The sequence below is a fragment of the Colossoma macropomum genome, unplaced genomic scaffold (assembly GCF_904425465.1).
Source record: "Colossoma macropomum unplaced genomic scaffold, Colossoma_macropomum, whole genome shotgun sequence".
NCBI classification, from domain to species: Eukaryota; Metazoa; Chordata; class Actinopteri; order Characiformes; family Serrasalmidae; genus Colossoma; species Colossoma macropomum.
In genome coordinates, this window is record NW_023494785.1 from 427517 (window position 1) to 479644 (window position 52128).

The 52128-nt window shown below is 37.9% G+C and overlaps 2 protein-coding genes across 6 annotated transcripts; both read left to right on the plus strand.

Moving 5' to 3' along the window:
• Positions 1-232: 232 nt before the first annotated feature.
• LOC118814845 (NACHT, LRR and PYD domains-containing protein 12-like) lies at positions 233-23749 on the plus strand. 4 transcript variants are annotated; one of them, XM_036580666.1, is made up of 12 exons: positions 233-502; positions 2800-2901; positions 3173-3280; positions 3421-3519; positions 5385-5498; positions 7676-9652; positions 10953-11126; positions 13588-13761; positions 15100-15273; positions 17628-17801; positions 19538-19584; positions 22335-23749. In XM_036580666.1, exons 2-12 carry the CDS (start codon positions 2819-2821, stop codon positions 22865-22867), a joined length of 3657 nt encoding a protein of 1218 aa, XP_036436559.1. In that variant the 5' UTR covers positions 233-502; positions 2800-2818; the 3' UTR covers positions 22868-23749. The 4 variants fall into 4 exon arrangements, with proteins under 4 accessions (XP_036436559.1, XP_036436578.1, XP_036436568.1 ...); XM_036580685.1 differs by lacking the exon at positions 3173-3280; XM_036580675.1 differs by lacking the exon at positions 3421-3519 and having other exon boundaries at positions 234-502.
• A 249-nt stretch (positions 23750-23998) lies between these two features.
• On the plus strand, positions 23999-43900 carry LOC118814862 (NLR family CARD domain-containing protein 3-like). 2 transcript variants are annotated; one of them, XM_036580715.1, is made up of 11 exons: positions 23999-24239; positions 24425-24513; positions 27717-27824; positions 28727-29041; positions 30166-32151; positions 32652-32825; positions 33184-33357; positions 34478-34538; positions 35760-35875; positions 40589-40635; positions 42378-43900. In XM_036580715.1, the coding sequence occupies exons 2-11, from the start codon at positions 24464-24466 to the stop codon at positions 42914-42916; spliced, it is 3570 nt and encodes a 1189-aa protein (XP_036436608.1). In that variant the 5' UTR covers positions 23999-24239; positions 24425-24463; the 3' UTR covers positions 42917-43900. The 2 variants fall into 2 exon arrangements, with proteins under 2 accessions (XP_036436608.1, XP_036436599.1); XM_036580706.1 differs by lacking the exons at positions 27717-27824; positions 35760-35875; positions 40589-40635; positions 42378-43900 and having other exon boundaries at positions 34478-35735.
• Positions 43901-52128: the final 8228 nt, after the last annotated feature.

Consider the following 52128-nt stretch of genomic DNA (forward strand, 5'->3'; position numbering starts at 1 on the left):
TGTGAATGTGCAGATGGTGGATTTTGAAATTTGTAAACCCTAACATTCAACTAAACAACTAAATAAAAATAACACTTTTGTGGGAAGGATTTTGTCACACTTCCCTCTGGCCCTGTTGTCACCACTTCTCATCCTTTGGACTACATTTCCCAGAATGCCCTGCCAGATCACATGACCCCAGACCTCATGTGACTCCCCACCGCTCCACTTCACCTCATTTATTCAGGTCACCTGTTTAACACACCCTCAGTTTGTCAGTTCATTGCGACATATTGTCTTTGTCTCACTGAGCATTACAGAGCCTTCTGGTACGCTAGTTTGCCTGTCCGTGTATGAGCTTTACTTTGTTTATTTTTGAATTTGCCTTAGCCTAGCCCTTTGGGGATTGTTTGTATTTCTGGTTTGGACCTCTCTTCTGGTTTATGGAGTCTGTTTTTTGGATTGCCCCTATGGTTACTGTTTTCTCGATCTGGCTTTTGATCTTGGACTGTAATAATAAATGGTAAGCAGTTTATCAAAACGCTTTAGGAAAAATTTGAATCATTATATGTATTGTTAATTTTATACATTTGTTATTTCCCAGTTTCTTGAGGGATGCCAATAATTATGGAGTTGACTGTGTAATTCACATCAAACTCACCATGAACTAATAAAACAACAATTGTTTCTAAGTTAAAAACACATCCTTTACTGGGATCTTAAATATGGCATTTTCTGCACAATTTAGAGCACAGTCTCTTTTAAGTTACACATATTAGAGAAAAAATAAATGTTACATTAAATGTGCCATTTTTGCACAAGCTTCATTTCATGTATTTTTTTCTAATGTTAATTTCAGCAACAGACACTGTGTATTAAATTTTGCAAAAGTATGTTCTCTGTGGAGGATGTGTACTTATTTTCACTCAGAAAAACAACAATGTAATTTGACAGGTCTGTGTGCAAACTTTTGCAAGGACTGTATGCTGATAGTAAAATCTTACTGCAGTTAAAAATATCTTTTGTAGGAATGTCCAGAGCAAGATAGGCAGCAGCAATTTATAGCTGGGCTCATCTCCATTCAGTGTCGACTCTAGAACAAAACTCCAGTTTGGAGTATTTGGCATTCTTAGAGTGAGTGGCTGATCTAAACCCGAATGGTGAATTGTTATTGTTATTCTGTGCTAGTCATGGATTGTCCGTCAGGAACACAAGGATGTTCATAAGTGTAATTGGTACCAGAGCTTCTTGGGTCAAAGGTCAATGATCGACTTTGTTGTTGTGTCATCTGGCTTGGGACCATGTATTCCAGACACTTGTGTAAAGAGAGGTCAACCGATCACCATCCGGTGGTGAGTTGTATCAGATGGCATGGAAGACTGGCAGTCAGACCTGGTAGGCCCAAGCAAGGATGTTATAGGAACAACTGGCAGAGAATAATCTTAACTCCCACCTCTGGATTTTGTCCGTTGGTGGAAGGAGCACTTTGAGTAACTCCTAAACCTGACAGACATGCCTCCCTCATGAGAGTAAGGGCCAGAGGCTTCTAGGGTGTCAGACTCCATTTCCCTGGTGGAGATCACTGGGGTAGTTGCCAAGTTCCTCGTGGTAAAGTACTGGGGGTGGATGAGGTTCACCTGCAAATGCTTAAGGCTCTGGATGTTGTGTGGCTGTCATGGCTGACGTGCATCTGCAATGATGCATGGACCTCGGGAACAGCACCCTTGGACTGGAAGACCAGGGTGGTGGACCCTAGTTTTAAGAAAGTGGACTGGAGAGTGTGTACCAAATACCACGTTATCACACTGTTCAGCCTCTCTGGGAAAGTTCATGCCAAAGTCTTATAATTGAGACTACGACCTCAATTGGACTTGTAGAAGGCTTATGAACTTTTTTCTCCAAGATATTCTGTGTGAGGTCCTCCAGGAGTATGAGGTGCCAAAGCCACTACTCCAGGCCATTCGATCCCTGTACTTGGTCTACCCTACTTGATAAGGTGAGGAGTTCAATCAGAAAGAGGTCATAGTAGAGCTGCTACTCCTCCACATTGAGAGGACCTGGGTGAGGTGGTTCAGGCGTCTGATTAGGATGCCCCCTGGCTGCCTCCTGTTGGAGGTTTACCAGGCACGGCTGACTGGGATGACACCTCAAGGTTGTCCTAGGACCCACTGGAGGGAATATATCTACAACGGGGTGTCCAGTCTTATCTGCAAGGGCCAGTTTGGCTGCAGGTTTTCACTGCAACAAAGCAGGAGCACACATAATATGTGGAGTCAGGTGTGCTCTTCTTGTTTGGAATGAAAACCTGTACCCACATCAGCCCTTTGCAGATAAGATTGGACATCCCTGATCTACAAGTTGGTCTGGGAGTGGTTCGGGATCCCGCAGAATGAGCTGGAGGGAGTTGATGGGGACAGGGTAGTTTGGGATTCTCTGCTTTCCCTATTGCTACTGCGACCCTAGCTGGATCAAGTGGTTTAAGAAGATGAATGAAGATGAATGAATGAACTTCTATAATGTAAGAGCAGCTCAACCAGTTTGCAGTGAAGTCCCTTTAGTTACTGAATAATACGCCTTAGTATATAATGAGCCTAGAATTTTAAGGGGCTAAGAGACTAAATCATGCAACAGTATCATTTTATTGCAAATGATTTTTTATTTGTTTATTGGGTAACATTTTATGTTGCATTGTGTTTGCAAATCAAGTCCTTAGGGTCTAGCCAACTGGGCCACACATCAGTTCTATTTCCAACCAGGGCTGGGTTGGGAAACACTGTTCTACAATAAGTGTGTCAGTAAGTTTTTATGGATTGTTTACAGAGAGCAGTGAGCAGCTTCTATGGTGTTCATCTTTAATTGTTTGAAGTATAACATAATGGAACAACATAATTCCACAAGTGGAGCAGGAACCTCTGACATAAAGTAAGTAAGATTTTGTTTATCACTTATGCTCTTACTCAGGGGTGTTAAATCTTATTCACAACAGGACAATATGGCTGCAGGTTTCCATTCCAAATGAGCCAGTGTACAGTTAGCCTCAGTATTCAAACAATTGATCATGTGTGCATCACCTTTGTTGGCTGCAGCCACACCAGCCCTTTACTGATAAGCTTGGATACCCTGCTCTAATGAAATGAGTTGTAATAAAGAGGTTAAATACTTAACACTTTAATCATGGATGAACTGCTCTCAGGACAAAGCGTGCAGGATCTCCACTGTCCATCTGTGTGTCCATGAAGAGTGGCTGGTCTATAATAGAGCCAAGCAGCTTTAGTAGTAGAGGAGGAGCTTCTTACTCTGGGTAAATCACTGATGACACAACACTTCTAAGAATGAAAAGTCTAAAATATCTTCCAGAAATCTGTGATACTTATTGTAGGTCACACTGTAAAGGCTAGAAGTTTTCAGTTTGTTTAGTATTAACAGGACTGAAACCCACAGAACAGTTTCTCCAATGTCCAGCTGTGTGACTGTGAAGAGTGACCATTACCTGGTTGAGCATTCTGCGTTTAGCAGTGGAGCTGTGACCTCTGACTCAGAGTGAGTAATTCAGTCTTCAGTGCATCACTGACTAGTAGTGAAACAATGGTCAAGAACTTATGTTTACACTGGTTTAGGAAGTGTAGAAAAGCACACTTCCAGTTCCATGACTTTTACCTCTTAAGCAGTGGAGAAAGAGTTCAGTTACTGGCTGTGTGGTACTTCCTTATTTATGACAATCATGCAATTTTTTTTAATATTTAAATCAGTATGAGGCCTGTGGAGACCTATGCTATCTGAAAGTTTCCTTGGTGTTCCGTATCTTGTCTTGACCTTCACATTTCTCCATAACTGTTGTTTCTTAATGACATTTCAGACAGTGGGAATTGTGAGCTGGAAGAGCTTCATATCTTTTTACAGACTTCCCACTGCTTTGTAGGCATCAGTTCAATTTCCAAGTAATTGTGCTTTAACATTTGCAAAAAAAATGTTATTTTTAAGTTTATTTCAATATCAAAAATGAGCAAAATATGTAACTTGGTGAAGGATTCCCAAACTTTTCCATACAAAAAGGAACATGCAGTAAGAGAGGAAGAAAGGCTACCCATTCAGCCACCAAATCAAAATAAAATGAAGCTTGAACAAACTTGAATAATCAAAAACACATTGATGATGTAAATGGTGAGTTCAATCATTTATTCAATGTATGGTAAAACACTTCAAGGCAGTCATGGTTTGAAGCTTGACATAGGACAGTAGGGGAATAAATGAGGGAGGCCCAAGGTCCAAAATAGCAAACAAAAGATCTTAAAAAATATGAAAATAAATGGAAAAAAATTATAAATTAATGATAAAGAAAATTATTGAGAATAAACTCATCCTATACACAGAACACATTTAAATATGGCAATTTCCTGTAAGAACAGTTTCTGCTTTTGTTAAACAGTTTAACATATTGAAAAAGTAAACATAAAACATAAAACTAAACTTTATAAAACTTGTACAGGCCATTTTATGTTTATTTTTTTCAATATGTTATCTTCCACAAATAAGCAGTAATTGTGCATTATAATGTGCAAATGGGTGTGTTCTCTGTACAGGATGTGTTAATTTATTTTGACTTTTAAAAATAATAATAATAATAATAAAAAAAAACATTGACATCAATTGACTATAGTTTGAACAGAGGCGCTCAAGCTTTTCCATATAATTGTGTACACACACTCTCACACACGCACGCATGCATACGCACACAAATAGCAACAAGTAGGTTGGTTAAAGCAGTATCAAAAAAGAATACAGTTTAATCACACCAATGCCCTGGAAAACATATCCCAACATTTCTCAAATTGGAAAAAGCATTTTTATCATATCAATAAAAGGATCTCCATCTTCTAGAAAATTTATTGGATGAACCATTTATAGATAATCTATTTTTCACAACAAGAAAAGAATAGAAAAATCTCCATGATCCAGTGTATGTGGGCAGACTATGACATTTTTTAGATGCAGAGAGAAGGAAATGAGTCGCTTCAAACATTGCAGTAAAAGCATTATGCTCATCACCAGTAATGTTTCAGACAGAATTAAAGTCCTAAAATCCTGCTTGTTAAACCTCTACTCCCTAATGTTTTGCTTAGCACTTAGCTCACGACAATCACATCATTGTTACACTCCTTCTGAAGGGAATGTAACAGCCAGGTGTTCAGGTGTGGCTATTTAAACTTACTTATGGACACTGAACCATGATACAAACTAGTACTATATAGTATGAATGAAGGAACTCTGTAGTCTTTAAAAACAAAGACTCCACCTTAAATGACATTAAGACAACATTAATAAATACAGAAAACTGCATTATAAATGAACTGATAAAATGTAATTAGTTGAGTAAGGAAGGTGTTGTTTGTATGTGATTTTTCCAGATTGCAGAGTGAGAGAACAGTTTCTCCAGTGTTCAGCTGTGTGTCTATGAAGAGTGACTGGTCCATGGGGAACCCTCCTACATTAAGCAGGTTACCTGTGACCCCTGACTCTGAGTGAGTTGCTATTGTTCAGTGTATTAACGATAGATATCTAACACACAGAGCACTTCCTATTGTTCCAAAACTCTGACTTTAAACCTCAGCAAATTAAAAAGGACAGTCCAGCACATCCAGTACTTCCATGTTCAGTCATGTAACGTTTCATGCTATATGAAGACATGAGCAGATCAAATATTCATATCATTTAGAAAAATAAAAATGAACAAACATTTGATGAAAGTGTGGGGACACTTTCTTCTCATTCAAATGAATGACTAAAACTTCAGGAACATAGTTTTTGAAATCTTCTAATAATATAAGTTCTTCTAACTGGGCAAAAGTAGTTAATTTAGAAGCGGTGTACCATTTTTCAAACAAGCCTGTTTTTTCCCAAGCAAACTCAAATGTTTGGTCCTTTGACCTGTGGTGAGACCGATACCGCTGCCAGTAGGCCTCAGGCACTAACTTGTGTTCAGCGTACAGTGGCTTTTACTATGTCATAATGAAGGCTCTGCTCTACAGTAAGAGAGGAGCATACCTCCTCTGCCTTATCCACCAGTTTGCACTGGAGAAGCAAACACCACATGTCTTTAGGCCAATGTAAGGTAGCTGCTACTTGCTCAAAGGCATTGAAATAGGAAGCAACCTCTGATTCCCGAAATGGAGGCACAAGAGAGATACGGTTGCTTATATCAAACTCTGAAGACCTTGTGGCAGAAGCACCACTGCCACCTGTGGCAACACCAGCATCCCTCACCCCATGCAACACAGGAGCCTCTGCTACAGCAGCACTCCCTGTATCAGGGGACAGTGGCAACTGCCGGTCTTCACGTAATCTGTTGATTAATATATCTCAAATTTCAGCCTTCCTAGCAGAGCGAGACACTGACACATTGTAAAACTCTGCTACCATGAACAACTCAGCCTTCCTGCATTTACTCAACGCCTCCGCAGATGGAGACAAGACAAACTTCTCCAAATTAAACTCCATGATCACACCACACCCGCCCCCACAAACAAAAGAAGAAGGCAAGAAGAGCAAAAAGTTAAGCCCCCAATTGTTACATGTTGGTCTAGGGTGTAATAAACCTGGAGGACAAGTGAATGGTCTACTTTCAGACTATTTACATATGTTTAGAACACCGATGAAATTGATACAGCAAATAATTGTTAGCAAAAAGTCAGCCGATCTGCCATCTCTCCAGGGGTGAGCAAAGGCCAAAATAACAAACAAAACCCAACACTAAATCCCAACCCAAATCTAACTTTACCTAAACCCAACAAAAACAAAGAAACACACAGGCAACCACCCTGACTCCCTGACTAGCCTAAAACCATTAGAAAAAGGAGTCTACAAACAAAATGGCACTTACCCCGTTCCAGCAGTGGTGACACAAAAGAAACTAGCCAATTAGCACCTTCAAGTGTTGTGAAGTTGTCTTTCTATAAACACTTTACACTATTTACAGTACATGTTTTTTCAAAGAAGAGTCCACAGACTCAAAACACACACAGGGCACAAAATTACAAAAGCAAGGTGGGCTTCCCCCTCTCCTCTTCATTTTCCCACCTCTTTTATGGCATTCTCCAGGAAGTGCTTCTCCCACTGCACACACCAGCCTTCAACCTGGATTGAGCTCCACCTAGAGACAATGAGGACAGAGAAATACACAGACACAGGAAGGAACATAGGAGACCTATGAAAAATGAAAGTTAAAATCCAATAGAATAACATCATAGAAGTAGGCATTTGGAGAAGCACTGAGAGTTGAAATGTTAGTGTTATTCTTTTGGTAAATTTTCTTTCAGCATGTTATTGAGCTTGTACCTCTGTCTAACCACTGTGGCTGTTGCTAATGTAAAAAGTAACTATAATCCACTCATTGTGCAAGTCTCTCTCAAATGAAAAGGTAACATATTTTAAATTTTTCATTCGTTTCTTTTTCACTTTTATGGAAGAGTGTGTTCTATTTTAAAAAAGGAAGACAATTTTTTTTCTTACAAAAATTGACCTTGGGAGACTAAGACAAGCTTTAAAAAGAACTACTGAATTGGACAATTATAAAACAATAAAAAAACATTATGAAAAATGTTTACAATATACTTTCAGTTTTGTAATTCAGTGGCAGTTCATTATGGTTATTCCTATTTATGATGTGTGTATGTGTGTGTGTGTATTTTATCTCCATCAGGCAGTGCTCGACCAAAGCAGCACTGCAGACACTCACACATACATTAGTAGAAGGGGCTGGAGGCCTGCAACTGGATTTTTATAAAACAATGGATGATGTCCTACAGAGAGTCAGAGAGAGACACAAAACCAACATGAAGAACAAATATGAGAGTATATTTGAGGGGATCAAAACACAGGACAATAAAACCCTCTTGAACAGTATCTATACACAGCTCTACATCATAGAGGGAGAGAGTGAAGGAGTGACTGAAGAACGTGAGGTTTTACAGATGGGCAAAACATTCAGAAAACACTTACAAGACACTCCAATCAACTGTGTAGATATCTTTAAACCTCTACAAGGTGCTGAAGGAGAAGCAGAAGAGGATAACATTAGAGATGTCATGGCTGAAGATCTCAAGCACAAAAAAACAAAGAAAGTAAGAAAAGAAAGCAATGGACCCAAAGAGCCAGAGCTCAGAACTGTTCTGACTAAAGGCATCGCTGGAATTGGAAAAACTGTCTCTGTGCAGAAGTTCATTCTGGACTGGGCTGAAGGAAAAGCCAATCAGGATGTAGATCTCATGTTTGTGCTTCCGTTCCGGGAGCTGAACCTGATTAAAGATGACCAATACAGTCTTCATGGACTTCTGTGTGACTTCCATCCTGAGCTTAAAAATCTGGACCCAAATATATATGATGTGTGCAAAGCTGTGTTTATATTTGATGGTCTGGATGAAAACAGAATGTCACTGAACTTTGAACAGTGCGAGAGAGTATCTGACATCACCATGACATCATCAGTGGGGGTGTTGATGACAAACCTCATCAAAGGAGAGCTGCTTCCCTCTGGCCTCATTTGGGTAACCTCTCGACCAGCAGCAGCCAATCAGATCCCTCCTAAATACATCAACCGTGTGACAGAAATTCAGGGATTCAGTGACCCACAGAAGGAGGAGTACTTTAGGAAGAGGATCAGTGATGAAGACCAAGCCAAGAGAATCATCTCCCACATTAAGACAGCGAGGAGCCTCCACATCATGTGCCACATTCCAGTCTTCTGCTGGATCTCAGCCACTGTGCTTCTAAAAATCATGAAACAACATAATACAAGAATTCCTAAAACTCTGACTGAAATGTACTCACACTTCCTGCTCACTCAGACAAACAAGAAGAACGAGAAGTATGAGGAGAAAGATAAGAGAAATCCAAAGAACCTGCTGGAGTCCAACAGAACCGTTCTTCTGAAACTGGCTGAACTGGCTTTCAAACAGCTGATGAAGGGCAATGTGATGTTCTATGAAGAGGACCTAAGAGAGTGTGGCATTGATGTCACTGAGGCCTCAGTGTATTCTGGGATTTGTACTGTGATCTTTAGGGAGGAATGTGTGCTTTACCAGAGGAAGGTCTACTGCTTTGTTCATCTGAGCTTTCAGGAGTTCCTGGCTGCTGTTTATGTGTTTTACTGCTATGAGACCAAGAACATGGAGATACTGCAGTGTTTTAAACCTCAACACAGAGAGTGCTCTGAGAATGTTTCAGTGGATGAGCTGCTAATGGGAGCAGTGGATAAAGCTTTAGAGAGTGAAAATGGACAGCTGGATTTTCTTCTCCGTTTCCTGCTGGGCATCTCACTGGAGTCCAATCAGAGAGTCCTGCAGGGCCTCCTGACCAACACACACAGCAGCTCTGAGAAAACAGCAGAGTACATGAAGATGTTAATCAAAGATGAATATGATGACATCTCAACTGAGAGTGCCATCAATCTTTTTCTCTGTCTGTCTGAAATGAATGACCAGTCTCTCTCCCAAGAGATTGAGGAGTATCTAAAATCAGAGAAACACTCAGAAAAGAAGCTCTCTCCTGGACAGTGTTCAGCACTAGCCTATATGCTTCTGAACTCAGAGGAGGTGCTCGATGAGCTGAACCTGAACAAATACAACACATCAGAGGAGGGTTATAGGAGACTAATCCCAGCTATGAGCATCTGCAAAAAGTGAGTGAGTGTACGTCAGTGTTATATTTATATTAATATTACAAATGTTAATACTGTAATCTTGGTAGGGCCACAGAACATATATCAGTATTCTGTAATTTATTATTCAGATTTTTGGGGTCTTTCAGTAAGAGCAGCAGGTACACTCATCACCCACTTTGTTAGAAACCCCAGCCGTGCATGCCTAGAAACTAGAAATTTGTTGGCATGAACAGTTTTTGGTATGATTGTTGGAAAAAGAGGATAAAAGACAATATAAAATAATTAATACATCATGGACGGGCAGTGTTAATAAGGCTACACTACAACCTACACACACCTTTTATGAGAACTGCTAAAAAACACTTAAACATTTATAAAAACCTATGCAATGATGAGTTGTCATAAAGGCTGCTTTATCAACTTTGATGTCAAGTGACAGATTTTTGTTACCATTAATTAACATTTTCTTGGGTGAAATGCTGGTATGTTGTGATAACTGATGTTTTTGCAATATTGTACCCATTTCACAGATTTCCTGTTCCTATTAGTCACTACACAAATCTACAAGTCAGCCCTTCACTAAACAAAACAGACTTTTGAATACTTTTGAATGTTTAGTGAACAATGGTTGAAAATACTGCTGACTTTAGAACATAAAATATACATGATTACATCAGAGTCATGGTACTACTGTAATGATTCACAAAAATCAAAGTCAAAATTAAGCTCACTTTACTTAAGAAGTCCAGAGAAAATATATATAACTAGTGTCATACCATTGCCTTAGCGATTTATAAAGATCTAAAGCATATTGGTCTCCTTTTATTATTAGACAGAACAAATATACATCACTTGTTATCACAGTGTATCAGTATTGAAACCTTCACAATGTACCTATTATACAGTAGTTCCATTTTAGTGTTACCACACAGTGTCAAAACATCTTTTTAGAACTGCCTATGGTCAGTTCTGCAACTAGCCATTTCACCAAGCTGTTTAAATTATGCCGTTGACACCCCAAAAATACAGTGACGTTATGCCATAGCACAATTTCAGCAAAAATCTGATATAGGTGTTATGTCAGCTTGACACTGAAGTACCTCTTATGACAACTGATGCTTGTTGGAATAAGCTTTTATAAATGTTTATGTAGGTTTAAGTCAGGTGTCATGAAAGGCTTATGTAGGTTGTCATGTAGCCTTGTGAATGTTGCTCTTCAGCAGTGTTATTAAAAAATCCAAATTTCACATTCACTGTTTAAATTGAATTATGTACTGTTTTTGTGTTTACTTATTGTATGTTGATCATTCCTTTGCAGACTAGTTAATTGTTATTTCATCAAGGACTCCTATAAAATTCTCTACTCTGCTCTACAACCAGCAAACTCTCCCTTGAAGGAACTGGATCTCACTAACAGTGACCTGCAGGATTCAGGAGTGGAGCTTCTCTCTGATGGACTAAGGAGTTCATACTGTAAACTGGAGATACTCAGGTGAACTATCTGTTAACTCATTGTTAAATGGTAAGAATTAAGTTAAAAATAACAAAAATAACTGTCAACTTAGGAAACTAAAGACATAATTTTTTGCCATTCATGTATATGATTTTAGTATTCTAGAGTATTTGTCACTTGAATCTCAGTTATATAAAAATTGACTTTTGTCTGTAGAACACAATCTATTTTTCTGGGTATTTTATGTTACAGTAAGTAACTAGTATATAATAGGAAAATATGTAGTACTTACAAGTAGTTTTCTAGTAAATACCTGGCAAGTACATAATATGTGCCAGTATGTACATCAGTACTTAGTTAGATTTTAATGGTAAATATGTAGTATTTACAGGTAATAAATATTTGGTTTATAGTTTGCAAGTTTAATATGTCACTACCACAACTAATGTAAGAAACACAAGTTACATTTTTGCTTTTAATGCTGAGAAGTTACATGATAATGGCAAGTACTACCAAATTGCTTCAAGAAGTTCATGCCTATGTGATGCCTATGTGATAGATAAGTGTAGGTTGCAGGTACGGCTGACAATAGTGTAAACATTTCAGGGTACTTACCACTAAGTACACAGTAAGTACCTCTTTTTCTGCACAGTAATTAATTCTGTATTAAATGGTAAATTTACTGGTAAGTTCTCTGTAATGTTATGGAAACTGTTCTGTAAAATAAAGTGTAGTTTTTTTTACATAGTATTTACACAGTAACCATTTGTTTTCTTGTATTTGTGATATGCAAAGCATAACCATACACAGTGTTCATAGCCATACTTACTGTAATAGATCAGATCTAGGTTAACAAACAATGGTAAAAGGTATCTGGAGGGTAAATTGTGGTGTAAAACATGGATGAGTGAAACAATGCAACACAGGATTAAAGCAAAATCTAAATGGGTTGTACTAATACAAGCTAACCTGTGGAGCAAGACTTTCAGTACAGAGAATGTCTACATAATATACACAAATTTAACAAACAATTAAGCTACTAAATTCAGACAGCAGAGAACAGAGTTCAGTAAAGATTCAAACACAGAGTTCAGAACAAAATCTAAGAAGTGAATGTGCACAGAACTACAGATCCCATCTGTCCCACAGTGATGATGTCCCAGTGATGAGAAATGCGAAAACCCATAAGATGTTGACTGGAGTACTGGTTACATAGTATTTCTGCTTCAACCAATACTAAAGCACTAATGACTCTCAAATTGTTCACTTGTTTAAAGGTTTTTATTTGATTGTGAAATATTTGAACCCCTAGCAATCTTTTTTTTTCTGTTCTCACCAGACAATTTATGTGCATTTCATTATATAGGTGTGTACTATGCATAAGCTGTATTGTTATGCACAGTTTTGCTAAAGAAAAAAAGACCTGAGTACTGGATTGAACCATATCAAGCTGCATTTGCAAAAGCTCACTCATTAACTAATTCTCTGTTCATTATATAGTATTTGATCCATAGTAAACCAACTGGAGGAAGCAAATTGACTGGCTGAGAGATTCAAAGTTGAGAATTTAAACAGCACTACAACATGGCTTACACACTATATAGTGCACTTTTTTAGTAATAGGGAGTGATTTTGAATGCACCACCAGATCATACTCAACTGGATCAGCAATAACAGCTGATCCAGTGCTGTCCATTATTCCGGTCCACTTCATCTGTGTTCTTCTGAGTTTCCACATGTCTCGTTTTTTTCTGTCTTGTTGCTGTGCTAAAATGCATCACTGGCGCATTTGCTTCTGCAGCTGGACTCATTTTGTTCCTCTGCTGTGCTGTTTGTTTTTGTCCTTTTAGATTCTTCAGTGTATACCTGGTACTTTGCACATTGGTTACTCTTTACTTATATATTGAACTAAAACTTTTTTAATGATCTTGTTCAACTTGTGAGGGGGTAAAGCCTCAATTAAATGTACTATAAAAGGAGCATTATACAATTAATCTACACTTATGTCATTTTAATTTTTCTTCATTGTCATCTCCAACTTCTTAATTTTCATTAATTTTCTTGAAGCAAATATTTGTGTCATTATGTTTATTAAACATTACAGCAGGTTACTTAGTGCTGCTGGACATTACAGGGCCTCAGAGGAACATAATCACAATCATACAGTTTTATGATAACTATTGCATTTTTAAACTCTGAGTATTTACCTGTCTAGGTTCCTTAAATATCACATGCACGCAAGTGAGTCTTGATTACTAAATTGTGGCTTGAGTTAGTGGGAATAGATCACACCTGGATTTTGTTAGTGGAACCTACTGAGCCTGAACTGAACTGTTTTGGATACCTTAAGTGAGGATAATTCAAATAGGAAAACTTGCTTTTAAAAGCACGCTTTGTGAAATACCCTCTTGGTGCATTTATCTCTAGATGCAAAGACAAAATGGGACATGAAAGGAATGCCTAAACTGCATCATGTTATATATTTATTCTGCTTTTGTAGACTTGCTGGCTGTAATCTCACCACAAACTCCTGTGAAAAACTAGCATTGGCTCTACAGTCAGGAAACACTTCCCTGAAAGAGCTGGATCTCAGTAACAATGATCTACAGGATTCAGGAGTCAAGCTGCTCTCTGCTGGGCTGAAGAGTTCACACTGTAAACTGGAGACACTCAGGTGAATTTTCTGTTTATTCATTAATGAACTAAATAATAAGCTGTAAATTGAATGTACTAAGTGTATTATTTATACTTTTCTTGTTTATTTACTTTACGTTTTGGGACTCTATTGTATCTCTCATTCTCTCATTAATAACACCTTAATTTAATAACACCTAAATAAAAATAACAATAATTTAGATATCACTTTACTAAAACAGAAACTACTCAAAAGTGGTATACAACCTTAAAATAATCTAAAAGCAAATACAGTGGAAAAAAACTATATACCTATACAAAAGTATATAGTTTGTGTTCATGCAAACACAAACAGAGTCAGAAGGAGGTCTCAGAATGAATGACACAGTAATTAGGACCAACCTCAGTAAGGGGCATGCTGCACAAACCACCTTGCTCTTTTGGCCAAAAAGCTGTTGTTTTGCTTAGAAACAGTGTTATTTTAAGGTATACGATTGATTTAAGGTCATACAAAGTTTGTTAAGTGTTTCATTTTTGTTTTCCCCGTTATTTTTTATTTTATTTGGATGTTTTCTGGATCCTGACCTTTACTTGACTCCACCAACGTCATTATTTTTCATTCACTGCATTTCATGAGTATGCAAATATGATCAGAGTAAGCTATAAAACAACTAAAACTTTACACATTTTACTATGACTATTTTTAAACAAAAAACACACAAACAATTAACACTGAAAATACAATGCCATGGTGCAAATGCATATAACACTAGTACCAGTCAAAACAATACACTGTCCGTCATAATAATTTTAAATGTAATAGAATACTGCATAAATAATTTCTTTGAAGTTAAAGTTAAGTATTATTCTATTTTTATTTTGTAACAGAGATGTGTAGGTTACTTATAAACATTACTAATCTTGGTGAGATTTTGTTGTTTTTGGTAATCATTCTCATCCCTCCGCTCTAGGCTGTATCTGCTGTTAGCAACACATCTTTTGAGACTCAAAATGCAATTTTATGCCTAATTTTAAAAGGTAATGAAAAGTCTGTGCAAAACCAGCTGTCATGAGTTGCTCGAACTTTAATAAATCATGTGAAATATGTAATCAGACACACTTCCAACATCTCCATGTATTTTTTCCACCTATCTCCCACAATTGTGCAGAGGCATGTGTATAGCCTTGAAACTGCACTTTTTAGGCTCATGCACCAGTTTTGTACATACCATGCAGGCAGAACGCATCTGAACTGTGTCTGAAACTGGTACGGCTTAGTACTTCAGGCCCTCAGTGTTGATCTCATCATTACAATTATGTATTAAACCAAAAAAGTTTTTTTGGTAGGATCTACTGTAAAAGGTATCTCCCTTTTCAGGCTCACTATCTGTAATCTTGAGAAACAAGCTTGTATGAATCTGGAATCAGCTTTACAACAAGCAAATTCCTCCCTGAAAGAACTGGACCTCAGTAACAATGACCTACAGGATTCAGGAGTGGAGTTGCTCTCTGTTGGACTGAAGAGTTCACACTGTAAACTGGAGATACTCAGGTGAGCTTTCTGAAAATGACGTGATGTAAAATACAATTCTGAGATCAAGGAAATGATAGAGATGATAAATTAATCTTGAATATACTACTAATGCATGTATATAATATAAGCATAAAATGCTACTATAAAGCAGCTCCATTTTCTTGGCTTTAAATATGCAGCTACCATAACTATTTAATAGCCCATTCAATTTTTTGTTTGACCAATTTGACCATGTTTTGATTAGTCTTGCTTACCTGCACTGGAAAATGCAAAATATCAAAGTTTTTGTTGGTTATTTTGACATGGATGCATACTTTGCTACGTACAACTTGCAATGTGCAAATAGTTTGAAAACAACTTCTGTAACCTACATACAGTCAGATGAAAATACCCTTGGTCAAAAATACAGGGTTTGTTGATTGAAATCCTGTGCAGGGTACAAACTTATTTATGGCGTTTTTTCTGCAAATGATGCACAGTATGTATTTATTCGCTGAATAAATACATACATTGGTAGAAGTAGAGAAACATTATGCAATGAAATGAGAATTTCAGACTTGGTATTAACCAATATTCACATACCACTGTTTTTAAAACTGATAAACTCCACTCACAATTTGATGAAAATTTCACAAGATCATCAAGGAAATGACCTGTGAATAACTCACAGTGCTGACAGAGAACAAATATTTTTTCTGTTATAATTATGGTCAAGTTGGTTCTGGTCCCTGGTGGCAATCTGGATAGGGAATAGCTAGTGTCCCGTTTACCATCTAAGGTACTCTTAGAAGTCCTCGCCAACACCAACATTCAGAGGCATATGTTTTTCCTGTCCAGTATTTTTATTGTTCAGCTTTGACCACCATAAGAAATCACTAAAAAGACTTTCAAATACACTTTATTACATTTGAAGGTCTTTTGAAACTACTTTATTCTTGTTTATCTGGTTGCTGTATTGTACGTCTTGAGTACCAGATTCTTTATTGTCAGAAACTGATCCCAGTAGGCAAAAGCTGTCAACTACTACATCTTCATCATCAGTAGTAAAGTTGGTGTTTCTTCCAGTTGTCATAATGTTTGTCTTTTTCATATTCAGTCAAAGTCCTGTCTTTTCACTCAGGGTATCTTCCCTCAAGCAATCTTGTTTTTTCATGTTAGTTTTAATTTTCAGTATCTTTAGCAATGTTGTTATAGTATTGGTCCTTGTCCTTTCTGACAGTTTTAGGAATTCATGTTTTTTAGTTCTCTTAAAAAGGTCTAGGTCACATTTTGAAAGTCTGGTACACTACACTGGGCAAAATGTTTACAATTGGGCTTTATAGATTTGTTTACAGTGCACACAGAACTCTCCAGACTACTACATACATGCTAATTGCACATCCATTAAACATTCTTTGGAAACAAGTAACTCATCAATTAACCCTTAAACAGCCAAAAATCTAAATGAGTTTACTTCATCTAACCTAAACTCATTAACTACCTACATCAATGATCTAATCAATGATTACTAATATCACAGGAACAACAATCACAGCCAGATGTGACCCCTGTAGATATACCACACACAGTCATAGCCATACTGTATATCTGTAGACTTCTGCATTATTCCCAGTAATGCCAAAATACCCATTCAGTTGATCAAGCTATCCATGGCCAGTAGTCCAAGAAAAGATGGCCTTACTTCTCTCCTGCTCATTCAGCATGATGCTAGCCAATGTAACAAAATTGGCATTTATTATTCTTCATGCAGATTGAAGTGGTAGTTCAGAAACAGTGATATTTTGACATTTCACTTCACATGTCAGCTTGGGAGCACTGGTAGAGTGAGAATCAAGATATACACACAATATCTAAGCTGCTTATCCTTCTGGGCCGCGCAGAGTGCTGGAGCCTATCACAGTGGTCACTGGGCGGAAGGCAGGTAACACCCTGGACAGGTTACTAGTGCATCACAGGGCAGACACACAGACATATACAGTCACACACACTCATACCCAGGGGTGGTTTAGCATCTCCAGTTGACCTGACTGCATGTCTTTGGACTGTGGGAAGAAATGGAGCACCTGTAGGAAAGAAACCCACGCAGACACAGGGAGAACATACAAAGGCTGGGGACATCGAACCCAGTCCCTTCTTGCTGTAAGGCAACAGCACTACAGACTGTGCCACCATGCCACCCAGAATCGAGATAGTATGTGGAAATTGGTCATGACTATACTAAGGAGAAAAACGGATTAAAGAACAGTTTGATTTTGTGGGCCTGTGGTTTCATGGCTGCATGAAAACAAATAAAGTTATTTACAGAGAATAAGATATTCTAAATAGATGTTTTTGTAACTGTCATCACCCCCTCTTTTTCATTCTTTCTGCAGATTGTCTGGTTGTATGGTGACAGATGAAGGCTGTTTCTGTCTAGCTTTAGCTCTGAAATCAAGTCCCTCCCACTTGAGAGAACTAGATCTAACCTATAATTACTCAGGAGAGTCCGGAGCGAAGTTGCTCTCTGATCTGCTGGAGGATCCACACTGCTCATTGCAAACACTCAGGTAAGTATAACTCTGTGTGTGTATGTGTGTGTCATAATGTCATATTACCATAAGCATCTGCTCCATGCATATTTCTGATGATACTCGTTGGCACATTTAGGAAATTGTGTGCTGTAATATGCTTGTACTGATATTACTGTACATGAGATTGACATTACTGTGGGCTAGGGAAATTTTGTTTTTCTAAAGCAAGGTGGGGAGGGCCAGATTTCTGCATAGTTTGGTGATTTCCTTGCTCAAGCACACTTGATTTGCTTGGTATGGTAGATGGAAATCATCAAAATATGCCAGACCCTCTCCCTCAGTTCTCCACCCCTGTTCTAAAGTGTAGCGAAGTCTTCCCTTAGTTCAAAATTGTTTATCATCAGATAACAGTAGGGCCTATGAAGGTTTTGTTTGGTTGCTGTCCTTCTGGGCTCTGTGTTGCATACTTACTCACAAAATCTATTTTTTTATAGTTGGTGGGTTATAGCCTTTTATGCATTTTGGATGTTAGTGTAGACTAAACTTATAGACCACTGACAAAATAAGCCAAACTTGTCCTGATGCAAGTCAGATTGTGGCCAGATGAGGAAACCTCAACACTACAGAATTTGCTTATGCAGTGATAGGCAGTACTACAGTTGCCATTACATATTGAAGTGTATTTAACAGGGTGCCAGTTATGGTTATGACCAACTTAGATGAGTATGCAACATTTATAACAGGCTACATGAGCAAGTGTATAGATTGTGTTATTGTATCTAAGCCCTCCAGCCAGTGAGTGAAAGAGATGCCAAGGCTGACCTAGTGTATCTATAGGCTGCTTAAAACCCATGATGCCACATTAAGATTTGGTGAAAAGCAGCCCTCAGGTCATCTAGAGCTGACCTGTCCCAAACCATAGAGTGGGAAAGTGGACTTTCCCACACAAAAAATCCATTGTAATATCCCAACCTCCTGCTAGGCCACCCCTGGCCACCAGAGGGAGAAAGAAAACTGAATCAGGCTGATTAGGGCTGACTGTTGACAGCTGTTCACTACCCTAGTTAAGGAGACCTCACACGTAGCTCTCTGCTCTGTCTTGGGTTCACACTTCCATGTGCAAGGCAAGATCACAGAGGAAGTGTTAAAAAAGAAGAAAAGTATTTTCTGTTGACCATTATATGATATATGCTGTTAGACCACAGCATATAGACAATTGAACAAGGAGTTTGTTTCTTATCTGACAGAGTTCTAGTGAGTACTAGAACTCTAGAATTGAATGCTAGTTCTTTGTCTGGCAGCTCAGTTACTTAAGTCTGTTCCTTGGCTCCTTGTAGCAGTCTGGAGGAGGTCTATGACTGGATGTGGGTTTCACACCTTTGTCTCCTCTGTCCCCATCTACATAATTTGTTCTGACTCTTCTTTGTGTACCCATATTTGTTTATATTGCTGGCTCATAAGATGAGTGCCACGGTTCTGTTAGCCATCTTCAGAGAGGTTTGCACCTCTCCCTTCTTCCCTTCAGTTTGTTCTAATCTGTATTTTCTGACTGTATTTTCTCATTTGTAAAGCACTTTGAATGACAGCAGTATGAAAGGCGCTATATAACAAACCTGTCTTGCCTTGTTTTAGGGTTGTCCTAATTACTTTATTGTTGTAGTCATTTACACTATTACTATTCTATCTGAATGTTTTGCTTTCAGCTTATTTTAATAAATGTGTGTGTGTGTGTGTGTGTGTGTGTGTATGTGTATGTATGTGTGTGTGTTTAGGGTGGAGTATGGAGGGAAGATCAGGATGAACTCAGGACTAAAGAAATGTAAGTTCACTGTGTTCAGTGTAATGTACACACAAATTTATAGATGTATTCAAAGGCATTACAAGTTGAAACAAAACACTAGGAGAAAACAGATTTGTCATTCTATAACCATCGCTCTGTCCATTTCTTCTCACCATTTCCCTTTCTCTGTCTCAAACATTCACACAATGACACCCTTTTGAGACTTGTGGAGAGAGGGATCCATGTACAGATTTTCATTTATAAACACAAAAGGCTATTTATAGTTCAAGAACCAGCAATCAGACCCAGGCAGACAAATGCATACACAAAAATACAGAGTTTAACAAAAGCCTAAAGTCATAAAGCTGAAAAGGCAAAAACACAGGCCAAGACTCAGAAATGCAAGTCACGCAAACATAATAATATACACATAATATATACACTCCAAAGAGGATGGAGCACAGGCAATTTAAGACTAAATGTGAAATGTTATATGTTATAAAAATCTTAAACCACTGATATGATCATGCTTTTGTATTAAAGGAGCATCTAGGAAGGGTCTAGATGTTTAAGGACAGTCTAACAGTCTAGTTGCAAGATGTTAAGGTATTTCACCCTCCACAGTGCATAATATAATATCATTATCAGACTCATGGAATCCAGAGAGACCTCTGTGTGTAAAGGGCAAGGCAGAAAACCACCACCTGAATGCCATGACCTTCGACCTTTCAGATGACTTTGAATTAAAAACTGACATGCTTGCCAGAAGGTTAATCTCACTAGTTCATGACATTTCGCTAAACAGTACTAAGCCCTTGTCAGACACTCTTAGAGAAATTTGGGAAAGGGACCCAGACCAACCTATCTCAGAAGAGGACTGGCTTAATATTTGTAAAAACCTGTTTCTCAAATGTACCTGAAATTCATGAATAGGATATTCTTTACACCTGTTTGCCTACAAAAGATATTTCCAGACAAATCTAATTTGTACTTTAAATGTAAAACTGAAAAAGGGACGTTCTTCTATGCCCTTTGGTTGTCTTCTAGAACAGAGTACACATTATGGTAGAAGATATTTTTCAAATATTGAAAATATTGATCTGTATCTTTTGGGAATAGGAGCAGAACATATTTTTGATAATGATGGCAAATTTTTGTTTCTAATGTTTTCATTTCTGGTGAAAAAATTTATTTTAATTCAATGGGCCAGTTCCTCTCCACCAACCATTGAGCAGTGGCTTTCCCAAGCTGCAACACTGCTTCCCTTGGAAAAACTGACCTATGACCTGCGTTACCAAACAGACAAATTCTGGAAACTTTGGACCCCCCCAGCCCCTCCATCCCCAGACTTCTGTCTTTCTTAAAATTCTGTTGGCCAGTAGTGTGAGATTTAAATGTATGAGTGTCAATACTGAATAGAGTGCAATAACTGGCATGCTTAATTGAAATCACCGATTGGACTTGGAAGCTCGGATGTTAAGACTGTACTATACACAGTGGAAGTCCAATTCCAATTCCAGAAATGCTGCTGACTTCTCTGGACTCAAGCTCACGCCATTTCAGGACTGATGCTCAGTGGAAAGGTATATTGTGGTCTGATGAGTCCACTATTCAGATTGTTTATTGAAATAATGGACATTGTGTTAACTAGAACTGCATTTTAAGGGGAGGTATTAAAGGGTAACTTGCACATCTGTGAAGGCACCATTAGAGCTAAAAGATATACAGTTTGGAGCAAAATGTGACAATGGCTTTTTTAGGGATGTATGGCATGTTATGACATGCAAATAATGTCAATGAAGGGTCCTGTATGGTTGACATAAAATTTGTATGTCAGAAGAATCTCAGAAAATCCACTTTCAAAATGGGATCAGTTGATGTCTTCAGTCTCCAAACATTTAACGTTAAAAGGATGTCACATCCTCGACCAGGGATCCACCTCCCCGCCTGCAGAGGTCGCTCTCTCCTCAATTTTAGTTAGATCACTACACAACTGACTGCTGTTTAGTAATCTATTTCCCTATTTATAGCCTGTGAGTTTCCATGTTCTTTGCGAAGTCTTGTTAGAGTTTCTCTGTCAATTCTGAGCTTTATTGTTTCTTGTTATGACCCATTGGATTTTGACCCATGCCTGTGTTTCTCGGTTTTTGAGTTTTGGACGATATCATGGATTTGGTTGTACGGAACTTGATAGTTTTTCCCTTTTTGACCGGGACTGTCTTTGGCTGATAATCTTTGAAGTTACCCAGTTTGTAAATAAAGATTGCTTGCTCTTAGATCTGCTTTGCTTCTCTTCTTTGGTGTTACAAAGGATAGGTGATGTAACAGTTTTTGGAACATGTTGCAGGCATCAAATCAGGAAAGAGAGTGTATTTACAAAAACAAAGTTCATAATATAAAAAATCAAATGTTTTTGTACTGTTTTCAACTTAAAACAGGTCAAAGCGAATTTACTTATCACTCCTTTATTTTTTTTTACCAGCATTTTACATACTATCCCAACTGTTTTGAAACAGAAGTGATTTTGTTTTCAACTGTCAGTTTAAAGTGAATCCATAAACATTCCTGATACTGTTAGCCTGTATGATATCAGGTCACACACGAAACTCGAGTTTTGAAATTTTAATCATATCAGAGCAATTGATTATTTTTGCTGAGATGGCTTGAATGATTTGGTATGAGCATCACTATGAACAAGAGAGATCAATATTAAGTAAACCTTGGTGGTGTGGTCAAGTGTGGCAAGAACAGATGAGACCCCTCAAATCTGTGTTTTTGTTTGTGTGCAGATGCCTGCGATCTCACACTGGATCCAGATACAGCTCACAGATGCCTCTCTCTGTCTGAGGAGAACAGAAAGGTGGAGAATGAGAAAGAGGATCAGATGTACCCAGATTGTCCAGACAGATTTGAACACCATCCACAGGTTCTGTGTAGAGAAAGTCTGACTGGACGCTGCTACTGGGAGGTGGAGTGGAGTGTTGAAGCTGATATAACAGTGACATACAGATGTATCAAGAGGAAAGGGAAGAGTGAAGACTGTGCATTTGGACAGAATAAACAGTCTTGGAGTCTGTACTGCTCTGATTTTGGTTATTCTGTTTGGCACAATTGTAGAAAACACATTGTACGTGCTCCCTGCTCCCGCTCCCACAGAGTGGGAGTGTATCTGGACTGGCCGGCTGGCACTCTGTCTTTCTATAGTGTCTCACCTCAAACACAAACATTGACCCACTTACATACATACACAACCACATTCACTGAACCGCTCTATGCAGGGTTTGGTGTTGATTATAGGTCCTCAGTGTGTGTGCATGTGTGAAATGGAAGAGGGAATGTATTTCTTCTTGGGGAAAAACTTGAGGTTCCAGAAAACACTTGTTGTGACATTTTTTTTATTTACCATAATGCTTACTAGGGCTAACATAATTTGCTTAACATAATTAAGCATTACGATTAATTGCATGTTTTATTTTATTTTCTCAAATTTGACCCAAAAGAAAGATTTTGTTTGATTTATTTGTAGTTTTCCTGTGAGTACCAGCTGGTGCAGTCTGCCAAATTCATCCTCCAGTCTGTATGTTACTGATGTACTATCAGCGTCAGCATTGTGATTTATTTACTTCTGATCACCTTTAATCCATCCATAATCTAAACCGCTTATTCTTCTGGGTCGCGGTGGGTTGCTGGAGCCTATCCCAGCTGTCATTGGGTGGAAGGCAGGATACACCCTGGACAGGTCACCAGTAACATACGGATTGGAGGACGAATTCAGCAGACTGCACCAGCTCATGCTGCTTTTGAAAGATATTTCTTTTACATTTTAGCTTGTGATCATTACAATTATGTCAGTGTCATGAAAATTAATATTTGTTAATGGTGTAGTTACATGAGTTTAAAAGCTCATGTTTCTGCAACAGTACAGTTTGTTTGTTAAACTTTGAGTGTATTTAACTCATGTATAACTTCAGTTTCAAAACATGAGTTACCTTAAATGGTATGCTTTTGTAAACTTATCAGGGTTTAAAGTGTACATTAAAGATTGATAGTTAATAATTACTTTTGTTGTTAATGAATTATTGATTGATTTTCCAAATCATTTTGCCACAGAATGAGAACAAAATATTTTTTCGTCTGTTTTTTGTATGATATACAGCCAGAAAATAAATGAATAAATAAAATGAAACGTAGACTCAGGAATGCACTTTAATTTTTTATTTTTTTTATCTTACCCTTCAGAGCTTCCATATGTGGTAGACAACTAAATAACAATGACTTTGTCAACGTCCAAATATTTATCGACTTGCCTGTAAATAAGGATTAGTTTGTAGATTACTTACTTGCCTAAAAAAGCAACGTGGAGAAACTTTTCCAAACGACGTCAGAAGATTTAAGAATCATCTGTGAGGGAAGTTTGACTGGACCTAAATGATCAGAGCAGTACTTCCTGAAATAAAACCGAAAGTAATGCAGACGGAGCTGTAGAAGGAGAGATGACGACTCACACCAGCGTTTAGGATTTAACATGGGAAGATCATAACATAATTTTGGAATAATAAAACGGACATTAAAGCAGGAACATGTGCATGTGTTCACCAGCAAAGCTGTTTTTTATCTAAACTCAGTGGTGGATTAAACCGCTAGTCGCTTCCAGACGGCCGACGGTGGACCACGAGACAAGCATTTGTAAACAGGTATCATTGTACTTATAATTTCCGTGCAATATCAGTAGAATAGTTGGCTGAGTTTCTTAGCCGAGACTGTGAACAGTGCTTGATCTAAAAGTACAGACTGGAAAAGACAGCAGCGCTGTTTGTCCAGGCGAGGAAACAGGAGGACGGCAGTAATATGGATGTATTTTTGGATGAACTGTTCACAGAGAGCAGTCTGCCTGTGTGTGTATGAAGATTAAAACTCCATGATGGATCCTCCTAATTCCAGCAGAGGAGGAAGAACCTCTGACCCAAAGTGAGTAACTTTATATCACAATTAATCTCCATTAATCCGGATCTAGTTCTGCTCTTTATATGGCACTGTTGAAGAGTTGCTAAAATGACACGGCAAAGTGTCTGCAGTGTGGAATAAGGATGGTGGGATCGCTCTCGCGCTTACTTTTAAGAATCGATTCTGGCTGAAAAAAATATGTTGATATTATTTGTTCATATATTTAGTAGGATGGATATGTATCCTATCTCTCAAATTAAAATTAAAAAGCAAAGCACTAACATAAATAATGCTGTGGTATAGGCACTACTTTTCCTTCCGCCTTTATCCTCTGATCCCACATACCCAGGCACACTGAATAAGTAGTGCAGGCAGCCAGTCACAGAATCTCTCCGTGACTCACCGGAGGGTGCCATGTAGTAAATCTGCAATAGACCACTGTAGTCATGCGTCATTCTGTAGTCCTCGTTATGCCCGTATTAGGAACTCTGGGTCTGAGCTCCACTTCTCTATGGCCAGAATGAATGGGATTTTCGACAAATCGCCTCTGTCGCCCCCTATGTTAAATAAAATGAACGTTTTTCTCTCGAATACCACTGGATCCTCTGAATTATGAGGTCGTTAAAGAGCCTTAATAGTAATATTGCTACATGCAAGTTAATTCTGCTGTGCATCAGTTTGACATAAGCTACACAAAAGCAAGGCAGACTGTGGCGCTGTTCTGATGAGTTGTGCTACATTATCTAAATGTTTTACCATAGCGCATAGGCCAGTAAAAAAAAAAACTCTAAGTAGGACATTTTGAAATACTACCAGTGTTAAAACGACAAGGCTGAATTTAGCTTCTTTTTCGCCATCTTCTTGTTGGAGTTGTCTGGTTTCACCTTAAATGGTGCAGATTAGCCATCACAAACATTAGCAAATGGGACAAAACAGTACTGATCTGTTGGTTCTGTGAAATGGCATTAGAATAAGTTGTTACTCAGCAGTCACACAGAACTAGAGCAACCCGCTCATATCATGCCTTTAAACTCTCCATGAAGCTGAAGTCAAACAAGCCAGCTGCTTGTTCGAATTTTACCATTCAGAATTTAACTGCATCATTTAGGGTGAAGCGGGAAAGTTCAAAAAAGAATCTGGAGAATGTACTGACAAAATGTTCTCAGAAAAAGTTACCAGCATTAAAATAATAACTAGGATATTTTGATATCTTATATCAGCTTATCAGAGGGTCAGCAGTTAAACTGAGTCTGTACTGAATTAGCCTGAGCACAGGTAAGTTTATAGAGCTTTTCCAGTCAAGATTATTAACGGAAAGATCTATTGTGTTTCGGTGAGTATCAGTATTTGTTATCTTTAAATATTTGTTATATTTGTTTATCAATATTTGTTCTGATTTCTTTTCATCTGCTCTCAGTCTGTATGTAGAAATACACTGTCACACTAGCAAAGTGTGCTGGTTTGCACAGTTTTAAGGAGGCTGCCAGTCTAATGACATCAATTCAGTGCACAGTAGCATTAGCTTACATGTAGCAATATTCATATTTCTATTCTTTAACGATCTCATAATTCAGAGGATCCAGTGATAGTTGAAGAATAAGAATGTTCACAGGACAAAAGTATCAGCTTTGGACCATTTCGATTATGACAGGATGCGACAGAGGCATTTTTTAAAAACTCCATTTATTTTTCTCACAGAGAAATTCTTTTTAGACCTGGAGTTCCTTATATGGGCATGAGAGCATGGAGCCGACAACAAAATGACGACAATTACAGCGGTCTATGGTAGACAAAAAAGAAACACGGTTTGGAGTTATTTCACTCCAATAAACAACAATGAGGCAAAATGTGATGAGTGTCGAAAGACAGTTAAATATGGTGGCAATACCACAAACCTGATTAGACACCCGAACGTTAGACACACAGCAGACAAGATACAGCTGAGACAGTTAGAGAAGAGTGAGGTAACACAGAAAGACACCCCAGCTGGAGCCAGAGTGAAGCAGAGCTCCCTGAATGAAGCTTTTGAGAGAGGCAGGCAGTATCCAGGTACTAATGTCAACAATATTAGGTTAATATTGGGCTAATTAGAGATTACATTACTTTGGTAATATTTTTATCTTGGTTTTATATGACAAAGAAATAAAAATAAAGCCCAGTTGGCTTCTTATTATCTAGCTTTTTATTCAAGTTTCCTATTCCACCTTAAATGGTGCAGTTGTATTAATCTAAGGTGGAACGCAAATTTGATGAAAAAGTTGGCGAATAAGAAGTCAGTTTAAACTTCATGTACTTCATGTATGTGAGCCACATGCCACTAGAGGGATGTACAAAGATTCTCCCATGACTGGTGTAAAAAAGTCAGTGTGGAAATGTTCTTTTTTACTAGTACTATCACTTCTGCTATAAAACCAAAGTTAGCTGTAACAGCAAAATCAAAACCAAAAGAAAGAAGCGGACTACTGTGTGCAGGTTAGAGGAACATGAAAATGTGCGTTTTCACCACACATTAACATGGTTGTTTCACAGACGTAATCCAGAAAACACAATATATCAGTTCAGACTCTGTACCGCTATGCACAAGTGTTTTTTCACTGAAAATGATAGCCAAAATCAATAGATCAGTCAATCATATTTGATTATAATTATACTGTGAATGGTCATTAAAAAACAGTCCAGGGTCCCATCCATATACTAAAATAAAGTGATTTTACTGCAGAATTTCAAACTAACTTGCAGCCTAGCATATCTAATCTAAATTGGATTGGTTTTACTAACTTCTGGCACAACAGTCCCAGGGAGATGCAGCAGAAAAGAGGTTTTATTTCTGTGTGCCCCATTCATGGTAACAACCAAACACTAAATGAAAACAGCATATTTCCTTTCTCAGTGTCTTCCAAACTCATCTCCCACAATCCGTGTTACTACTGTGGGGAAAACAGGGGAACAAATAAACCAAAACCAAACAAAGACCCGGTGTAGCACATCTGTCAGTTGTCAAGCCATTTCCACAGCCCCTCCTCCCTCTTGTGTCCCATGCTAAACCACCTAAACCACATCCCCACTTGCTACATAATTGTAATGTGCTTGAAGCGTGAACTGTGTGGCTGTATTATCTACAAAATTACAAACATCTGATCAGCCGATACTCAGTGTTAAATGATTAAAGGCTAAGGATCAGTGTGGGGTTAGTACCATCAGTGCTAATCATGAGGAACTTCTCTCAGGGTAAAGCGTGCAGGATCTCCAAAACCCAGCAGTTTGCCTGCGAAGAGGCGTCGGTCTACATCTGAGCCGATCAGCTTCAGCGGTGAAGGAGGAGCCTGTGACTCAGGGTAAATCATAGCATACAACATTGTTTATCAAACCTCAGGGACCCCTAGACATTGCAGATTTTTTCTTCAACCCAACATGTAACACATAGGGATAGACCATAAATATCTGGGGGTGCCTGAGGACCTGTTTGAGAACCACTGCCATATACACGTCAATAGTAATCTGTGGTTTCAAGAAAAAGACAAAGAGATTCAGACCCATTCTCCCAAATTCTTTTTCTCATTGTCTTTCTTTTTATCTGCTCTATGGAGCTGGACATGAACTGATCATCAAACGTATGTTAACAGCAAAGACGTTTTACCTGTTACACCTATTTTTTTAATTCAATTTTAATTATAAAAAAAGAATGGGAACATTGAATATTGTCTTTGAAGAAATAAAAATGTGAAGCGTTGATAATAATATTAATAATAAGAAGAAGAATGATAACATTAGTAATTTTCATTTATATAGCACTTTTCATGCCGGTGGCAGCTCAAAGTGCTTGACAGACAGGAGATAAAACATAGTTATACAAGAAATCATTGGTATTTATTTAGTATAAGAAGAAAATAAAAAAGATCAAATATGAAGATAAACACCATGAGACATAGAGTTTTAATTAAATGCTGAGTTAAAGAGCTACGTTTTTTGATGCTTCTTAAAAGTGAGCTCTGAGCTGGACTGTCTAATAAAAGGTGAACTGAGCTTCACAGTTTAGAAGCAGAATAACTGAAAGAGTCTCTCCACGTTTTCTGTGTTTTACAGAAGGTGTTCAGAAGGTCAGAATCTGCAGATCTAAGATCATAAACAGACAGACACTCTATGATGTAAGCAGGTGCTAGGTCATTTAGAGCTTTAACAAAAAAAGAAAGTTTGAGTAAGAAAGGTGTTGATTTGTATTTGTATCTGATGTTTCCAGATTGCAGACTAAGAGAGCAGGTTCTCCAATGTCCAGCTCTGTGTCTGTGAAAAGTGACCAGTCCATGGGGGTCCCGTTTAAGTTCAGCAGTGGGGGAGCAGAGCCCAGCTCTGTGTCTATGAAGAGTGACCAGTCCATGGGGATCCCGTTTAAGTTCAGCAGTGGGGGAGAAGAGCCCAGCTCTGTGTCTATGAAGAGTGACCAGTCCATGGGGATCCCATTTAAGTTCAGCAGTGGGGGAGAAGAGCCAAGCTGTGTGTCTATGAAGAGTGATCAGTCCATGGGGGTCCCGTTTAAGTTCAGCAGTTCACCAGAGTAAGTTATTATTCTTCAGTTAATACTGGGGCCAGAGTCTTAGAACACTTAGGACAGTCATAACCCACTAGGACCATCATATCTTGCAATCCTTGATCATTTTGGGCATAATGTCATACCAGTCATGTCTGTGTAATTGTAGTAAGATTTAGAATGACCTCAGAGTCAGTAGCAGAATGAAACTAGGAAATATTCATGATTTCTCATAAAGACAACACTGAGACTCACTGCTTGCCACTGAAATAAACTGAAATGCATTCAAAATCCACAGAGAATAATGCTGATTTTAGCCTACAAAAAACATAAATTTGCATAATAACAGTAAGAAGATGAGGAGGAAGAAAAGGTTGTTATTATATATCAGTTTTTAAAGAACGTGCTAGGATGTTGATAGCCAGTCACAAAGTGGTCCTAGGTTAAAAGAGTCTGATGAGTAGTGAATAGTTGGAAGAACTTTCCATAAATCTTCATGTTTCATGACTCTAACCTTAAACCTCAGCAGTGGAAAAAGTCCAGCATGTCAAGTCACTGACAGTATGATATGTTCATCTTTATCAGTGATCTATATAAATTTTCAGACATGGCTAAGAAAAAAACATTTATACAGCCTAAAATATAATGGGATTGTTTCCTGAACAGGGATTAAGCCTAATCAAGGACTGTATTTTTCTTTTAATGGAAAGTCTCTATTCAAAATCCTGCGTAGTCCAGAACTAAGCTTAATACCTGTACAGGAAACTGGACCAATGTATGTTAGTTAGCCTTTGCTAATCATGCATTTACCACTCATTTCTACATTTCTATAAAATATTATTATAGTCTAGGAATTTTCATTGTTGTAAACATCTCACAGGAAAATAAGAAAAATCACTTAATTAAATTAATTACTGACTGTGAGTAAGCAATCCAGGCAATTGAAAGTACATGAATATATACAGGTACATGACTAGATTCATTTTTACATGATGCAAGTCTGAGAAAGTCTGAGACAAACCTATAGAAGTTCAGTAATAAAAATTGTTTGAGAAAACAATATACATGAGCAGTTTCTTCAGTCAGTGGCATATTGGGCCTTTTATTATGGTCTCTTATGTTCATGTTTGTTTTTACTATGTTTACTCCAGCAAGCGCTCCACAGAAGCTGCACTGCAGACACTTACACATACACTGACTACAGGAACTGGAGACCTGCAGCACGATTCTTACCAACCAGTGGGTGATGTTCTGCAGAGAGTCTTAGAGAGACACAAAACAAGCCTGAAGAGCAAGTATGAGAACTTATGTGAGGGGATCAAAACACAAGAAAATAAAACTCTCCTGAACAGGATTTACACACAGCTCTACATCATAGAGGGAGAGAGTGAAGGAGTGAATGAAGAACATGAGGTTTTACAGATGGTGAAAATATCCAGGAAATACTTACAAGACACTCCAATCAACTGCTCAGATATCTTTAAACCTCTACAAGGCCCTAATGAAAAAACTGAAGAAAAAGATATTAGAACTATGATGGCTAAAGTTGTCAAACACAAAGAAAAACAGAAAGAAAGAAACAAAGAGAGAAGAACAAAAGTTCAAAAGCCCAGAGCTGTGCTGACTAAAGGCATCGCTGGAATTGGAAAAACTGTCTCTGTGCAGAAGTTCATTCTGGACTGGGCTGAAGGAAAAGCCAATCAGGATGTAGATTTCATGTTTGTGCTTCCATTCCGGGAGCTGAACTTGATTAAAGATGATCAATACAGTCTTCATGGACTTCTGTGTGCCTTCCATCCTGAGCTCAAAGATCTGGACCCAAAGATTTATGATCAGCTCAAAGCTGTGTGTATATTTGATGGTCTGGATGAAAGCAGAATTCCGCTGGACTTTGAAGAGTGTGAGCAAGTATCTGAAATCACCATGACATCATCAGTGGGTGTGTTGATGACAAACCTCATCGAAGGAGAGCTGCTTCCCTCTGCTCTAATCTGGATAACTTCCCGACCAGCAGCAGCCAATCAGATACCTCCTGAACACATCAACCGTATGACAGAAATTCAGGGATTCAGTGACCCACAGAAGGAGGAGTACTTTAGGAAGAGGATCAGTGATGAAGACCAAGCCAAGAGAATCATCTCCCACATTAAGACAGCGAGGAGCCTCCACATCATGTGCCACATTCCAGTCTTCTGCTGGATCTCAGCCACTGTTCTTCAGCAAATCATCAAACAACATAATACTAAAATCCCTAAAACTCTGACTGAAATGTACTCACACTTCCTGCTCACTCAGACAAACATGAAGAATGAGAAGTATGAAGAGAAAGCTGAGAGAGACCCAAAGAACCTGCTGGAGTCCAACAGAACCATTCTTCTGAAACTGGCTGAACTGGCTTTCAAACAGCTGATGAAGGGCAATGTAATGTTCTATGAAGAGGACCTGAGAGAGAGCAGCATTGATGTCACTGAGGCCTCAGTGTATTCTGGGATTTTCACTGAGATCTTTAAGGAGGAATGTGTGCTTTACCAGAGGAAGGTCTACTGCTTTGTTCATCTGAGCTTTCAGGAGTTCCTGGCTGCTGTTTATGTGTTTCACTGCTATGAGAGCAACAACATGGAGATACTGCAGTGTTTTAGACCACAACACAGAGAATGGTCTCAGAATGTTTTACTGGATGATTTGCTGGAGGGAGCAGTGAATAGAACGTTAGACAGTGAGAATGGACACTTGGATCTATTTCTCCGTTTTCTGCTGGGCATCTCAGTGGAGTCCAATCAGAGACTTTTACAAGGCCTACTGAGACACACACAGAGTAGCTCAGAAAACTTTAGTAAGACAGCGCAGTACATCAAACAACAAATACAAAGAGGGCATCTCCCTATTAACAGATCCATCAATCTGTTTCTCTGTCTGTCTGAAATGAATGACAAGTCCCTCTGCAGAGAGATTAAGAAGCATCTTAATTCAGAGAAATACTCAGAAAAGAAGCTCACACCTGCACAGTGTTCAGCACTAGCCTGTATGCTTCTGACATCAGAAGAGGTGATGGAGGAGTTGGACCTGAAGAAATACAGCACATCAGAGGAGGGTTATAAGAGGATATTCCCAGCTGTGAATGTCTACAAAAAGGCTATGTGAGTGTTATATTTACTTTAATATAAAAATAATATTAAACAATTATGTTAATTGCTGACTATGACCATAAACCATATACTATTTAATAGATTATGAGTAGTTATTAAGTTACTATAAAGATTTACATTACCATTTACATTTAATTTTCACTAGTTCCTCCACCCACCTTCACCATTCACTCACACACACACACACACAGAAACACACACACACACACATATATATATATATGTATATACATATATATATATATATGTGTGTGTGTGTGTATAAATGTAGTCTTGTATTGTATTCTCTTTCTGAAATAATCAAGGCCTTCTCATCATCTGGATGGCAGCATATGTTTCCAAAACATGTATATATCATTCAGCACATCATTCACATAAAAATGTACATAAGCTAGTGAATTAAAAATGTAATTCCTGTGAAACGTAACTGTGACCGCCTCTGTTTCAACTGTTCCATGTACTGCATTGATTTTTTTTTTTAATGTTTGCAGACTAGCTGGATATTGTCTCACCAAGAACTCCTGTGAAACTCTCTGCTCTGCTTTACAATCAGTAAACTCTGCCCTGAGAGATCTGGATCTCAGTAACAATGACGTGCAGGATTCAGGAGCAGAGCTGCTCTCTGCTGCACTGAAAAGTTCACACTGTAAACTGGAGATACTCAGGTAAGCTTTTTGTTAACACATTCCTGAATGAAAAAAAATGAAAAATTTAGTCACTTTAGCCATCACAAAAATCTAAAAACTACATAACACTTTTTTTGTATTCCATTCAGAAATTCTTTTTTAAAGTGTATTGTAAGATCTGTTGCGGCTTCTTTCCCTTTGTAGACTAGCTGTGTGTAGTCTTAGTCTTGGATGGCAGCATATGTTTCAAAAACATGTATATATCATTCAGCACATCGTTCACATAAAATGTACATAAGCTAGTGAATTAAAAATTTAATTCCTGTGAAACGTAACTGTGACCGCCTCTGTTTCAACTGCTCCATGTACTGCATTGATTTTTTTTTAATTTTTGCAGACTAGCTGGATGTTGTCTCACCAAGAACTCCTGTGAAACTCTCTGTTCTGCTTTACAATCAGTAAACTCTGCCCTGAGAGATCTGGATCTCAGTAACAATTACCTGCAGGATTCAGGAGCAGAGCTGCTCTCTGCTGCACTGAAGAGTTCACACTGTAAACTGGAGGTACTCAGGTAAGCTTTTTGTTAACACATTCCTGAATGAAAAGAATGAAAAACCTAGTCTCTTACTTCAGCCATCTCAAAAATCTAAAAATGTACAAATGAATGAGTTGTTTGTTATGTAAACTACATGACGCGTTTTTCTTATATTCCATTCAGAAATTCTTTTTTGAGTGTATTGTATTATTGTATCATTGCAGTTTCTGTTCCTTTGTAGACAAGCTATCTGTAGTCTTGGAGAAAAAGCTGGTAAAAATCTGGGACTGCAGGATTCAGGAGTTGCGCTGCATATAACCGTGTTGGAAAGAGCACATAGTGCTCTACTGACCTGTGGGATTTGGCTTCATTCTGACATTTCTCTGCCAATTCACAGTGCTTCAGAGATCAAATACTAAATGTTGTTATCTCTGGTTTCTCAAAGATTACAGTAAAACGTCATGTGTTGTGGGAAAGGGTGAAGTCGGTTACTCTTATTTTTGCTGGGTTACGGTGTTGTCAACTTTTTTGCCTGCAGACCTCCACTGTGGGCAGTTGTTTCCGCAAGGCCACCTAGAGTGTGCCTGAGCCAGAAACAAATTTATGAGATTCCGGCATTGATACTTTCAGTTTCCTATTGGCTAGCTGTGTGATCCAGGGCTCATTGGAAAGGGCATATTATTCTCTTCTGTGGCCTTTGGAATTTGGCTTTTAAAGTTGCTTGTTGCAAAGCATTTCCTTCTCTTGTGGTTTTATTCATGTACCATCAGCAATAAGTTCTGTATATATTTTGTCTGATGTATTTATTGTGTATTCTACACTCATTTTACTCTGTTGTGTATCTGCACTCTGTGTAGTCCTGTGTAATGTGCTGCTGTTATGTGTTAAACTATGGAGTATCTCACTGGTAAGAACAGTAAAAGCAGCAGCACCTCTGTCTATTTTATTAGAGACCCTAACCTTGTAGCTTTCTGGTGTTCAACTAGAGACTGTAGCCCATCTGTTGTCATACACAGTTTGTAAGCCAGTGGTTCTGAACCTGGTTTTCATGGAATACCTACACATAACATGAATTTAATGAATTAAAAATGTCTTTCTTGTCACACTTAACTGTGACTGCCCCGTTTTAACTGTTCCATGTACTGCATTGATGCAGACTAGCTGGATGTTATCTCACCAAGAGCTCCTGTGAAACTCTATGCTCTGCTTTGCAATCAGTACACTCCCCCCTGAGAAATCTGGATCTCAGTAACAATGACTTGGATTCAGGAGCAGAGCTGCTCTCTGCTGCACTGAATAGTTCACACTGTAAACTGGAGATACTCAGGTAAGCTTTTGTTAACACATTCCTGCATGAAAAAAAATAAAACTTAGTCACTTACTTTAGCCATCCTAAAAATCTAAAAACTACATAACACTTTATTGTATTCAGAAATTCTTTTGAGTGTATTGTAAGATCTGTTGCAGCTTCTTTCCCTTTGTAGACTAGCTGTGTGTAGTCTTGGGGAAAAAGCTGGCAAAAATCTTTACAAGTTTTACAGCTAGCAAGCTGCTCCCAGAAAGAATTAGATTTCAGTAACAATGGCCTGCAGAATTCAGGAGTTGCACTTCTCTCTGCTGAACTGAAGAGTTCATATTTTGAACTCAGATACAGTTCTGTGATTTCTTTGATCATAAATTCACCCATACAACCCAGTTTAATTGCACCTTTGCCTTTAAATCTATTTTATTTTTCTTATTTTGAGAGGACTGTTTATATGGAGAGCAGAAACTTTGACTAAGGACAGCATTGATCATAAATTAAGATGTATAGGTATTTTCTAAAAGAAAACCATGGAAATTCTTCTACATGGCCACTTTACAATAAGACTACCATTATAAGGGGTTTATGAATGGTTTCAATTTTTTTTATTAATGGTTATTAATTAGGTCATAAACACCTCCTAATCTAGTTTCTTTCAACAGTAGAAACTACTGTGGTGTTATGGAATAACTGAAGTTATTATAGTGTAATACCAGACCTGCTCAGCTCACCTGATTCTTCCAACTTCTTGTTTTGTTTTTGTTTTGTATTAGTTACTGGCACATTGTTTAACCTGCCTTCCCTGCCATATGACACCCGTCACAAGCAGTTCTAAACTCTTGAAGGCTCACTTTCTTCAACAGGATGCTTCCATCTCCCACTGGGATTGCCTGTATCTGGAGACAAGTCATTATTTTCCTTGGAGTCATGTAGCCCCTGCTGTTAAAATCTGCATTCTCACCCGGCTTGTTCAGTGCCTTGTCACCCCTTCTTTCTCATACCTCCTACCCCATGAACACTGCCCTACAATTATTGAGTCTCTTCTCATAGGATAGTATACCATATGTTGAATGCATGATCTGAACAGGATTACACAAGTCTCTGAGAGAATTTCTGTTTTTCTTTAGCTCTGAAGTCAAACCCCTCCCACCTGAGAGAGCTGGATCTGACCTATAATCACCCAGGAGAGTCTGGAGTGAAGCTGCTCTCTGATCTACTAGAGGATCCACACTGCACACTAGATACACTTAGGTATGTACAGCTGTATGTGTGTATGTGTCATTGTCATAATGTCACAAGTAGCATCACCTGCTCCAACTGTATCTGTGTAACTGACTGTCTATTGTGATGTAATATGTTGGTAATGTGCTTGTTGTTTACTGTCTATGTCTCAAAACATTCTTTTTTACCCCATTCAATTATATAGTGTTATACTGTTTAAAATCGACTTATCATCAATTTGGATTGGCCAGAATGATGATTTTGAATATCAGTTACTTTAAAATACAGTACTAAAATCACTTTGATTTTGATATATGCTTAGCGGTATACATTCTAAGCTAATATATTTTGGGTTTTTTTGGCTATTTATTTATAAACATTGTACAGTGTGTTTCAGACTGCTCTAACATGTACAATATTAACTGCTTCTTTTCCCTTCCATCTTAAAGATACATCAGAAAGGGAAATACAGTATCCTACTCTTTAAACCAAAAAATATGCAGCTAGAGACTACTGTAACACTGCCGTAGGAAGCAAGTATGTGTATACCACATGGTAGTTATGTTAATAATCAGTGAATAAATTTGTCAGTTTGCTTCTAATGATTCTAATCTGAAAAGAAAAGTCAAACGTTAAAAAAAAAGAAAAGACAAATATATAACAAAAAGAAAAGCCTCACAACAAATGACAAGTATTTCTTGCTACCACATGCACTCAAAACAATGAGCATTCTCCCATTTGTCTGGGAAGCATTGATGTACTGCTGTTTTCAGGTATCTGCTGAAGTGTTCAGTCAAGTTAAAATCCAGGCTCTGGCTGAGCCCCTCAAAGGCATTCACAGACCTGTGCTAAAACCATTTTTTTGTTGTTCTGGCTATATGTTGTGAGTCATTGGGGTTTTGGGAGGGTAACCTTCACCCTGCTACGACACCCAGTTGAAAAAGAGTCATGGCAAATGAATCATTTTGACTGAGTCAGTTCTTGAATTTAAATTTAGGGATGGAATAAAATGCTACCTTCTTATATCTGCCTTTGGTTTACAGTTCAGAGGTCCAAAATTTATGTTGGAAAATCTTGCCAGACATTTTGATAAATATACCTTCAAAGATTTTATTGAATCAGCATCCCATTTTAGCTGATATTTTTCAATAACATGATAAATATAGTGAACAGAAGAGGAGAGATGGCATATCCACCCCACCTGCATTAAGGTCTCCATTGACTTTAATTTTGGTTAATTAATTGGCTAATTAATTTTGTCATATAATGTTTGAATCATTTTTACAAAGTCCTCTTAAAATCTAACTTTGTATAAAACATTATATAGAAATTTCCAGTTAACTACATCAAATGCCTTTTGGGCATCGATCTTATTCTCTGTGATGTCATACTATATTTAATGATCTTCTAATGTTATCCTGTGTTTGTCTCTGCTTAATAAAACCAGTTTGGTCAAGGTTTGGCAGGCATTATTCAAGCCTCCTTGCTTTCATAACATAATGCCACTTAATTCACTTATTTCACACTTATACCATAACTCATGTTGGGACAGGTTAACCAGATGTGATAATTTAGTACAGCCAAATAAAGGATAACTTTAGTAAAGGGTAATTTATTGACTGGATATTAATAACAAGGTAAATAAGGCATTAGATGAGAGATTACATTAACAGGTATGCATAGAAGAACTAGAGTCATGACATTCACCAGAAGGACATACTGTAGTTAACTGAAACTTGGAAATGTTTTATGGGAAGTGAGCAGTATCAACAAAATGTGGAATACAGATGCTAGTGTAACGACTGATCTAGGTTTAGCTCCAAGCTTTAGCCAACACCTGTTGCTTATATTGGTGGTTGACAAACCTAACAACAAGCAACCTTGAGGTCTCATGAGCCGGACTAAGCAGAGAGACCTGTTAGTCCAACGGTATATCCAATAGCTCACCATGCACCATGTCTCCCCAGCTCTGAGCCTTCAATAACACGATAAATCTACAAATTGGTCCTCCTTGTATAACTTACTAACTTTTCACATCTAAACTCAAGTTGTCTCTCATGCTGCAGCAGGTAGCCTAGCAGGCAAGTATATGGGCAGATTATTCCTCTACCTGGTTAATCAGACGCTCCCCCATTTTCTTGATGGATTGTTCCAGAGAGGTCATAGCTGATGTCATTGTTGTCAGCTTTCTGTTGTTCTGTTGGGTACATTTTAAGCTTGGTTAGTATTACTGCACTTGCTCTATCCTTGTCCTCCAATCTGGGCTCAGGGCTAGTTTTAGCATTAGCCTCTGCGAGCTTACATTGTTGGAAGAAGGTTGACTCAGTGTTTTTGTTTTTCCCGTCGGCAGAATACATTTTTTCTTCAGGTTTCTGTTTTGGTGACTTATTCTGGCATTAAAAGTCAATCTACTCTTGAACAGATAATTTTAAGAATGATAGTGGAATGGGGTTTGGATTGGTTGCTGCTTCACCGTCAAGCAGCCACCATGTCAGTTGCCAGAGCTGCAAGCCCTCACTGGGGGATTCTTTGTAAAAAGATTTGTACAAATGCATATAAAGTTTTATAACAGAATGTAGTCCATGTCGAACAAGGCTCTAATTGTGTTTTCTGTCAAAATTCACCTCATCAAATCATGGCCACCCGTAGTGAAATGCAGAGAGGTCAGCAGAGGCCGCCGTGGGGTCTAGAGGGTTAGTGAATTACAGATACAGACAGCAGCAGGGGGCCTGGGCATTGTGCCAGGAGAGCTGCTAGATGCGACTCCAAAAACTTCAACTCCCAGAAGCCCTAGTTCTAATCAGTGCTGACTGGTTGCACCTAGGGAATGCTGCAAAAAAGCTTGTGCAAACTGCAGCTCAGTGTTTCACCTTTATAGATGGGTTACCAGTATGATACTTTAGCCCAGGTGGGTAGAAAAAAAGAAAGAAAGAAGCAGAAAAGAAAAAAGCACTAAAGCTAGCAACATAAAAGAAAATAAAAAAATAGAAAAAAATGAGAATCTAAAGAGGAATAGTTTGAACAGAGATCCAAAAGAAAAGATAACATCAAGGGAGGTTAGTGAGCTGGACTGGGGTCCAGCTCAGCTCTCACCCTTAATAGTATCAGAGTTTTATTCACATTCTGTGTTCGTTTTTCCCCTCAAGCTTGAGGGTGGTTTTGTGTTTCTTCAGTATTTCCTTTGAAGAGGTTCCTTTGTTTGAGCATGTCAGTGTTTAGCGTCTCCTTTGTCTGCCTTTGAGACCCGGCGTGCGCTCTAGCCACACAGTTACACCAAAGCACGTTTACTTCACTTCAACACCTCATTCCAGTAAGACTTTCACACACTACAAAGACAGTAATAAATAAACTAGTGACTAAATGCCCAAAAGCTCTGCGCTTGGCATGTCCTGTGACACTAACTATAATAAATAATATGCAAATATTTAATGTAACCAACTAATTCATCTCAAACTACAAAACTATAAACTGAGTATAGTTGAAACACACTATGAATTATAAGAAAGAGAGCCTCATATGAACATCATGACTCAATTTTGTACTGATTCCTTTTCCACCTCTGGGGAAGTGAGTGTGCTCTTGGAGCTTGTAAGCTAGTACACTTCTCCAAAACAACAGGTGACCCTGTTCCTCTTTTGAGAGGAGAACTTGAGATGCTGGTTTGTCATGACAATGCAGATGTGGACTCAAGACGCTCTTCCAGTACAGTGCCAGAACCACATTGTGATGCTTGGTGTTTCAGCATAGCAACATACGATGATACAGATTCACCTGCTCCTCTACTACAGGACTCTACAATTTTACTGAGATGATTTTTACTGATACACTGTTGAAGAGCTGATAACAAGATTGCCTTCTGTTTTGTCATCAGTTACCTCTTTTTGCTTCAAAATAGAAGTGTAGTCTCTCTCTTGCCTGGTGTTATTTGACACTGTTTTTGCAGTGTCTCCCATGGTCACTAGTTGCCTACACAACACAGCCTGAACATTGTATAAAACTTAACAAAACTGTGCATATCCTGAAAATTATTCTGTTATTGTCCACCTGAGGATGAAAGGCTGAAAAAACAAGTTAAAACATGTGGCCTGTACAAAGAGAGCCAGAGATGCTTTAACATAATCATTTAAACCATATGAGAAATATAAATGGATTGCTTTAATTTGATTCCAAGTTTTGAAACCAGGGTTTTGCATATGACTTGGTATCTATTAGGATAAAGGTATGAGGAATGTTTTTGTATTCTGATATGTTCATTTACTGTCCAGGAGTGAAAATTGCTTATATTTAGAATAGAACACTTCATACGTTTGTTGTGGATCTATGGAGATGGAAAAATAATGGCCTAATTCAAAAATTTTCAGACAATAACTCGTTGATTTTCGTTTCATTTATCTTTCTCTTGTAAGTGACCTTACAGTCATTGAAAGGCTATTTATTGTTTGTTATTGTTCAGTAAAGTTCATTTTTTATCATTTAACCCTTTTAGAAAGCATTATGATTACTTAATGAATTGTCAAGATAATTGGTAGATTAATTACACATACAATTGAAAGTAACTGCCTGGTTTGTGTATTCGTGCTGGATATTACTGACTGGTTATAGAGAGAGAGAGAGAGAGAGAGAGAGAGAGAGAGAGAGAGAATATGAAGAGAAGAGAGTGAGAAATAGAGGGAGGGTGGAAATGGTTATAGGAAGAGAAAACTCTTCTCTCTGAGTATTTTTTTGTGTTCTTTTCTTCTTTAGGATGGAATATGGAGGGGAAATCAGGATGAAACCAGGACTGAAGAAATGTAAGTTCACTGTTTTCAGAGTAATGTTGACACACACACACACACACACACACACACACACACACACACACACATTTATACATTCATTACAGGTTAAAACTGTAACACTGATACCCTGGTTTACTAAGGGTTTGCATGTGTAAAAACATGCAAACTTGACAACACCTGCAAGAGAAGTGCAAGCTAATCTAATTACAGACAGATGCATTATGTTGTTCATAGTATTCCAAAATATAGGGCAATGAGAATGCAAATGGAGAGAAACTGAAGACACCATTAAGCAATTATAATCATTATAAGCTTTTAAAAACTAGCCTAAAGGTAAAAAAAATGGAAAAAAAATACCTGGACCAGGCCTTTTTCATGGCAGGTATTAGGGCTTGTCTGAGGACCTACCCAATATTTTATCAAGTAAAACTACATAATCTGGTCAAAAAAGTAACTGAGCTTTCAGCCAGCTTTTTCTCAATGTAAGGTTCTTTCAACACTATTGGAACAGAATAATGAACACACAAGTCAGTTAGAGCTGTACTCTGATCATTGTTATGTTCGGCATAACAATCACTGGTGTGTTACTGTGAATAAACAGTTGCAGGGATCCCTTTTCGGCTCTGAAATGCCCTTTGTTTATCTCTGCTCTCGTGGAGAAACAAACAACAAAAAAAAACGTATGCACTGATTCAGCTCCCTCATGACCAACTCGTCCTATTGAGTATGTGTTTACAAGTATGTTTACAAGTTTACAAGTACCTTTCCTACAGAAGATGTATTATGAGTTGCTACAGCTCTACTGTAGTTACGTTTCATTCATGTCATGAGATCAAGGTAATAAAATAAACTGAACTGTCCTGTTGTCAACTGAACCTGCCTTTATTTACCAAAGTTTTCTTCTTATGTCCTACCATATCTCTCTTAACTCCCTCATTTTTAGTTTTACCACAAACTGATTGACAAATTAACTGATTAAATCACGTTTTGCTGATTTTCTAAGTGAAAATGAGTTAACACATGCTCTACAGAGAACGTCCACATTTTACTGTACAATTAATTTGTACAACTACTGTTTATTTACTCAATTTAAAATATTGATAAAAAACATAAAATATGGCCTGTACAACAGGCACATTTTATATTATAATTTGTTCCCAATATGTAAACCTAAGCAAATAAATGAACATGAAAAATGGCAAGTGTGTCCTTTGTAGAGAGAGAAATTTATTGTCTGTAAGCAGGACATTCGAGAGGAGATGGGTGGAAGAGATAGCTGATGTGGAGAGAGAGGAAAAGTGTAGAGACTTGAAGAATGGCATTATTAGGGAAACACGTCTTTGGTTCCTTTTTTTACGAGCAGCATTTTCACTCTTCTCTTGTTTATTTGTGATTGTTTTTACAAGGCATGACAACCAGCAATGCTGAATTCCTGTACGTTTTGTTGAGGCACAGATCTTCATATTAAATAAAGTAAAAATTAAACAGGTTAGGGGAGGGTACCCCAAAAAAATCCTGCGATGAACTGAGCTGAACTCTAGATATTTACATGCCCACTGAACATCCCTGTGCCAAGGCCTTATTTACAAATTGTTTTCTACAACTTTGTACACATGCCTTTATAAATCATCTGCAAAATGGCCACTAACTAATCTACTGCAATGCACATATTAGTTGTTATTGGGGGTCTTAGAGGGAACAGTTTTCTCTTCCTGCTCTTCATTTTGTCTCCTCTAATCTGTGTGTGTGTACAGATGCCTGTGTTCTCACTCTGGACCCAAACACAGCACACAGAGGCCTCTCTGTGTCTGAGGGGAACAGAAAGGTGGAGAACGTTGGAGAGGAGCAGCCGTATCCAGACCATCCAGAACGATTTGAACACCATCCACAGGTTCTGTGTAGAGAGAGTCTGACTGGACGGTGTTACTGGGAGGCTGAGTGGACGGGAAAGAGGGCTTTTATATCAGTGTTGTACAGAGGGATCCAAAGGAAAGGAGACTGTGACTGTCTGTTTGGAAATAATGACACATCCTGGAGTCTGAACTGTTATAATAACAGTTACTCTGTCTGTCACAATAATACGAGGACTGTCATACCTGACCCTCCCTCCAGTTCCCCTATAATAGGGGTGTATGTGGACTGGCTGGCTGGCGCTCTGTCCTTCTACAGCGTCTCACCCGACACACAGACCCTGACCCACTTATACACATTCAACACTAAATTCACTGAGCCGCTCTGTGCTGGGCTCTGGGTTGGTGAAGACTCCTCAGTACATGTACGTGAGATAGAATAGTGTCTGTGTAGAGTTTATTATTACGTTTATGTGAGAGATACTGCAGAGTCCTCTCTCCCTCTCTCTCTCTCTCTCTCGTTCTTTCTCATTTGTCTTTTCTGTTTCTCTTTAATGGTGCATTTACATTTGTATTTCAGTTCCTTTCATCCGGACCAAAGCAGGAAGTGATAACACTGTTTTTATTTTAGTTATGGTTCTCTTAACCTTCACTCCGATGTATTTGACATTGAACTAAAAGACGTAACCAAAAGTCATACATATAAAAAAACTTCACAGCAGATTTTATGTTGTTCATTTGGTGACAATAACTCAGATAATATCTAGTGATCTCTTTGGACCAATCGTATGCTAAAAAAAATAAAAAGATAAAAGTCAAATTACATTTTTAAGTGAAAAGCACATCTTCTACAGAGACCATCCGACTTTAATGTACAATTACTGTTTAATTAATTTAACATATTGAAAAAATAAACATAAAATGTGGCCTGTGTAAAAGTTTTTACTTTTTATAAAAGTTAAAGACATTCAAGTATGAATGCTGGTCCATGTTTTGAGCATTTTGAGCTCATGTTTTAAGTTGAAATCCTTAAATTAGGACTTGAAAGTTGAGCCTCTAGTTCAGAGGTCACTAATAGGCGGACCGTAGTCTGACTCCAGACCCAGACGCTATATGGACCTGTAACTGATAAATTATGGAGAATTATTTAATTTAGGCAGGGTGGTTCTATTTTAATCAGCGTAACTTTTCTAACCTTTATGGTAGCTTTAGCGACCCAGGAGACTCACAGACCAATTGCATACATTATAAATATCACACGTGACGCTACTCAGCCAATCAGATCTATGCATTACGATGAGCTCTGACACTCGAGTGAGTCAGAGGGAGGTTATGTCACAGGGCGTGATCTAAAAAGAGAAAACGGACAATAAATGTTGTTGAAATATGACTGAATTGTGCTTTATTTGATTTGATATTCAGTTGTTGACTGTATAAGATGTTGATATACCTACTAGGCTACTTCAGTAAACAGTATATGGCACTGAGTCATACTGCAAGTTAGACATTATGATGTTCCGGACCTTCGCTTGAGGAAATTTTCTCAAACTGGACCTTAATTAAAATTCAATAAAGGCCTCTACTGTAATGTTGTTAATGTTTGTGGACTTATTACCAGATACACTTGGAGCTTTTTTTCACTTTTTTATTTTTTCATTTTTTGAAAAACTGCATTTTGTACAGATCCCCAGAGGGGCCAGGGGTGAAAATTTCGTGTTTGTGGCCATGATTTCTTAATTTGTTCTCATGATTAGCAATTCATTCTCATTTTCTTTTAATCATGTGCATGTTTTTGTGTGACGGCCCGTAACACTGCAGCTTGACATGCAAGCAAAAACAGGGATAAGCGGCTGCGTTGTGGCTTCATCTTTGTTAAATATAGTAATTAAAAAGTGCAGTTTAGTAAAGTTTGTGTTTGTAGTTTATTGTCTGTCATTTTACCACAAAACTGCAATGGCAGCGATATATCTGTGTTGTTTGCTGATTATGATGTGCAAGGGAACCTAGTGTCCTCAAGAAGCACCCAAACCAAAATAAAACAATGAGTACATCTCGGTCCATTATTGCGTAAGTCACACAAATAAAGAAGTGATATTGTATAAAAAATTCCTTTGAGCAGAATTAAAAAAAAAACATAGTTCATACTATACCATATGGAAAAAATATATGGACATGCATTTTTATGTATTTGAAATACATGTTAAATATATTGCAAACCAAATACATCACAAACATTAAAATGTATTTCAGAATATATTGCCATATATTTTAAAATGCATTTATTTTAAAATGTATGTAAATGTGTTTATCAAACCCATTTAAAACTGTATGAAAATATCCAATATCCTGTCTGATGCTCTTCACTGTCTGATACCTTTAGAAATGAATTTGTGTTCCAGTATCTTCATTTTAAATCTGATCAGATGATCCTTTAACAGGACAGAAGCAAATGTTGTGGGTATTGATGCTCTGTGAAAATGCAGTTATGATCTGATATCTTGGTTATGTGAAATACATTGTGTGTGAGAGTCTGACTGCAGACGTACATGGTTAATGTACAGTGCAGATCACAGTACAGTTCATTCAATTCATGTATATTTAAATATATTAATGTTTTACAAACTTTTGGCAATTTTCATACACTGCAAAAATATATTTGACAAATACATTTGGAATATAATTTTTTACCATATTGAATTATAAATATATTTGTTTTTTATTTACCTTTAACTGTTTATCTCTGATTATGAACTTACCTAGACATAGGGACATCTCACAAGCCCACTTGCCACATCTTTAGCACAGCTCTCCTGCTAATATGAACAAACTCTAATACTAAAAGAATTAACATGACTAATTAAAAACATGCAGACTTTTAGCCAGTAATTAGGCTAAATAATTTAAAACACGGTTTCAGATTTTAAAACAAGGGTGGGAGATTTCAGTCCTACAGGGCACAGTGATTTTCCCGCTCATGCACACTTGATTTAATTCATCAGATAATTACCAGGTTTGGTTGGTATCCTAGAACATGGAAATTACCAGATTGTGCTGAACTCAGTTCCACATCCCTTTTTTTAAATCAGGCTGTACATTGTTCCTCAGTACATTTTTCTGCCACATGGGGGCTCATTTTCCCCAGGCCTACTGGGGAAATGGTGCCCCCATGTGGCAGAAAGCAGCTGTTTTTCTATGCAGATGAGCTGCTGGAGATCTGAATTAATCCTCTGGAATTGAAAAACAGAAATTACTCTGCTGTAAAATATGTGCACATATTAATTAAGGTAAACCTTTTCAGATGATGCAGTAAACACCAGTCAGTTTGACCACAATGTTTAAGAATCATCTTTGATGAAAATTTGAATGGACCTAAATGATCAGAACACTTCTTCTTCAAATGAGATGAAACCAAACGTAATTTGCTGTAAAAGTAACTTAGGATCACAGAAATGTGAAAGACTGTAGTGGAGATTAATGCGGGAAATAGAGAGCATGTGTGTTTAGCTAAACTATTTCTGTTCTTCTTTTCCAATTACAAATGACAGACACAGAAACAAACTGAGTGTTTAAGTGGTGAAAATGTCTTTGTGTGAGGAAAAACAATGTAAGAATAAATGTAAAAAATTACCAGCAAACTGTTTGTTATGCATACAACAGGCTAGTCAGTCATCAGTTTGTATAAACTTATTTTTGTACATAATGCTGACATATATTTGTGTATTATGTGTGAATTTAGCACACATTGCTGTTTAATCAAAGTTTATTGACCAGAACTGTAAAAACTGCACTTCTATGAAGGCCACAGACTGTGAAAGGTCTACAGTAGCACTGTCTGTCCAGCAGAGGGAGCAGGAGGACTGCAGTAGTTGGAGTTTCAAAGAGAGTGCAGGACAGACTTTAAACTTTCAGAGAAAGAGGCTCATAGAAGCTTATTTTTAAGGAAAAGCTTGGGGATGAGGTGGAGCCCCTCCTCCACTTAATGCGAACAGCTCCCTGGTATACAGACACCAGGCGTCGGGGTGGAGGCTGTTTTACCAGGCTGACTAGGAGGGATGTGGCCCAGAGGAGCGTTCATGGGTTCTTGTGGAGGACATTCTGGATCTTTGTCTTACTGCTGACTTCCACCTGGAGCACCCCGGGCATAGTCAGCTCATGCCTGAATGTTATTTATAATTAATTTCTCTATACACAGTCTGCGATTTCAGATAATCTTTGCAAAGTCTTGTCAGAGTTTTCTCTGACAATTCTGAGCTTTATTTTCCTTTACACTCACCCTGTGACTGAAAGTCAGCTTGCCTGGCCAGACAAGTGACTGTATTAGATCATCCTCCCTTGCCCATATACACTCCCCTACCCCCCGACACACACACACACACACACACACACACACACACACACACTCACATCCTAAGACTGAAAGTGAAAGTAGAATGAGCTCATGGCTTAGGAGACAGACAGAGCAGTGCAAATATACCAGAGCAGAGACACTCAGAGGCAGCTCGGTGACACTTCACACCTCTAACCAAGGTAAGTCCAGCTACTGTAACTGAGTGTGCAGTTCATAGGTTAAAGACTTTTTTTTTTACATTATCAGCCTAAATGATCTGTCAACCTTTATTAACCTGCTATTTTTTCAAACTTCAGGCTAATTTTGCATAAACCTGCATTTGTCTCCATATGAAATTGAATATTTATTTTAAAAACGTTGACTTTTTTCCTGAAGAAAAATAAGACAAAAAGTAAACTTAATGAACCTCAACCTCACAGGGAAACAGTGTAATAAATGACAGTATGCTTTGACCGGCTATATGAATTTATTAATTTTAAAATATTAACTCCAACTGCCCTGGAAGACAAAACAGAAAATAAAGATAGCAAAGCAAAAAGTACAGAAACTCATAGACCGAATTGTACTTGCACAATTTATGACATGCCCAAACCCACTCACCCACTAAATACTCACAGCAACTCGACGTGACTGTCTGAGCCGCGTTTTAAACCGTTATAAAATACTCCACACAGACTACACGCGATAACTGAATACTGTTATGTGCCAAGTTATAAACTCCCTACAGCAACATCATCAACAATGTTACTCTGACTATGCTTCACATCTTTCTTTTTGGAGGACTGGGGAGACCAGTGCTGGAAGTAGAACAAGAGGTACTCAATAAATAAACACTTAACAACTGAGTACATAAACAAACTGGTACTCAGAGTCTGGTGTGTTTGCTCGTTTTTCAAAATAGAAGCAAATAAAACAGATGTTTAGAAATAGTGCAACAAATTAACTGTGCAAATAAGTGTAAAACTACTCAGAATCTACAAAGCAAATTCTAAATTGTGCACCAAGTTGTCCCTCAAATGACCTAAAGCCGATCCAAAGGCACATTTCCATACCTTAATTGTTCAAGAAGTAACATTTTTTTTGTTTATACCACACTTAGTGTGTCTCAATAATTAATGGGAAACTTTATGCAGACAAAGCCAAATAATCTGTATAAATAACAATCTTTCTGTTAAAAATTATTTAATTATTAATATTCCAGTATAATATTGTATTGCCACCTATGTGATACCAGCTGCATACAATTGCCCCATCTACTGCAGCTCTGGACTTTATTTGCTGTCTTTAGACTATATGCTTAGGGACTTTTACTGAAACACACATATTTAATAATACACAATACAGATAGGTTAGAGCTGCCACTGCCCAGACAGCAATCAACTGTTGAATTGATTATAAATCCACATTAAAGCATGAGCGTTAACTCTGTTAAGTCAATATTCTAATCTAATGCTGTTTCTTAATCACCTTTGCACCATGAATTAATACTGAGACAAAAAATTATCAAAGAATTGAATTCAAACTGAAACTCTGTTTGACCTAAAACAAACAACACCTTCCATTCTTTTCAGTGTGTTCAGATTTATTGGATCTCTATGGAAAGATGTGGTGTATACTATATGGGTCCCTTACCTGATAGTACTTAGTGCTCCCCTGATAGTATGTGGTGCGCACCTGAAAGTATGTGGTGGATACACTTTCCTGATCTCTGCTAAGGAGGTTTACTGTGTACTGTGCATACTTTCATCAGCAGAGACAACTAGATTTTACACTACCTCTGGAATGGGTTCAGTAAGCCAGTAAAATGTAGTCATTCTAAGTCTTGTACTAGAAGCCCAACAACCTACCAGCAAAGTACTGACAGTAAGTTTACAAAATAAAAAAGCAAGCTAAAAAACATAAAGCAAAGTTGAAATAACTACAGTATCTAACATATAGGGACACTGGCCAAAGAGTAAGATGAGCGTGAAGACACCACACAGTATTGGCCCTATGTGATGGGAGTTTAAAATATCAATATGAAAATCAATATTTTGTAAACTTGTCAAGTCATTCCAGTGACGGCAGTATCAACACATAAGTCTACTCTCAGGCAGGAAGGAAACTGACAGTCTGAGTTCTCAAAGTTGAGACTGTGACATTGGTAACATCTAGCACGTACAAACAACTGAACTATTAGTAAGGGTTTCACCCTTCATTGATTATTAATTGTATGTGTAGCAGAAGTATGCATTTCACTCTGGCCTGTTCTGCTGGTTAAAAAGATGATCTTACTCTGCTGTGTGTGATCTGTGCCGTGGTCGCGAACGTTTTAATTTGCTGTTCTTTGAAGACTCCTACACAGACTCATCTGTGCCTACATTTACATTTACATTTACAGCATTTAGCAGACGCTCTTATCCAGAGCGACTTACAAAAAGTGCTTTGTCTATCCAGAGAAAGTATCTTTGCTAGTTACCAGTAGGTTAGAGAGAAAGCCAGTCCTGAGCTCAGACACTGCTAGAATCAGAAAGTCATTATTGACACCTAGAGAAAAAGGGACAGAGTTAAACGCAGAACAGTGCAATACAATACAATACAATACAATACATAAGTGCTGTACAATACTTTACAATCAATACTTAACTCAGTGCTCATTTAAGTGCTGTATAAAGAGACGGTCTTCAGTCTGCGTTTGAAGACAGAGAGAGACTCTGCTGTACGGACAGCCAGTGGGAGTTCGTTCCACCACCTGGGTGCCAGCACAGAGTGGTGGATGTGTGCCCTCACATTGATTACTGCCTTTGTTCTCTACTATTAGCCAGTGCCTGTGGTATGTGCCAAGGGCAGTTCATACAAGCCTTTTCTTGCCCACCATCAAAAAAAAAAAACAGTACCAGCTCTTATATCACAAGCAAGTTTTCACTAAAACTTGTGAGTGCATGAAAGCTGGCACTGAAAGTGTGACATTCACATCGTTGAACACAAGGTAATCTGCATTTTATTTTGCTGATCATTGATACTAAAATTCAGAGATAGCTGCTTTGTGAGAAGCTCAGCTCTTTACCTTCATATGCAAAACCTGCAGTAGAAACCTGGGTGTGATCTTTGACTCTGAGCTCTGTTTGATCTGCATGTAAACAGTCACTAAAGCAGCTTTTTATCATGTAAGAAAATCACTAAAGTTCAGCCTTTTCTCTCTCAGAGCGACACAGAGAAACTTGTTGATGCATTTGTTACAGCAGAGCTGATTCATAACTTCTGCTGCTATTTTTAAATCTTTAAAAGCTCCTGAATGTGTGTCTGTTTATGATCTAAGATCTGCAGATTCTGACCTTCTGAACACAGAAAACGTGGAGAGACTCTTTCAGTTATTCTACTTCTAAACTGTGGAGCTCAGTTCAGCTTTTATTAGACAGTCGAGCTCAGAGCTCACTTTTAATAAACATCTGAAAATGCAGGTCTTTAACTCTGGTTTCTTTTTGTTTTTATCTTCTTAATTTGGTCTGTGCCACTGTCTTACATGATGTTAAATTACTACTCATGAATTTCTTCTATTGCTGCAGCCCCACCCACAAACTGTGCACTGATGAGGTGCGGGTTTTTAAGCCGTGCTGTTAAATAGCCATAAGCTGGAAAGACATTTATTATGAGTATTTTATCAGAATTATCAGTAGACTGTTTAGGATTTAAGGTGTTTAGTTAATAAGCAACTAATCTACAGCAGTCAGGTTCAGTGTTGTGTAGTTGAATGCAATAAAGGTTAGATTTAGGTAGGTACTGTATGCATTAGTCATATTAATATTGGCAGAGAGTAAGACACAGGGGTGGTCATGCTTCTGCTGTGAAAAGTGCTCTTTATTAAACACACCAGCAGAAAAGCACATACAGAACATTGACCTGGGACACTGCAGAAAAAAAAAAACATCTCCATAAATAAATAAACAAACAAAAGTTAGTAGTAATAATGTAGCATTCACTGCTATTAAAATAGACATTGATTTCCAACTCTTATCAGCCACAGCCACGCCATGCATAGGTTTATACAAGTTTAAATTCATATAAGTTTATACATTCATAATCTATCTAACTATCTATCTAAGTAATATTTCTATTTTTGGTCCGTGTCAAGGATCAATAATGAACAATAACAGAATTCATACACCTTCACTTAAATATATAATATTTTTGGAAATTTACAAATTCTTCAAAAATTTACAATAGATGTCATATCATGGCATTGTTTGATGTTCTGTTTTACTTTTATGTTGCCAGTGTCTGATACTGTCTACTTTCACTAATCCAATTCAACTACCAATTGCAGCTGGAAACAGTCAACAAGTTTTCAGCACAGATGTACAGGTTACCTGTATAAATATTACTAATCTTGCTGAGCTATTGCTAAATTATTTGACAAAAAACAAAATCCGCACAAAACCGGCCACCACCAGTTGCTCAAACCTTAGTAAATCGAGTGAAATATGAAATCAGCTGCACTTCCGATATATCCAATGTTTTTGCACTGCCCTCCCTCAACAGTGCATTCTGTGTTTTTCCATGCGCCAGGCCCAGAGACTGTGTGTTTGGACTTATGCACCAATTTCGCACATTACACGTGGACAGAATGCGTCTGAATTGGGTTTGAAACTGCCACAAACACCTTAGTATATTGGATCCTGAATGTGTTGGCGTGTGGACTGGAATATTTGTTCACTTAAATGGTCAATCAAGAAGAATATTAAGTTAATAATGTAATATATATGTGTGAAAATATTATATTATTACAATATTACATGTTACTGTTTTGTCCTGTAGCCCGCCCTAGTTTAGCAGATGTTTCACCACAAGGAGGAGCTGTTAGCTCCAAAGTAGGGTTTGTGTGGATAATCAAATGTGAAAACTCTTGTCAACAGAATCTCACGAAGGCACGTTTGCAGTTTTAATATCATTAACTGTGAGAAATGTTTTCCATTAAAATATTTTCTCGTTTTTATTTGTAACATACCAAAATGGTTAAAATGGCCATTCATACATCTGCACACCACTTACATTCATCCATTCTGACTTCCTCCTGGTCAATGATGTGCCAAGAAATAAAATGGATGTTTGATAAAATCAATATTTTTCAACTTTTATGTACAGTTTGTGCTTTGGAGGACTCTTCTGACTTGCTCAGTGTGTTCTGACAAAGTTGAGTAAATGAGAATACTGTGGTGTTGCCATAGAGTAAGACACAGGAGAGGCCATTGTTCTGCTACAAGAAGTGCTCCTTTATTTAAATACCAACAGAAAGCCACATACAAAGAAGTGAACTCACGTGGTAAGTCA

Bases quoted from the DNA above. Each gene is read 5' to 3' on its own strand.
- LOC118814862 (XM_036580715.1), top strand. From the start codon at position 24,464: ATGATGGATCCTCCTAATTCCAGCAGAGGAGGAAGAACCTCTGACCCA. The intron at 24,514-27,716 runs GTGAGTAACTTT...AACTTCTCTCAG, and splicing joins GGAAGAACCTCTGACCCAAA to GGTAAAGCGTGCAGGATCTC. The intron at 32,826-33,183 runs GTAAGCTTTTTG...TAATTTTTGCAG, and splicing joins TGTAAACTGGAGATACTCAG to ACTAGCTGGATGTTGTCTCA.
- LOC118814845 (XM_036580666.1), top strand. From the start codon at position 2,819: ATGGTGTTCATCTTTAATTGTTTGAAGTATAACATAATGGAACAACAT. The intron at 3,281-3,420 runs GTAAATCACTGA...TGAAACCCACAG, and splicing joins GGAGGAGCTTCTTACTCTGG to AACAGTTTCTCCAATGTCCA. The intron at 5,499-7,675 runs GTGAGTTGCTAT...TATCTCCATCAG, and splicing joins CCTGTGACCCCTGACTCTGA to GCAGTGCTCGACCAAAGCAG.